This window comes from Triticum aestivum, chromosome 6A, assembly GCF_018294505.1.
Source record: "Triticum aestivum cultivar Chinese Spring chromosome 6A, IWGSC CS RefSeq v2.1, whole genome shotgun sequence".
NCBI lineage: Eukaryota > Viridiplantae > Streptophyta > Magnoliopsida > Poales > Poaceae > Triticum > Triticum aestivum.
This window is the reverse complement of record NC_057809.1, coordinates 89,502,261-89,574,349: the sequence shown is the minus strand read 5'-3', so window position 1 is coordinate 89,574,349 and position 72,089 is coordinate 89,502,261. Positions and strand designations below refer to the sequence as shown.

The following is a 72,089-nucleotide window of genomic DNA, read 5'->3' as shown; positions in this document are numbered from 1 at the left end:
TGAGATGATTTTTATATCAAAATCGACCGATTCGACGAGACGAAGAAAATTCATGTAGAGCATTCCTTCATCCGAGATTGTCCTGGAGGCGTACTTGACCAAAAAGCACTCAAAACACCTAAACATGACAATCTGAGTGTAGTTTTGGTCTTTGATATGATGCCGAATGATTATGGTCCAAACATCAAAGTTGTTCCACTCGGCAATGTGAAATTTCTCATTTAGAATATTTTGTCATTTGAGGCCATCTCCATTGCATTCTGCACTGTGCCAAAATCAGGTGTCAACAAAACGAATCTAGGGTTTTCTAAAAAAACTGAACGGTTCAAAAAAACCAGTGGCTCGGATTCCGACGCGGTACCTCCGGTGAGGGGCTCCGGCGAGGGCGGTGCGGCGGGGCGGTGGCTTGCGGGGCGGTGGCGGCAAGCGGCGGCGGCGGCGGCGACGGCTAGCGAGGCGACGGCGGCTGCGGGGCGACGGGGTTGGCGGCGGTGGTGGTGTGGTGTTGGGGCTCGGGGGGCGTATATAAAGGGGCGCGGCGGCGACTTGGAGGAGGGGGCAAGGCGCGACGGAGGCGGAGTCTGACTCGGACTCCGGTCCGAGCGGCGGCGGCGCGCGCGTGCAGGAGGCGGCGGCGGCGGCCAGGCTCGGCTGGGCCTTAGGCCCAGTCGGGCACGGGGATTTTTTTTAATAATTTCACCGACGGAAATAAAATCCTAGAAAAATAAATGAAAATCTAAAAATGCCAAAATAAATTTTCACCGTCTAAATAAAATATTTAGAATGAGGTGAACATTTTCTTGGCCCTAAAATGCAATTTTGAAAACGTGCAATTTTTCTAATGCAAACAAAATTGCAATAAAATCCAAATAAAACAAATATTTGATTTTAATATTTTTCCTCCAATATTTCAATTATCTTGGAGAAGTCATATTATCTCCTCTCATATATTTTAGTATGAAATATTTTCGGAGAGAAAAATAATTAAAACCAAAATCCTCGTTTCAAAATTTGATAAAATCAAATTTGAAAATCGGGGAAATCCCCAACTCTCTCCGAGGGTCCTTGAGTTGCTTAGGATTTCGAGGATCGTGAGATGAAAAGCAAATAAAATATGATATGCAAGAATGATCTATGTATAACATTCCAAATTGAAAATTTGGGATGTTACAAACCTACCCCCTTAAGATGAATCTCTCCCTCGAGATTCGGGTTGGCTAGAAAATAGGTGCGGGTGGTCTTTGCGAAGATCATCCTCTCGTTCCCAGGTGGCTTCATCCTCGGTATGGTGGTTCCACTGAACTTTGCAGAACTTGATAACCTTACTGCGAGTGACTCTGCTGGCAAACTCTAGAATCTTAACTGGCTTCTCCTCGTAAGTCAAATCATTGTCCAACTGAATCGCTTCCAAGGGTACTATATCCCTTAGCGGTATATCGGCCATCTCAGCATGACATTTCTTCAGCTGTGAAATGTGGAACACATCGTGAACTCCTGATAATCCCTCGGGTAATTCCAACTTGTAGGCAACTTCTCCCATCCGTTCCGAAACACGATACGGTCCTACAAATCTCGGAGCTAACTTTCCCTTAACTCCAAAATGTTTCACTCCTCGCAAGGGCGATACTCGCAGATATGCTCTATCTCCAATTTCGTAAGTTACCTCCCTGCATTTTGAGTCTGCATAACTCTTCTGTCTGGACTGAGCAATCTTCAGTCTATCGCGAATCAATTTAACCTTTTCCTCGGACTCCTTAATCAAGTCTGGTCCAAACAATTGTCGGTCTCCTACCTCATCCCACATCAATGGTGTTATGCACCTTCGTCCATACAGGGCTTCAAACGGTGCCATCTTCAAACTGGCTTGGTAGCTATTGTTGTATGAGAACTCCGCGTAAGGCAAATTGTCATCCCAACTAGATCCATAATCTAGCGCACAGGCTCTCAACATGTCCTCCGGAATTTGGTTGACTCTCTCAGTCTGCCCATCTGTCTGCGGGTGAAATGTTGTACTGAACTCCAATCTCGTTCCCAAAGTCTAGTGTAACTGATGCCAAAACTTTGAAGTAAATTGTGTTCCTCTATCTGATACGATGGTCCTAGGAACTCCATGCAAACATACGATCCGCGACATGTATATCTTGGCGAACTTTGCACTGGTATAAGTGGTTTTAATTGGGATGAAGTGAGCCACTTTGGTCAAGCGATCAACTACTACCCATATGGAATCATATCCTGCTTTGGTCTTGGGCAATCCGGTGATAAAGTCCATGCCCAGTTTATCCCACTTCCATTCGGGTATCGGCATAGGCTGTAACAGTCATGCTGGCTTCTGATGCTATGCCTTCACTCTCTGGCACACATATCATACGGCTACGTACTCAGCAATATCCTTCTTCATACCAGTCCACCAGAAATATTCCTTCAAATCTAGATACATCTTGGTGTTTCCAGGGTGTATCGAGTAGGGTGAGTCATGAGCCTCTTGAAGTATTAACTTCCTGATCTCTGGGTTATTGGGCACATAAACTCGGTCCTCAAACCATAAGGTATCGTGCTCATACTCACGAAAACCTTTGGCCTTTCCTTTGCCCATCTACTCCTTTATCTCGGCAATCTCTTTGTCATCCTTCTGAGCTCCCCAAATCTTACCCAACAGCATCGACTGAACTTCCATTGTTGCAACTAAACCTCTAGGAACAATCCATAATCGAAGTTCCATGATATCCTCTGCTAATTCCTTTGGCACTCCCTTACTTTCAAGGATATTAGCATAACTCTTTCGGCTCAAAGCGTCTACTACGACATTGGCCTTTCCTGGATGATAGTGTAGCTTCATATCGTAATCCTTTATAAGCTCCAACCATCTCCTCAGTCTAAGGTTTAATTCCTTCTGGGTGAAAATGTACTTCAAACTCTTATGATCCGTGTACACATCACAACGGTTTCCTATGAGATAATGTGTCCAGGTCTTCAATGCATGCACTACGGCTACTAACTCCGAATCATGCGTGGCATAATTCAACTCGTGAGGTTTTAGATGTCATGAGGCATACGAAACAACTCTTCCGTCCTGCATAAGCACACATCCAAGTCCTAAGCGAGAGGCGTCGCAATACACTTGGAACTCCTTATGTATATCTGGCAGTGTTAGCACTGGCGCTGTAGTTAAACGTTTCTTCAACTCCTGGAAACTTGCCTCGCAGTCGTCTGTCCATTTAAACTTAGTATCCTTCTTCAATAGTTCAGTCATTGGCTTCGCAATCTTGGAAAAGTTCTCAATGAATCTCCGATAGTACCCTGCGAGTCCAAGGAAACTACGGATCTCGCTAACTGAAGTGGGTGCCAACCATTTAGTGACTGACTGAACCTTGGTGGGGTCTACTGCTATACCTTCTACTTATATAACATGTCCAAGGAATCCGACTTCCTTCAACCAAAATTCGCATTTGCTGAACTTGGCATACAACTGGTGTTCCCTGAGTTTCTCGAGAACTATGCGCAAATGCTCTTTGTGCTCCTCTTCATTCTTCGAGTATACCATAATATCATCAATAAACACCACAACAAACTTGTCCAAATATTCTATGAACACCTTGTTCATCATGCTCATGAAATAGGCGGGGCATTAGTCAGTCCAAATGACATGACCGTGTACTCGTATAATCCATACCGCGTTGTGAACGCTGTCTTTGGTATATCCTTCTCTCGAATCTTGAACTGATGGTATCCTGATCACAGATTGATCTTCGAGAACACTTTAGCTCCTTGCAGCTGATCGAACAGATCATTGGTCATCGGCAGTGGGTACTTGTTCTTAATCGTTACCTCATTCAAGGCTCGATAATCAACAACCATCCTTAGGGATTTATCCTTCTTCTCAACCAAAAGCACAGGGCTCCCCAAGGTGATGAACTTCTTCGAATGTATCCTTTCTCCAATAACTCCTTGATCTGTTTCTTAATTTCCTCTAGATCATTTGCGGGCATCCGATAGGGTCTCTTGGATATTGGCCCGATACCTGGCAATAGCTCTATCAAAAACTCTATGTCTCTATCCGGCGGCATGCCTGGTAACTCCTCTGGAAAAACATCCGGGTAATCCTTCACTACAGGCACTTCCTCCTGAACAACTCCCGTAAGGGCATTCACTTGGCTCCTCCTAGGCACATGCCTAGATACATACTTAATCTTTTTTCCCTCCGGGGTGGTGAGATAAATCGACTTACTAGCACAGTCAATGCTTCCTCCATACTTTGACATCCAGTCCATCTAATATCACAGCCAATCCTTGTGACTCCAAGATAATTAGGTCGTACGGAAAGACATGGGTGCCAATGGTTAGGGGTATCTGGTCGCACCATCGGCTAGCCATGTACACTACTCCAGGTGAACTCACTAGGAGAGGGGTCCTGAGGGTTTGGGTTGGTAGTTTAAACTTATCCACGAATCCCCTTGATATGTATGAATGTGATGCACCAGTATCAAAAAGAACAAGAGCGGTAAATGACTTAACCAAAAACTTACCTATTACCGCGTCCAGCTGCTCTTCAACCTCCTCCACGTTAACATGGTTAACTTGTCCTTTGTTGAATGGATTAGGCTTCTTCCCAGCGCTCCCATTTCCATTTCCATTCTTTCCTTCAGGGCACTCTGTGGCGTAGTGTCCAGTATTTCCGCACTTGAAGCAAGTAACGTGACTTAAGTCCCTTTTGGCGGGTGTGGCTGGATTGGGGCGGTTCTGATTGTTGTTAGCTCTGTTCCCATTCCCATTCTTAGAACCATTGTGGTTATGCTATCCTCCTCCAGTGTGGTTGTGACCTCCATGGTTATGAACAAGTCCTCCCGAGTTCGGGGTTAGGCGAGGCTTCTGCTGAGCTCCTGAGTTATACTTCCCTTGTCCATACTTACTCTTGCGGCTCTCAATCTGTTGCTGCTTCCCTTCAATCATAAGAGCCTTATCTACCAACTCCCGGTAGTTGTTGAAGGTTGCTACCATCAACTACATGCTCATCTCATCATTCAGCCCTTCCATAAACTTCTCTTGCTTCGCGGCATCGGTGGCTACATCATCAGGGGCATAGCGTAATAACTTGCTAAAATCATCCACGTACTGAGCCACAGTACGGTTCCCCTGACGTAGGTTGCGGAACTCCCGCTTCTTCATCTGCATAGATCTAGTTGAGACATGGGCTGTGCGGAAAGCTTGCTGAAACTGGTCCCAAGTGACATTGGCTATAGGAAAAGTGGCTGTGTAATTCTCCACCATGAGGTTGCAGGTCCATCCAATTGGTGTGCGGAAAAGCGCACTCTTTCAGCATCTGTGCAACCTGCGGTGGTCAACTCCCTTCCAATACGGCATAGCCAATCATCAGCAACTATAGGCTCGGTGCTACTGGAGAACACCGGCGGCTGTAACCTTAGAAAACGGGCTAGGTTGCCCACTGGCGGCAGGTTGTTGTTGTTGTTACTATTGTTGTTGTTGCCCTGGTTCTGAACTAGCAATTGCATCAAAGTATTCTGTTGCTGGATCAACTGGGTGAGCTCCGGTAGGAAAACAAAACCGAGGTCACGTCTCGGAGGCATTTGATGGGTTTAGATGGAAGAGATCAGAATAGAAAAAGGGGTCTAATGAGAAAACACTACCCATATGCACATGAGACAAACACAAACATTTCACTCAATCAATCAAGCAAGGGCATACAACGGTCTAGGACTATCGCAAGGTACTCGTCTACTACTAATTACATGGGGGGAAATACTGATAATATTTGGTGGTCATCTAGAAATTTTGATCGGTGGAAGACTCCATGATGTCTGCTCCAGCTTCGTCTTCAAAGTCATCCTCACTAGGATCTGAATCGGTGTCGTCGATAATGATGTAGTTGTCCGGGCAAGTGGGGTCGTCGTCTTCTTCTCCCGGTGACGGTCCTCCCTTCTTCTCCAGTAATGCCTTGATTTCCTCCTCATATCCTTCACGTGTAAACTTGAGTTCTTCCTCCAGTTCGATGATCCTAGTCTTTGCCTTCTTCAAGTCCATCATGTCCGTGCACATCTGGTTCTCCTGGCGTCGAATGTGCTGGTTTAACTCCTGGATGAAAGCTGCAATGGATCTATCCTTCTTGGTGCTGATTACTTCCCATTGCTCGTCTCGGCCCCCACATATCTGGTAGATAGTGTCCTTAAGTTCCCTGTGGTATACTTCTCCAATGCGTCCCATGGTAATGCGGGCTGCCATGCTCTTGCCTAGGCTCCAGGTGGGTGCTTCGAAAGAAAAATCTATGGGTTTAGAAGTTGGCGAGAACGTCCTTCCTGGAACTTTTACTTGAATCATCCAGCGCTCCTCTTCAGGTAAAATGGCGTTGTACGTCCCGGTGAAGCTTGGTATTCCAATGTTCAAGTACCTAGTGACTTCCTTCAGGTGGCGTCCAAATGGTGTGTCTTCATCCGGTTGTGCAAACTTGTTCTTCATCTCCGCCATCCTAAAGAGTAGAAAATGGAGAGGAGTAAGAAATTAGTAGAGAAGTGTGGCCTATGGTTTATCTTAGTGGTCGTGTCCTACACTTAGTGTGTGCTCTGATACCATCTTGTAGCGACCCGACCTTAGATGGTCAAGTCTCTGTGCTTCAGTGTCATCCCTGGATCGGTAATGCTATCACACACAGTACTCAAAGGATTTATAACAAAGTGGCAATCACACACTTATTACATCGAATGTCTCAAGAGAGAACTTATTACAATAATATGGCTTAAGGCCATCTAATGCGATAACAGCGGAAGGCTTGGAAGATAAAGTGAGTCCATCAACTCCAACAGCATAGCTGAGCTGCACGGCAACGACCTAACGAACCTTACTCCTCGTCTGAAAAGTCTGCAACATAATACGTTGCAGCCCGAAAACGGGTCAGCACATGGAATATGCTGGCAAAGTAACACAGTAGAGCAAGAACAGAATAATGCTATCACTACATGCATATTTGGCTGGTGGAAAGCTCTATGGTTACAGTTTTGCAAAAAGCCAATTTTTCCCTACAACAAAGGAATAGATTTTAATTTAACTATCATTGTAGTTGAAACATCATTGAGAAGGTTCCTCCAACTCAATCCCAATTAAAGTGGTTAACAACCCAACAGTATTAATTAAGAGTGATGAGATACATGTGATAACCCAAGTACTAGATACTCAAGATTTGTCCATAACCGGGGACACGGCTAACCATGATTAGTTTATACACTCTGCAGAGGTTTGCACACTTTTCCCCACAAAACTCGATCTCCTCTGTTGGATTTCTCGCACTACATGGTGTTTGAGAAACGGATGACCGAGACACAGTCCTTTAGAAACATTAACTCTCTACTCCGGACAGACCATACCAAACCTACATCCCACTACCTGCTGATTTGCCTCTTCAAGAGCTTCACATAACTTACTCAACTATGCTAGAGCCCATAATAGCTTGTGGCTGCACACGGAAGTTTCTAGCATGAATAATCTCAGTTCCCTTTGAGCCTGGGTGGCGGTCCATATGAAGATCACACGGGTACTCCGGGATTTCCAAAAATACAGGCAACACTGGGTACTCCAGGTGCCTCAATCCACCCAGATGTGTATTTAAGTTGCCACCTTAAGTTGAACCATTAATTAGCAAACTCACATCTGTCATGGATTTCACTCAAACCCAAACCACGTCTATGAGCATAGCATAGCATAGTAATATAAGCAAGCGTAGAAGTAACTCCCAAGGGTTTGAATATAACAGGGCAATAGGTTCTACCTCAACAACTACTTCCCATTCCACATGTGAAAGACACCCTAATCATGCAATGTTTGGGGGTGAAACTAATGCATAAAAACTGGGTATGAAAAGAGTATGATCAATGTGTTACTTGCCTTGCTGACAATCTGCAAAACCTAGGGACTCGTAGCACGCTTGGCACTCCGGGTGTTCCATCGCAAACAAACAATAACATACATAAGCAACAAGCAAAGATGCGCAAGAAAAACTCAGATAAAAGAGGTTGACCGGAAAGTTCAACTTAAGAACTCCGGTTAGCACAAGAAATCAAATCAAACGGAGCAATGAAACTCAAACGACGAAAGAAACAAGATTCGTTTACTAGTCTGGACCTAGGTCAAATTTTATAGTAACAAAAACTTGTTCAAGTTGATTAAACAGAAAGAGGATCTCGAGACGAAGATCTAGGCGCTTGAATCGCCTGATTCCGACTAAGGAGCGAAAAGATAAATAGAAACTAAGATCGGATCAGAAATCGCGATCGAGAATAATCGCTGATAAATCCGATAAAAGAAAACTCACGAACAGACTAATGAACGAGCGTTCGTTAGCTGTAACTAACGAGCGATGAACCATTCGTTAAACGAACGTACGGACAAACGTCCGCTAAACAAAAAAACTGGTGATCCAAAAAAACGAATCTAGGGTTTTCTAAAAAAACCAAACGGTTCAAAAAAATCGGCGGCTCGGATTCCGGCGCGGTACCTCCGGTGAGGGCGGTGCGGCCGGGCGATGGCTTGCGGGGCAGTGGCGGCAAGCGGCGACGGCTAGCGTGGGCGGCGGTGGCGGCTGTGGGGTGGCGGGGTTGGCGGCGGTGGTGGTGTGGTGTTGGGCTCGGGGGCGTATATAAAGGGGCGGGATGGCAACTTGGAGGAGGGGGCAAGGCGCGACGGAGGCGGAGTCCGACTTGGACTCCGGTCCGAGCGGCGGCGGCGGCGGCCTGGATCGGCTGGGCCTTAGGCCTAGTCGAGCGCGGGAACTTTTTTTTAAATAATTTCGTCGACGGAAATAAAATCCTAGAAAAATAAAAAAAATCTAAAAATGCCAAAATAAATTTTCACCGTCTAAATAAAATATTTAGAATGAGATGAACATTTTCTTGGCCCTAAAATGCAATTTTGAAAACCTGCAATTTTTCTAATGCAAACAAAATTGCAATAAAATCCAAATAAAACAAATATTTGATTTTAATATTTTTCCTCCAATATTTCAATTATCTTGGATAAGTCATATTATCTCCTCTCATATATTTTAGTATGAAATATTTTCGGAGAGAAAAATAATTAAAACCAAAATCCTCGTTTCAAAATTTGATAAAATCAAATTTGAAAACCGGGGAAATCCCCAACTCTCTCCGAGGGTCCTTGAGTTGCTTAGGATTTCGAGGATCGCGAGAAGAAAAGCAAATAAAATATGATATGCAAGAATGATCTATGTATAACATTCCAAATTGAAATTTTGGGATGTTACATTAGTTTGGTTCACTTTTATTTTGATGTTACTAAAAATTTCAGAAATTTTTTAGAGGAAGAAATATGTTTAGGAAAATGTACCAAGGTGGTTCTTCAAGAAAGCAAGGACCCAGGCCCGCAATATGCGATGCAGACGAGGAACCACCAAGAGAAGCTCAAGTGCGGCCTTGTGAATGGCCATCAGACGATTTCATGGTCCGAGCAAGAATTAATGAGGAATTTGATGCATATGTGCGTAATGCTGAACTCGAGGGCTTCATGCTAGATAAGTGCCCTAAATACTACCACCTAACTGATTCCTTTGTGAGAAGGTTCAAATTTTCATCTTCACGTAATTCTCACACTGTCCTATTCGATCTTTATGATAAATCTTATACCATGGACTTAGAAGATTTTAGCACTGCTTGTAAACTTCCACCGTGGGGTAATATTAGTGAACCTCGCAAATCTGAATATAGAGACTTTCTTGCTAGTATAACTGCGGGGGAATCTAGGGAAATCACGCGAGCTACCATAGGGAGCATTCATTTTCCTATACATTATTTTTCTCTCTTCATAGGTAGGTGCATAAATGGTAAGTATGAAGCATGTCACATGTGTGTCCCTGATATTAGTGTTCTCGAGAGTGCTATATTAGGAGATAGACAATATAACTTGGGGGCCATTGTTTCACGTAGGTTGCATAATAATAGGATTAATGGAGATTTCTTTGGTGAATTTATGCAACCCGTTTAGCTAATTTTCTTGAGATACCCATATGTGGATATGATATTGAGTTGCCTCCTGCTTATTTAGATTATGATGCTATGGTTCGTCATCAGTTTGTTGAGAGGAATGACTAGTCCCTCCAGTACCGACTTATCTTTGACAGACGACGCACCTATCATGTCGCTCTCCCTGATCTCGCTTTCTTTGAATTTCAGGCAAAGGGGAGATATTTTATAACCAGGGAGGAGGTGACCGAGTACAGAAGAAGGGTGGAGGCAGCTCGCCTCCAAGCTGCAGCTCATCAAGCAATTGCCGCTGCATCTCAGTACGACCCCAGTTACAACTTTGGATATCCACCAGGCCATCCATGGGCATAGACCAACTTAGGCCAAAAGCCTAAGCTTGGGGGAGTACGTATTTCTCACCGACATTACATTCATGTTCACGCACAAATGCTAGTTGTCGGTGCTCATACTTTTTCATTGTAATATCCATGCTATTTTATTTCCCTTTTTATGCTTTCTTCTTGTGTGTTTGATAAACCTTAACAAAACAAAAAAAATTAGTTGTAGCTTTTAGTTAGTTTACTTTCCATGCATGTAGTAGTAGTACTTAAAAACAAAACCCAAAAAGATTTCTCGTTCTTCTTTTGCTTATTGGGAGCTTTCCCGTGTAAATAGTTTCATTTCTTTTCTTGTTCTTTGGGGGTCGAGTGGACAAGACCATAATGAAAATGTTGAGTGGCTCTCATATGCATTATTGTTGATCTAACAAAGAGCCCATATTGCCTTGTCTTCTCTCTTGAATTGAATTCTTGCATATTCTAGCTTAGTCCAATGCATGTGCACTATTATTATTATCCACACTATTCGGTCGTGCAAGTGAAAGGCAATAGTGATGATTATATGATGAACTTATTGAGATGAGAAAAGTTGGTATGAACTCGGCCTCTCTTGTTTTTGTAAATATGATTAGTTCATCGTTCCTGATTCAGCCTATTATGAAAGGAACATATTTACAATGACAATTAGAGATTGTAGTTGCTTATGCCATGCTTAATTAGCTAGGAGCTTATAATGGTTTACCTTGCGTGCCAACATGCTATTAAAATGGTTGTGATGTGGTATGATAGGGTGGTATCCTCTTTTGAACGATTCGAGTGGCTTGACTTGGAACATGTTCACGCATGTAGTTGAAACAAAATCAACATAGTCTCTATGATATTTATGTTCATGGTGCATTATATCCTACTCATGCTTGCATTCAGTGTTGATTAATTTTAATGCATGTTCATGACTGTTGTCGCTCTCTAGCTGGTCGCTTCCCAGTCTTTTTCTAGCCTTCACTTATACTAAGCGGGAATATTGCTTGTGCATCCAACTCCATAAACCCTAAAGTTATTCCATATGAGTCCACCACACCTACCTATACACGGTATCTACCTGCCGTTCCAAGTAAATTTGTATGTGCCAAACTCTAAACCTTCAAATAAACATTTTGTTTTGTATGCTCGAATAGCTCATGTATCAACTAGGGTTGTCTGTATCTTCCATGCTAGGCTGGTTATTCTCAAGAGGAATGGACTCCGCTCCTCACTCACGAGAAAATGGCTGGTCACCGGGATGCCCAGTCCCATGCTTTATGCAAATCAAATCAAAATAACTGCAAACAAAACTCCCTCGGGACTCTTGTTAGTTGGAGGCACTCGTTGTTTCGAGCAAGCCATGGATTGATGATAGTTGGTGGAGGGGGAGTATAAACTTTACCATTCTATTTGGGAACCGCCTATAATGTGTGTAGCATGGAAGATATTGAGATCTCTTGGTTGTTATGTTGACAATGAGAGTATACCGCTTAAAATATTATTCATATCTATTTCAAAATCGAGCTCTGGCACCTCTACAAATCCCTGCTTCCCTCTGCGAAGGGCCTTTCTATTTACTTTTATGTCGAGTCATCATCCTCTTATTAAAAAGCACCAGTTGGAGAGCACCGCTATCATTTGCATCCATTACTATTAGTTTACATTGAGTATGACTTGACTGGATCTCTTTTACCATGAATTACAATGTCTAGTCGGTCCTTAATCTTTAAAGGTGCTCTGCATTTATGTTTTGCGGTCTCGAAAAGGGCTAGCGAGATACCATCCTGTTATATCATATCATGATTATTTTGAGAAAGTGTTGTCATCCGAGATTTATTATTATTGCTCGCTAGTTGATTATGCCATTGATATGAGTAAACATGATACCTAAGTGTTATTGTGAATATGGTTAGTTCATAATCTTTGCTGAAAAGCTGAATGCTGGCTTTACATATTTACAACAACAAGAGCAAATAGAGTTTGTAAAAGTTTTTCTTTATCACTTTTAGTTTATCAACTGAATTGCTTGAGGACAAGCAAATGTTTAAGCTTGGGGGAGTTGATACGTCTCTGTCGTATCTACTTTTCCAAACACTTTTGCCCTTGTTTTGGACTCTAACTTGCATGATGTGAATGGACCTAACCCGGACTGATGTTGTTTTCAGCAGAATTGCCATGGTGTTATTTTTGTGCAGAAATAAAAGTTCTCGGAATGACCTGAAAATCAACGGAGATTATTTTTGGAATATATAAAAAATATTGCAAGGAAGATCCACGTTAGGGGGCCCACACCCTATCCACGGGGGCGGGGGCGCGCCCTACCACCCTGGGCGCGCCCCCTGCCTCGTAGGCCCCCTGATGCTCCACCGACCTCAACTCCAACTCCATATATTCATGTTCGGGGAGAAAAAATAAGAGAGAAGGATTCATCGCCTTTTACAATACGAAGCCGCCGCCAACCCTAAACTCTGTCAGGAGGGCTGATCTGGAGTCCGTTCGGGGCTCCGGAGAGGGGAATCCGTCGCCATCATCATCATCAATCTTCCTCCATCACCAATTTCATGATGCTCACCGCCGTGCGTGAGTAATTCGATCCTAGGCTTGCTGGACGGTGATTGGTTGGATGAGATTTATCATGTAATCGAATTAGTTTTGTTAGGGTTTCGTCCCTAGTATCCACTATGTTCTGATATTGATGTTGCTATGACTTTGCTATGCTTAATGCTTGTCACTAGGGCCCGCGTTCCATGATTTCAGATCTGAACCTATTATGCTTGCATCAATATATGAGAGTTCTTGATCCTATTTTGCAAGTCTATAGTCACCTATTATGTGTTATGATCTGTTAACCCCGAAGTGACAATAATCGGGATACTTACCGGTGATGACCGTAGTTTGAGGAGTTCATGTATTCACTATGTGTTAATGCTTTGGTCCGGTACTATATTAAAAGGAGGCCTTAATATCCCTTAGTTTCCAATAGGACCCCGCTGGCACGGGAGGGTAGGATAAAAGATGCCATGCAAGTTCTTTTCCATAAGCACGTATGACTATATTCGGAATACATGCCTACATTACATTGATGAACTGGAGCTAGTTCTGTGTCACCCTATGTTATGATTGTTACATGATCGATCGCATCCGGCATAATTCTCCATCACCGATCCAATGCCTACGAGCTTTTTCTATATTGTTCTTCGCTTATTTACTTTTCCGCTGCTACTGTTACAATCACTTCAAAACCTAAAAATATTACTTTTGCTACCGTTACCTTTTGCCACCGTTACCACTACTATCATATCACTTTGCTACTAAATACCTTGCTGCAGATATTAAGTTTCCAGGTGTGGTTGAATTGACAACTCAGCTGCTAATACTTGAGAATATTCTTTGGCTCCCCTTGTGTCGAATCAATAAATTTGGGTTGAATACTCTACCCTCGAAACCTATTGTGATCCCATAAACTTGTGGGTTATCACACTGCAAAGTGCTTCTGTGGTGGAGGAGCACCATACCCTGATGGGTGCGGTTATGGAGAAGGTTCAGTCCGCCAAAAACGGACTGAATGAAGCCTTCTGCAGTCTACTGACAGGCTTTGAGGTATGCGATGTAATGTTTGATAACCCACAAGTATTGGGGATCGTTTGTAGCCTTTTTCGATAAATAAGAGTGTCGAACCCAACGAGGAGCTAAAGGTAGAACAAATATTCCCTCAAGTTCTATCGACCACCGATACAACTCTACGCACGCTTGGCATTTGCTTTACCGGAAACAAGTATGAAACTATTTTACAAGGATAAAACTACGAGTACTTCGCGAGAATAAAACTACAGATAAATTGCAAGGTAATAAAAGTGGAGAGCTTTTGTCAATAAGAAGGTCATTTGTCCCTAGGCAATCAAGAACAAGTACTGCTAATCATTCTTGCTACTTTATATGAGGGAGAGGCATGAGTTAACATACTTTCTCTACTTTGATCATATGCCCTTATGATTGGAACTCTAGCAAGCATCCGCAACTACTAAAGATCATTAAGGTCGTGAAACCCAACCATAGCATTGAAGGAAATATGCCCTAGAGGCAATAATAAAGTTGTTATTTATATTTCCTTATATCATGATAAATGTTTATTATTCATGCTAGAATTGTATTAACCGGAAACTTAGTACATGTGTGAATACATAGACAAACAGATTGTCACTAGTATGCCTCTACTTGACTAGCTTGTTAATCAAAGATGGTTAACTTTCCTATCCATGGACAAGATTTGTCATTTGATGAACGGGATCACATCATTAGAGAATGATGTGATTGACTTGACCCATCCGTTAGCTCAGCACTATGATCGTTTAGTTGATTGCTATTGCATTCTCCATAACTTATACATGTTCCTATGACTATGAGATTATGCAACTCGCAAATACTGGAGGAACACTTAGTGTGCTATCAAACATCACAAGGTAACTGGGTGATTATAAAGATGCTCTACAGGTGTCTCCGACAGTGTTTGTTGAGTTGGCATAGATCAAGATTAGGATTTGTCTCTCCATGTATCGGAGAGTATCTCTGGGCCCTCTCGGCAATGCACATCACTATAAGCCTTGCAAGTAATGTTACTAATGAGCTAGTTGAGGGATTATGCAATACGGAATGAGTAAAGAGACTTGCCGGTAACGAGATTGAACTAGGTATTGAGATACCGACGATCGAATCTCGGGCAAGTAATGATGGGAAACGTAGTAATTTCAAAAGATTTCCTACGCACACGCAAGATCATGGTGATGCATAGCAACGAGAGGGGAGAGTGTGATCTACGTACCCTTGTAGATCAACAACGGAAGCGTTAGCACAACGTGGTTGATGTAGTCGTACGTCTTCACGGCCCGACCGATCAAGCACCGAAACTACGGCACCTCCGAGTTCTAGCACACGTTCAGCTCGATGATGGTCCCCGGACTCCGATCCAGCAAAGTGTCAGGGAAGAGTTCCGTCAGCACGACGGCGTGGTGACGATCTTGATGTACTACCATCGCAGGGCTTCGCCTAAGCACCACTACAATATTATCGAGGACTATGGTGGAAGGGGGCACCGCACACGGCTAAGAATATGATCACGTGGATCAACTTGTGTCTATGGGGTGCCTCTTGCCTCCGTATATAAAGGATCCAAGGGGGGGGGGTGCGGCCGGCCCTAGTAGGAGGCGCGCAGGAGGAGTCCTACTCCTACCGGGAGTAGGACTCCCCTCCCTTTCCTTGTCCAATTAGGAGAGGAGGAAGGAAGGGAGAGAGGAGAGGGGGGCGCCGCCCCTCCCTCCTTGTCCAATTCGGACTAGGGGGAGAGGGGGCACGCGGCCTGCCCTGGCAGCCCCTCCTCTTCTCCACTCTAGGCCCATGAGGCCCATTAACCCCCCGGGGGGTTCCGGTAACCCCCCGGTGCTCCGGTTTTATCCGAAACTTCCCCGGAACACTTCCGGTGTCCGAATATAGCCGTCCAATATATCAATCTTTATGTCTCAACCATTTCAAGACTCCTCGTCATGCCCGTGATCACATCCGGGACTCCGAACTAACTTCGGTACATCAAAACTCATAAACTCATAATATAACTGTCATCGAAACCTTAAGCATGCGGACCCTACGGGTTCGAGAACAATGTAGACATGACCGAGACATGTCTCCGGTCAATAACCAATAGCGGAACCTGGATGCTCATATTGGCTCCTACATATTCTACGAAGATCTTTATCGGTCAGACCGCATAACAACATACGTTGTTCCCTTTGTCATCGGTATGTTACTTGTCCGAGATTCGATCGTCGGTATCTCAATACCTAGTTCAATCTCATTACCGGCAAGTCTCTTTACTCGTTCTGTAATACATCATCTCGCAACTAACTCATTAGTTGCAATGCTTGCAAGGCTTATGTGATGTGCATTACCGAGAGGGCCCAGAGATACCTCTCCGACAATCGGAGTGACAAATCCTAATCTAGAAATACGCCAACCCAACATGTACCTTTGGAGACACCTGTAGAGCTCCTTTCTAATCACCCAGTTATGTTGTGACGTTTGGTAGCACACAAAGTGTTCCTCCGGTAAACGGGAGTTGCATAATCTCATAGTCATAGGAACATGTATAATTCATGAAGAAAGCAATAGCAACATACTAAACGATCGAGTGCTAAGCTAACGGAATGGGTCAAGTCAATCACATCATTCTCCTAATGATGTGATCCTGTTAATCAAATAACAACTCTTTGTCTATGGTTAGGAAACATAACCATCTTTGATTAACGAGCTAGTCAAGTAGAGGCATACTAGTGACACTCTGTTTGTCTATGTATTCACACATGTATTATGTTTCCGGTTAATACAATTCTAGCATGAATAATAAACATTTATCATGAAATAAGAAAATAAATAATAACTTTATTATTGACTCTAGGGCATATTTCCTTCAGTCTCCCACTTGCACTAGAGTCAATAATCTAGTTCACATTGCCATGTGATTTAACACTAATAGTTCACATCATTATGTGACCAACACTCAAAGGGTTTACTAGAGTCAATAATCTAGTTCATATCGCTATGTGATTAACACCCAAAGAGTACTAAGGTGTGATTATGTTTTGCCTATGAGAGAAGTTTAGTCAACGGGTCTGCCATATTCAGATCCGTATGTATTTTGCAAATTTCTATGTCAACAATGCTCTGCACGGAGCTACTCTAGCTAATTGCTCCCACTTTCAATATGCATCCAGATTGAGACTTAGAATCATCTGGATCAGTGTCAAAGTTTGCATCGACGTAACCCTTTACGACGAACCTTTTGTCACCTCCATAATCGAGAAACATATACTTATTCCACTAAGGATAATTTTGACCCTGTCCAGTGATCTACTTCCTAGATCACTATTGTATTCCCTCGCTTAACATAGTGTAGGGTATACAACAGATCTGGTACATAGCATGGCATACTTTACAGAATCTATGGCTGAGGCATAGGGAATGACTTTCATTCTCTTTCTATCTTCTGCCGTGGTCGGGCTTTGAGTCTTACTCAATTTCACACCTTGCAACACAGGCAAGAACTCTTTCTTTGACTGTTCCATTTAGAACTACTTCAAAATCTTGTCAAGGTATGTAGTTATTGAAAAAACTTATCAAGCGTCTTGATCTATCTCTATAGATCTTGATGCTCAATATGTAAGCAGCTTCACCGAGGTCTTTCTTTGAAAAAATCCTTTCAAACACTCCTTTATGCTTTGCAGAATAATTCTACATTATTTCCAATCAACAATATGTCATACACATATACTTATCAGAAATGTTGTAGTGCTCCCACTCACTTTCTTGTAAATACAGGCTTCACCGCAAGTCTGTATAAAACTATATGCTTTGATCAACTTATCAAAGCGTACCAACTCCGAGATGCTTGCACCAGTCCATAGATGGATCACTGGAGCTTGCATATTTTGTTAGCACCTTTAGGATTGACAAAACCTTCTGGTTGCATCATATACAACTCTTCTTTAAATCCATTAAGGAATGTAGTTTTGTTTATCCATTTGCCAGATTTCATAAAAATGCGGCAATTGCTAACATGATTTGGACAGACTTAAGCATCGCTACGAGTGAGAAAATTTCATCGTAGTCAACACCTTGAACTTTGTCAAAAACCTTTTTCGACAAGTCTAGTTTTGTAGATAGTAACACTACTATCAGCGTCCGTCTTCCTCTTGAAGATCCATTTATTTTCTATGGCTTGCGGATCATCGGGCAAATCCATCAAAGTCCATACTTTGTTCTCATACATGGATCATATCTCAGATTTCATGGCCTCAAACCATTTCGCGGAATCTGGGCTCATCATCGCTTCCTCATAGTCCGCAAGTTCGTCATGGTCTAGTAACATGACTTCCAGAACAGGATTACCGTACCACTCTGGTGCGGATCTCACTCTGGTTTACCTACGAGATTCGGTAGTAACTTGATCTGAACTTACATGATCATCATCATTAGCTTCCTCACTAATTGGTGTAGTAGTCACAAGAACATATTTCTATGATGAACTACTTTCCAATAAGGGAGAAGGTACAATTACCTTATCAAGTTTTCTACTTTCCTCCCACTCACTTCTTTCGAGAGAAACTCCTTCTCTAGAAAGTTTCCGAACTTAGCAACAAAAGTCTTGCCTTCGGATCTGTGATAGAAGGTGTATCCAATAGTTTCCTTTGGATATCCTATGAAGACGCACTTCTCCGATTTAGGTTTGAGCTTATCAAGTTGAAACTTTTTCACATAAGCATTGCAACCTCAAACTTTAAGAAACGACAGCTTAGGTTTCTTGCTAAACCATAGTTCATATGGTGTCATCTCAAACGGATTTAGATGGTGCCCTATTTAACGTGAATGTAGATGTCTCTAATGCATAACCCCAAAACGATAGTGGTAGATCGGTAAGAGACATCATAGATCACACCATATCTAATAAAGTACGGTTATGATGTTCGGACACACCATTACAATGTGGTGTTCCAGGTGGCGTGAGTAGTGAAACTATTTCACATTGTTTTAACTAAAGACCAAACTCGTAATTCAAATACTCTTCTCTACGATCAGATCATAGAAACTTTATTTTTTTGTTACGATGATTTTCCACTTCACTCTGAAATTCTTTGAACTTTTCAAATGTTTCAGACTTATGTTTCATCAAGTAGATATACTCACATCTGCTCAAATTATCTGTGAAGAACAGAAAATAATGATACCTATCGCGAGCCTCAATATTCATCGGACCACATACATCAGTATGTATGATTTCCAACAAATCTATTGCTCGCTCCATTGTTCCGAAGAATGGAGTCTTAGTCATCTTGCCCATGAGGCATGGTTCGCAAGCATCAACTGATTCATAATCAAGTGATTCCAAAAGCCCATCAGCATGGAGTTTCTTCATGCGCTTTACACCAATATGACCTAAATGGTAGTGCACAAATAAGTTTGCACTATCATTATTAACTTTGCATCTTTTGGTTTCAATATTATGTTTATGTGCATCACTACGATCGAGATCCAACGAACTATTTTCATTGGGTGTGTAACCATATAAGGTTTTATTCATGTAAACAGAACAACAATTTATTCTCTTACTTAAATGAATAACCATATTACAATAAACATGATCAAATCATATTCATGCTCAACGCAAACACCAAATAACACTTATTTAGGTTCAACACTAATCCCGAAAGTATAGGGAGTGTGCGATGATGATCATATCAATTTTGGAACCACTTCCAACACACATCGTTACTTCACCCTTAACTAGTCTCTGTTTATTCTGCAACTCCTGTTTCGAGTTACTAATCTTAGCAACTGAACTAGTATCAAATACTGAGGGGTTGCTATAAACACTAGTAAAGTACACAACAATAACATGTATATCAAATATACTTATGTTCACTTTGCCATCCTTTGTATCCGCCAATCACTTGGGGTAGTTCTGCTTCCAGTGACCAGTCCCTTTGCAGTAGAAGCACTTAGTCTCAGGCTTAGGATCAGACTTGGGCTTCTTCACTTGAGCAGCAACTTGCTTGTCGTTCTTCTTGAAGTTCCCCTTCTTCCCTTTGCCCTTTTCTTGAAACTGGTGGTCTTGTCAACCATCAACACTTGATGTTTTTCTTGATTTCTACCTTCGTCAATTTCAGCATTACGAAGAGCTTGGGAATCATTTCCGTTATCCCTTGCATATCATAGTTCATCACGAAGTTCTACTAACTTGGTGATGGTGACTAGAGAATTCTGTCAATCACTATCTTATCTGGAAGATTAACTCCCATTGATTCAAGCGATTGTAGTACCCAGACAATCTGAGCACATGCTCACTAGTTGAGCGATTCTCCTCCATCTTTTAGCTATAGAACTTGTTGGAGACTTCATATCTCTCAACTCGGGTATTTGCTTGAAATATTAACTTCAACTCCTGGAACATCTCATATGGTCCATGACGTTCAAAACGTCTTTGAAGTCCCGATTCTAAGCCATTTAAGCATGGTGCACTAAACTATCAAGTAGTCATCATATTGAGCTAGCCAAATGTTCATAACGTCTACATCTGCTCCTGCAATAGGTCTGTCACCTAGCGGTGCATCAAGGACATAATTCTTCTGTGCAGCAATGAGGATAAACCTCAGATCACGGATCCAATCCGCATCATTGCTACTAACATCTTTCAACACAATTTTCTCTAGGAACATATCAAAATAAACACAGGGAAGCAACAACGCGAGCTATTGATCTACAACATGATTTGCAAAATACTACCGAGACTAAGTTCATGATAAATTTAAATTCAATTTAATCATATTACTTAAGAACTCCCACTTAGATAGACATCCCTCTAATCCTCTAAGTGATCACGTGATCCAAATCAACTAAACCATGTCCGATCATCACGTGAGATGGAGCAGTTTCATTGGTGAACATCACTATGTTGATCATATCTACTATATGATTCACGCTCGACCTTTCGGTCTCCGTATTCCGAGGCCATATCTGTATATGCTTGGCTCGTCAAGTATAACCTGAGTATTCCGCGTGTGCAACTGTTTTGCACCCGTTGTATTTGAACGTAGAGCCTATCACACCCGATCATCACGTGGTGTCTCAGCACGAAGAACTTTCGCAATGGTGCATACTCAGGGAGAACACTTCTTGATAATTAGTGAGAGATCATCTTATAATGCTACCGTCAACCAAAGCAAGATAAGATGCATAAAAGATAAACATCACATGCAATCAATATAAGTGATATGATATGGCCATCATCATCTTGTGCTTGTGATCTCCATCTTCGAAGCACCGTCGTGATCACCATCGTCACCGGCGCGACACCTTGATCTCCATCGTAGCATTGTTGTCGTCTCGCCAATCTTATGCTTCCACGACTATCGCTACCACTTAGTGATAAAGTAAAGCATTACAGCGCGATTGCATTGCATACAATAAAGCGACAACCATATGGCTCCTGCCAGTTGCCGATAACTCGGTTACAAAACATGATCATCTCATACAATAAAATTTAGTATCATGTCTTGACCATATCACATCACAACATGCCCTGCAAAAACAAGTTAGACGTCCTCTACTTTGTTATTGCAAGTTTTACATGGCTGCTACGGGCTTAAGAAAGAACCAATCTTACCTACGCATCAAAACCACAACGATAGTTTGTCAAGTTGGTGCTGTTTTAACCTTCGCAAGGACCGGGCGTAGCCACACTTGGTTCAAGTAAAGTTGGAGAAACTGTCACCCGCTAGCCACCTTTGTGCAAAGCACGCCGGGAGAACCGGTCTCGCGTAAGCGTACGCGTAATGTCGGTCCGGGCCGCTTCGTCCAACAATACCGCCGAACCAAAGTATGACATGCTGGTAAGTAGTATGACTTATATCGCCCACAACTCACTTGTGTTCTACTCGTGCATATAACATCAACACATAAAACCTAGGCTCGGATGCCACTATTGGGAAACGTAGTAATTTCAAAAGATTTCCTACGCACACGCAAGATCATGGTGATGCATAGCAACGAGAGGGGAGAGTGTGATCCATGTACCCTTGTAGATCAACAACGGAAGCGTTAGCACAACGTGGTTGATGTAGTCGTACGTCTTCACGGCCCGACCGATCAAGCACCGAAACTACGGCACCTCTGAGTTCTAGCACACGTTCAGCTCGATGACGATCCCCGGACTCCGATCCAGCAAAGTGTCGGGGAAGAGTTCCGTCAGCACGACGGCATGGTGACAATCTTGATGTACTACCATCGCAGGGCTTCGCCTAAGCACCGCTACAATATTATCGAGGACTATGGTGGAAGGGGGCACCGCACACGGCTAAGAATATGATCACATGGATCAACTTGTGTCTATGGGGTGCCTCTTGCCTCCGTATATAAAGGATCCAAGGGGGGGTGCGGCCGGCCCTAGTAGGAGGCGCGCAGGAGAGGGGGAAGGAAGGGAGAGAGGAGAGGGGGGCGCCGCCCCTCCCTCCTTGTCCAATTCGGACTAGGGGGAGAGGGGGCACGCGGCCTGCCCTGGCAGCCCCTCCTCTTCTCCACTCTAGGCCCATGAGGCCCATTAACCCCCCGGGGGGTTCCGGTAACCCCCGGTGCTCCGGTTTTATCTGAAACTTCCCCGGAACACTTCCGGTGTCCGAATATAGCCGTCCAATATATCAATCTTTATGTCTCGACCATTTCGAGACTCCTCCTCATGTCTGTGATCACATCCGGGACTCCGAACTAACTTTGGTACATCAAAACTCATAAACTCATAATATAACTGTCATCGAAACCTTAAGCGTGCGGACCCTACGGGTTCGAGAACAATGTAGACATGACCGAGACATGTCTCCGGTCAATAACCAATAGCGGAACCTGGATGCTCATATTGGCTCCTACATATTCTATGAAGATCTTTACCGGTCAGACCGCATAACAACATACGTTGTTCCCTTTGTCATCGGTATGTTACTTGCCCGAGATTCGATCGTCGGTATCTCAATACCTAGTTCAATCTCGTTACTGGCAAGTCTCTTTACTCGTTCTGTAATACATCATCTCGCAACTAACTCATTAGTTGCAATGCTTGTAAGGCTTATGTGATGTGCATTACCGAGAGGGCCTAGAGATACCTCTCCGACAATCGGAGTGACAAATCCTAATCTCGAAATACGCCAACCCAACATGTACCTTTGGAGACACCTGTAGAGCTCCTTTATAATCACTCAGTTACGTTGTGACGTTTGGTAGCACACAAAGTGTTCCTTCGGTAAACGGGAGTTGCATAATCTCATAGTCATAGGAACATGTATAATTCATGAAGAAAGCAATAGCAACATACTAAACGATCGAGTGCTAAGCTAACGGAATGGGTCAAGTCAATCACATCATTCTCCTAATGATGTGACCCCGTTAATAAAATAACAACTCTTTGTCTATGGTTAGGAAACATAACCATCTTTGATTAACGAGCTAGTCAAGTAGAGGCATACTAGTGACACTCTGTTTGTCTATGTATTCACACATGTATTATGTTTTCGGTTAATACAATTCTAGCATGAATAATAAACATTTATCATGAAATAAGAAAATAAATAATAACTTTATTATTGCCTCTAGGGCATATTTCCTTCAAGTAACATACCGATGATAAAGGGAACAACGTATGTTGTTATGCGGTTTGACCGATAAAGATCTTCGTAGAATATGTAGGAGCCAATATGAGCATCCAGGTTCCGCTATTGGTTATTGACCGGAAGTGAGTCTCGGTCATGTCTAAATAGTTCTCGAACCCGTAGGGTCCGCACGCTTAACGTTCGATGATGATCGGTATTATGAGTTTATGTGTTTTGATGTACCGAAGGTAGTTCAGAGTCCCGAATGTGATCACGGACATGACGAGGGGTCTCAAAATGGTTGAGACATAAAGATCGATATATTGGAAGGCTATGTTTGGATATCGGAATGGTTCCGGATGAGTTCGGGCATTTACCAGAGTACCAGGGGGTTACCGGAACCCCCCGGGGAGTCAATGGGCCTTATTGGGCCTTAGTGGGAGAGAGGAGGAGGCGGACAGGGGAGGGCACCCCCCAAACCCAATCTGAATTGGGTGGAGGGCCGCCCCCCTTTCCTTCCCTCTCTCTCCCTCTTCCTTCTTCTCCTACTCCTACTAGGAAGGGGGAAACCTACTCCTACTGGGAGTAGGACTCCCCCCTTGGGCACTCCCTATGAGGGCCGGCCCTCCCCTCCTCCACTCCTTTATATACGAAGGAGGGGGCACCCCATAGACACACAAGTTGATTGTTTAGCCGTGTGCAGTAACCCCCTCCACATAATTCCACCTCGGTCATATCGTTGTAGTGCTTAGGCGAAGCCCTGCGTCGGTAACTTCATCACCACCGTCATCACGCTGTCGTGCTGACGAAACTCTCCCTCGGCCTCAACTGGATCAAGAGTACGAGGGACGTCACCGAGCTGAACGTGCGCAGATCACAGAGGTGTTGTGCGTTCGGTACTTGCTCGGTTGGATCGTGAAGATGTTCGACTACATTAAGCGTGTTTCATAACGCTTCCGCTTTCGATCTACGAGGGTACGTAGACATACTCTCCCCCTCTCGTTGATATGCATCACCTATATGGATCTTGCGTGTGCGTAGGTTTTTTTTTGAAATTGCTGCGTTCCCCAACAGTGGCATCCAAGCCAGGTCTATGCATAGATGTTATAGCATGAGTAGAACACAAAGGAGTTGTGGGCGTGGGTATATACATATTGCTTGCCATCACTAGTTGATTCTTAATTCAGCGGTATTGTTGGATGAAGCGGCTCACACTGACATTACGCGTACGCTTACGCGAGACTGGTTCTACTGACGTGCTTCGCACACAGGTGGCTAGTGGGTTTCTGTTTCTCCAACTTTAGTTGAATCGGATTCAATGAACAAGGTTCTTTCTGAAGATCTAAAAGCAATCACTATACCGTGTTGTGGTTTTTTTATGCGTAGGTAAGAACGGTTCTTGCTAAGCCCGTAGCAGGCACGTAAAACTTGCAACAACAATGTAGAGGACGTCTAACTTGTTTTTGCAGGGCATGTTGTGATGTGATATGGTCAAGACGTGATCATATAAATTGTTGTATGAGATGATCATGTTTTGTAACATAGTTATCGACAACTGGCAGGAGCCATATGGTTGTCGCTTTATTGTATGAAATGCAATCGCCATGTAATTGTTTTACTTTATCACTTAGCAGTAGCGATAGTTGTAGAAGCAATAGTTGGCGAGACGACAACGATTCTTAGATGAAGATCAAGGTGTCAAGCCGGTGAAGATGGTGATCATGACGGTGATTTGGATATGGAGATCAAAAGGCACAAGATGATGATGGCCATATCATATCACTTATTTGATTGCATGTGATGTTTATCCTTTATGCATCTTATTTTGCTTAGTATGACGGTAGCTTTATAAGATGATCTCTCACTAAATTTCAAGGTACAAGTGTTCTCCCTGAGTATGCACCGTTGCTACAGTTCGTCGTGTCGAGACACCACATGATGATCGGGTGTGATAAGCTCTGCGTTCACATACAACGGGTGCAAGCCAGTTTTGCACACGCAGAATACTCGGGTTAAACTTCACGAGCCTAGCATATGCAGACATGGCCTCGGAACACTGAGACCGAAAGGTAAAGCGTGAATCATATAGTAGATATGATCAACATAGTGATGTTCACCATTGAAAACTACTCCATCTCACGTGATGATCAGACATGGTTTAGTTGATATGGATCACGTGATCACTTAGATGATTAGAGGGATGTCTATCTAAGTGGAAGTTCTTAAGTAATATAATTAATTGAACTTTAATTTATCATGAACTTAGTACCTGATAGTATTTTCCATGTCTATGTTGTTGTAGATAGATGGCCCGTGCCGTTGTTCCGTTGAATTTTAATGCATTCTAGAGAAAGCTAAGTTGAAAGATGATGGTAGAAACTACACATACTAGGTCCGTAACTTGAGGATTATCCTCATTGCTGCACAGAAGAATTATGTCGTGGAAGCACCGCTGGGTGACAAGCCTGCTACAGATGTTGCTGACAATGTTAAGGATGTCTGGCAAAGCAAAGCTGATGACTACTCGATAGTTCGGTGTGCCATGCTTTACGGCTTAGAACAGGGACTTCAACGACATTTTGAACATCATGGAGCATATGAGATGTTCCAGGAGTTGAAGTTAATATTTCAAGAAAATTCCCGGATTGAGAGATATGAAGTCTCTAATAAGTTCTACAACTGCAAAATGGAGGAGAATAGTTCTGTCAGTGAACATATACTCAAAATGTCTGGGTACCACAACCACTTGACTCAGCTGGGAGTTAATCTTCCTGATGATAGTGTCATCGACAGAGTTCTTCAATCACTGCCACCAAGTTATAAGAGCTTCATAATGAACTAGAATATGCAAGGGATGGATAAGACAATTCCCGAGCTTTTCGCAATGCTAAAGGCTGCGGAGGTAGAAATCAAGAAGGAGCATCAAGTGTTGATGGTCGACAAGACCACCAGTTTCAAGAAGAAGGGCAAAGCAAAGAAGGGGAACTTCAAGAAGAACAACAAGCAAGTTGCTGCTCAAGTGAAGAAGCCCAAGTCTAGACCTAAGCCTGAGACTAAGTGCTTCTACTGCAAAGGGACTGGTCACCGGAAGCGGAACTACCCCAAGTATTTGGCGGGTAAGAAGGATGGCAAAGTGAAAGGTATATTTCATATACATGTTATCCGTGTGTACCTTACTAATGCTCGCAGTAGCGCCTGGGTATTTGATACTGGTTCTGTTGCTAATATTTGCAACTCGAAACAGGGGCTATGGATTAAGCGAAGATTAGCTAAGGACGAGGTGATGATGCGCCTGGGAAATGGTTCCAAAGTCGATGTGATCGCCGTCGGCATGCTACCTCTACATCTACCTTCGGGATTAGTTTTAGACCTGAATAATTGTTATTTGGTGCCAGCGTTAAGCATGAACATTATATCTGGATCTTGTTTGATGCGAGACGGTTATTCATTTAAATCAGAGAGTAATGGTTGTTCTATTTATATGAGTAATATCTTTTATGGTCATGCACCTTTGATGAGTGGTCTATTTTTACTAAATCTTGATAATAGTAATACACATATTCATAGTATTGAAGCCAAAAGATATAAGTTTAATAATGATAGTGCAACTTCTTTGTGGCACTGTCGTTTAGGTCATATTGGTATAAAGCGCAAGAAGAAACTCCATGCTGATGGACTTTTCGAATCGCTTGATTATGAATCACTTGATGCTTGCGAACCATGCCTCATGGGCAAGATGACTAAGACTCCGTTCTCCGGAACAATGGAATGAGCAACAGACTTATTGGAAATAATACATGCTGATGTATGCGGTCCAATGAGTGTTGATGCTCATGGCGGGTATCGTTATTTTCTGACCTTCATGGATGATTTGAGCAGATATGGGTATATCTACTTAATGAAACATAAGTATGAAACATTTGCAAAGTTCAAAGAATTTCAGAGTGAAGTGGAAAATCATCATAACAAGAAAATAAAGTTTCTATGATTTGATAGTGGAGGAGAATATTTGAGTTACGAGTATGGTCTTCATTTGAAACAATGCAGAATAGTTTCGCAACTCACGCCACCTGGAACACCACAGCGTAATGGTGTGCCCGAACATTGTAACCGCACTTTATTAGATATGGTGCAACCTACGATGTCTCTTCCTGATTTACCGCTATCGTTTTGGGGTTATGCTTTAGAGATGGCTGCATTCACATTAAATAGGGCACCATCTAAATCCGTTGAGACAACACTTCATGAAATGTGGTTTGGCAAGAAACCCAAGTTGTCGTTTCTTAAAGTTTGGTGCTACGATGCTTATGTGAAAAAGCTTCAACCAGATAAGCTCGAACCCAAATCGGAGAAATGTGTCTTCATAGGATACCCAAAGGAGACTGTTGGGTACACCTTCTATTACAGATGCGAAGGCAAGATATTCATTGCTAAGAATGGATCCTTTATAGAGAAGGAGTTTCTCTCGAAAGAAGTGAGTGGGAGGAAAGTAGAACTTGATGAGGTAATTGTACCTGCTCCCTTATTGGAAAGTAGTCCATCACAATAATTAGATCCTGTGATTCCTACACCAATTAGTGAGGAAGCTAATGATCATGAAGCTTCTGATCAAGTTACTACTGAACCTCGTAGGTCAACCAAAGTAAGATCTGCACCAGAGTGGTACGGTAATCCTGTTCTGGAAATCATGTTACTTGACCATGACGAACCTACGAACTATGAGGAAGCGATGATGAGCCCAGATTCCATGAAATGTCTTGAGGCCATGAAATATGAGATGGGATCCATGTATGAGAACAAAGTGTGGACTTTGGTTGACTTGCCCGTTGATCGGAAAGCCATAGAGAATAAATGGATCTTCAAGAAGAAGACTGACGCTGACGGTAATGTTACTGTCTACAAAGCTCGACTGGTTGAGAAAGGTTTTCGACAAGTTCAAGGAGTTGACTATGATGAGGCCTTCTCACCCATAGCGATGATTAAGTCTGTCCGAATCATGTTAGCAATTGCCGCATTTTATGATTATGAAATTTGGCAAATGGATGTCAAAACTGCATTCCTTAATGGATATCTTAAAGAAGAGTTGTATATGATGCAACCAGAAGGTTTTGTCGATCCAAAAGGTGCTAACAAATTGTGTAAGCTCTAGCGATCCATTTATGGACTGGTGCAAGCATCTTGGAGTTGGAATATACGCTTTCATAGTGTGATCAAAGCATATGGTTTTATACAGGCTTTTGGAGAAGCCCTGTATTTACAATAAAGTGAGTGGGAGCTCTGTAGCGTTTCTGATATTATATGTAGATGACATATTGTTGATCGGAAATGATACTGAATTTCTGAATAGCATAATAGGATACTTGAATAAGAATTTTTCAATGAAAGACCTCGATGAAGCTGCTTATATATTGGGCATCAAAATCTATAGAGATAGATCAAGACGCTTAATACGACTTTCACAAAGCACATACCTTGTAAAGTTTTGAAGAAGTTCAAAATGGATCAAGCAAAGAAGGGGTTCTTGCCTGTCTTACAAGGTGTGAAGTTGAGTCAGACTCAATGCCCGACCACTGCAGAAGATAGAGAGAAAATGAAAGTCATTCCCTATGCTTCAGCCATAGGTTCTATCATGTATGCAATGATGTGTACCAGACCTGATTTGTGCCTTGCTATTAGTTTAGCAGGGAGGTACCAAAGTAATCCAGGAGTGGATCACTGGACAATGGTCAAGAACATCCTGAAATACCTGAAAAGGACTAAGGATATGTTTCTCGTTTATGGAGGTGACAAAGAGCTCTTCGTAAACGGTTACGTTGATGCAAGCTTTGACACTGACCCAGATGACTCTAAGTCACAAACCGGATATGTATTTTTATTGAATGGTGGAGCTGTCAGTTGGTGTAGTTCCAAGGAGAGCATCGTGGCGGGATCTACGTGCGAAGCGGAGTACATAGCTGCTTCGGAAACAACAAATGAAGGAGTCTGGATGAACGAGTTCATATCCGATCTAGGTGTCATACCTAGTGCATCAGGTCCAATGAAAATCTTTTGTGACAATACTGGTGCAATTACCTAGGAAAAGGAATCCAAATTTCACAAGAGAACCAAGCACATCAAGAGACGCTTCAATTCCATCCATGATCAAGTCAAGGAGGGAGACATAGAGATTTGCAAGATACATATGGATCTGAATGTTGCAGACCTGTTGACTAAGCCTCTCTCACGAGCAAAACATGATCAGCACTAAGACTCCATGGGTGTTAGAATCATTACTATATGATCTAGATTATTGACTCTAGTGCAAGTGGGAGACTGAAGGAAATATGCCCTAGAGGAAATAATAAAGTTGTTATTTATATTTCCTTATATCATGATAATTGTTTATTATTCATGCTAGAATTGTATTAACCGTAAACTTAGTACCTGTGTGAATACATAGACAAACAGAGTGTCACTAGTATGCCTCTACTTGACTAGCTCGTTAATCAAAGATGGTTAAGTTTCCAAGCCATGGACAAGAGTTGTCATTTGATGAACGGGATCACATCATTAGAGAATGATGTGTTTGACTTGACCCATCCGTTAGCTTAGCACTATGATCATTTAGTTTATTGTTATTGCTTTCTCCATAATTTATACATGTTCCTATGACTATGAGATTATGCAACTCCCGAATACCGGAGAAACACTTAGTGTGCTATCAAACATCAGAACATAACTGGGTGACTATAAAGATGCTCTACAGGTGTCTCCGATGGTGTTTGTTGAGTTCGCGTAGATCAATATTAGGATTTGTCACTCCATGTACCGGAGAGGTATCTTTGGGCCCTCTCGGTAATGCACATCACTATAAGCCTTGCAAGCAATGTGACTAATGAGCTAGTTGCGGTATGATGCATTACGGAATGAGTAAAGAGACTTGCCTGTAATGAGATTGAACTAGGTATTGAGATACCGATGATCGAATCTCGGGAAAGTAACATACCAATGACAAAGGGAACAACATATGTTGTTATGCGGTTTGACGGATAAAGATCTTCGTAGAATATGTAGGAGCCAATATGAGCATCCAGGTTCCGCTATTGGTTACTGACCGGAAGTGAGTCTCGGTCATGTCTAAATAGTTCTTGAAACCGTAGGGTCCGCACGCTTAACGTTCGATGATGATCGGTATTATGAGTTTATGTGTTTTGATGTACCGAAGGTAGTTCGGAGTCCCGAATATGATCACGGACATGACAAGGGGTCTCGGAATGGTCGAGACATAAAGATAGATATATTGGAAGGCTATGTTTGGACATCGGAATCATTTTGGATGAGTTCGGGCATTTACCGGAGTACCGGGGGTTACCGGAACCCCCCGGGGAGTCAATGGGCCTTATTGGGCCTTAGTAAGAGAGAGGAGGAGGCGGCCAGGTGGAGGGTGGCCCCCCCAAACCCAATCCGAATTGGGTGGGGGGCGCCCCCTTTCCTTCCGTCTCTCTCTCCCTCTTCCTTCTTCTCCTACTCCTACTAGGAAGGGAGGAAACCTACTCCTACTTGGAGTAGGACTCCCCCCCTTGGGCGCGCCGTATGAGGGCCGACCCTCCCCTCCTCCACTCCTTTATATATGGGGGAGGGGGCACCCCATAGGCACACAAGTTGGTTGTTTAGCCGTGGGCGGTGCCCCCTCCACAGAATTCCACCTCGGTCACATCGTTTAGTGCTTAGGCGAAGCCCTGCGCCGGTAACTTCATCATCACCGTCATCACGCTGTCGTGTTGACGATACCTTGGCCTGAACTGGATCAAGAGTACGAGGGACGTCACCGAGCTAAACGTGTGCAGATCGCGGAGGTGCCATGCGTTGGGTACTTGATCGGTTGGATCGTGAAGACGTTTGACTACATCAACCGCGTTTCATCACACTTCCACTTTCGGTCTACGAGGGTACGTAGACATACTCTCCCCTCTCATTGCTATGCATAACCTAGATGGATCTTGCGTGTGCGTAGGAAAATGTTTGAAGTTGCTGCGTTCCCCAACAAGCATTAAGTATCAAGTCCTCTTACTCCCATACGCCATAACCCACCTACTCGGGTTTAAGTTTCTGTCACTCTCGCAACCCACCATAAGCAAATCATGAACATATTGCAACACCCTACAGTGGGGGCCCCTCACGTTTGCACGAGACGGAGGGCACCGTAGACAGCACCATAAATAAAATATACAATCATACCAACCAAGATCACGATTAACCCACAGGACAAAACGGATCTACTCAAACATCATAGGATAACCATAGATCATTGAGAAATAATATATGGAGTTGAGCACCATGTTTAAGTAGAGATTACAGCAAGGAGAAGAGGTGTTACACTGCTGCATACAGGAGGGGAGAGTTGGTGTTGACGCTAGCAAGATTGTTGATGTAGATCGCCGTCCCGATCATTGCCCCTGGCGGCACTCCGGTGCCACCGAAAGCGAGGGGGAGAGAGCCCCCCTCCTTCTTCTTCTTCTTCCTTGGCCTCCCCCTAGATGGGAGGAGAGTTCCTCCTCTGTTCCTTGGTCTCCATGGCCGCGGAGGGGTGGGACCCCCTCCGAGATTGGATCTCCCTCCCTGTTCTCTTCTATTTCGCGGTTCCCAGATCTGGCCGAAAACTGTTTCTTATATTTGCGGAGATCCGTAACTCCGATTGCGCTGAGATTTTAACACGATTTCTTTCCGGATATAAGCTTCCTTGCGCCCGAAGTAGAGGTCCAACCAATGTACGAGGTGGGCACAACCCACCACCGCGCGCCAGGGGCCTCTGGCGCGTCCTGGTGTCTTGTGCCCTGTGTGGGCCTCCGTTTGCGGTGATTCCAACTCCCAAAAATCGCATATATTCCAAAATAATTCTCCGTAAAATTTTATTGCATTTGGACTTCGTTTGATATGGATACTCTGCGATACAAAAAACATGCAGAAAACAGGAACTGGCACTTGGCACCGGATCAATAGGTTAGTCCAATAAATCATATAAAAAATTGCCAAAAGTATGTAAAAGTTGTATAATATTGGCATGAAACAATCAAAAATTATAGATACGACGGAGATGTATCAGCATCCCCAAGCTTAATTCCTGCTCGTCCTCGAGTAGGTAAATGATAAAAAAGATATTTTTTGATGTGGAATGCTACCTAACATAAACTTGATCATATGTCTAGTCATGGCATGAATATTGAGACATAAGTGATTGAAAGCAATACTCTATAATTTGGCATAAAGATATCAATACTCAGGCATCCCAACAAACAATCATGTCTTTCAAAATATCAACGCTAAAGAAAGCTATCCCTACAAAATCATATAGTCTTGTCATGCTCTGTCTTCTTAACATAAAGTATTTATCATGCACAACCCCGATGACAAGACGAGCAATTGGTTCATACTTTTTAACGCATTTCAGCTTTTTCAACTCTCACGCAATACATGAGCGCAAGCCATGGATATAGCACGACGGGTGGAATAGAGTATAATGATAGAGGTAAATATAGAGAAGACAAAAAGTAGAAAGTTTCACATCGATGCGGCTAACCAACGGGCTATGGAGATGCCCGTCAATTGATATCAACGTGAGGAGTAGGGATTGCCATGCAATGAATGCACTAAGAGCTATAAGTTTATGAGAGCTCAGTATGAAACTAAGTGGGTGTGCATCTAATCCTATAATGAAAAAATCACACTAGTATATGAAAGTGACAACATAGTAGACTCTCCATATGAAAAAATGCTGCTACTTTGAAGCACAAGTGTGGTAAAGGATACTAACAATGCCCCTTCTCTCTTTGTTTATTTTTTTCTTTTTATTTTTCTTTTACTTTTTTCCTATTTTTTCCTATTTTTCTTTTTCTTTTTTTCTTTGTTTTTCTCTCATTGTCCGGAGTCTCATCCCGACTTGTGGGGGAATCCTAGTCTCCATCATGCTTTCCTCACTGGGGAACTGCTCTAAAAATGAATAATGATGATCATCACACTTCTATTTACTTATAACTCAAAAGAAAAAAAATGACAACTCGATACCTATGACAAAGTATGACTCTATATGAATGCCTCTCGCAATGATCTAGCGTAACATGTATGAAAAATGATGAATGGTGGCTGAGCCACAACTACTATGTCAGCTATATGATCATGCAAAGCAATATGACAATGAATGCTCAAGTCATCAAAAGGAAACGGTGGAGGCTGTTTTGAGGGAGATATAATAAGGCTTACGTGTGATAGAGTGTATCATAACACGGGGTTTGGATGCACCTGTGAAGTTTGCACCACGTCTCGATGTGAGAAAGGGCAATGCACGATACCGTAGAGGCTAGCAAATTGCGGAAAGGTAAGAGTGCGTATAATCCATGGACTCACATTAGTCATAAAGAACTCATATACTTATTGCAAAAGTTTATTAGCCCTCGAAGCAAAGTACTACTACGCATGCCCCTAGGGGGATAGATTGGTAGGAAAAGACCATCGCTCATCCCCGACCACCACTCATAAGGAAGACAATCAATAATAAATCATACTCCCACATCATAGCATAACGAGAGACTATACGTGCATGCTTCGGGGATCACAAACCTTAACACCAATATTCTTACTAACCACAACCATTTACTAGTACCTCCCACATATTCCATCTCTATATCGCAAAACTATTACAAGGAATCGAACATATCATATTCAGTGATCCATAAGTTTTATGTAGGATTTTATGACTAACCATGCAATTGACCAATTCCCGTTGACTCTCTAAATAGATATAGGTGAAGCATGAGAGTTTAATTCTTTCTAAAAAATACCATCCTCTAATAAATATAAGTGAAGCAAAAGAGCATTCTTCAAACAATGGTTTTCTATGTGAAGAGAAATGGGTAATCCAAACTTCAAATGATATAAGTGAAGCAAATGAAGCATTATATAAAGCCACACTCAAAAAGATATAAGTGAAGTGCAATGAGCATTCTATAAATCAACCATGGACTATCTCATACCAGCATGGTGCATAAAAGAAAAATGAAAACTAAAAGCAAAAGATGCTCCAAGATTCACACATATCACATGAACGAAATAAAACCGAAAACATACCGATACCTGTTGAAGAAAGATGGGATGCCTTCCGGGGCATCCCCAAGCTTAGACGCTTGAGTATCCTTGAATATTTAGTTCGTGTGCCTTGGGCATCCCCAAGCTTGAGCTCTTGCCTCTCCTCCTTCTCCTCATATCGAGACCTCCTCGATCTTTGATCACTTCGTCCACACCAAACTCAACAGAAAGTTTGGTAAGATCCGTTAGTATAATAAAGCAAATCATTACTCTAAGTACTGTTGCAAACCAATTCATATTTTGTTTTTTGCACTGTAGCTACTGTAATATAACCTTTCCATGGCTTAATTCATTGATAGAAATCGATAGTTTCATCAAAACAAGCAAAACAATGCATCAAAAACAGAATCTGTCTTAAACAGGATAGTCTGTAGTAATCTGAACATTCACCATACTTATGATACTCCAAAAATTCTGAAAAATTAGGAAAAATAAACATTTTGTATAGAAAGACAGTGCAAAAAGTTTCAGAACCGTTTGTCATTCTAGTAAAAAATGTAAAATCATGCACTACAGCCAAAATTTTTGGTTTGCACCGCACAAATCAACAAGCAATCTAAACATCCTAAAGGCAAACCTTGGAACATTATTTTTATAATGCAATGTAATTGTACAAGGTGACAGTGTCTTGGACTAGGGGGGGGTACTCACCACGTCGTCTCTCGACCAGTGGGTCGGGCCGAGGACCCTCATAGCGGTTCACTATTGGGCCAGTTCGGATAGTCCATGTCGCATACATGGGAGATCCCACAAGACTTGGCGCCCAAGACGAGGGCTCTCCTAAACCCTAGGCCTCTGGTGTTATATAAACCGAGCCAGGCTACTCAATAGATATCTCATATTCATTACTACAAACTCGTGGTAGATACATGTACTCTGTCCTACACTTCATATGAATACAATCAAAAGCAGGACGTAGGGTTTACCTCTATCAAGAGGGCTCAAACCTGGGTAAAATCTCGTGTCCATGTTACCATCGCTCCAAGACGCCTAGCTTAGGACCCTTACTACGAGATACGCCGGATATAGAACCGACATTGGTGTTTTCATTGAGAGCCTGCTGGATGATCATCGTGGTTTGATGGGAGTCAAAATCAACCGCCAGGTGATGTTTTTCCAGTCCGATCTGTCTCACGAATATTATCTTCTTTGCAAATTACTGCTCCCGTCTCGCAACTATGTTCGCAGAATTATAATTAGGTCATAACTTTTCGAGCAATTGTTATTGGCGAGTCATAGATGGCCGGGTTCAGAAACAACATGGTTTCTCAATCAAACCCGAACATACTCAGACGTCGGGGAGATCCACGTACTATCAGGATCCCGGGAACAGCTATGGACTGGATCAACACGGTTCCCAAGACCAATCTGGCCAGCTATTGCGAAGAATCAGTTACATAGTTCGAAGGGATCACGCGGCCTGTTTCTTTGCATGTCTGCCGCTGATGGACAAAGATCGCAGAAGGGTGTCAGGGAGGCTCTTCCCCTCTTTCTTTCTTTAATCTAGAGTATTTACGCTGCCACTCGTGGACCTACACTTCTAATTTCTCTTTAATAATAAAGCACGGTTGAGTCTCCGGTTCACCGTCGCAGCGCTTTTGTAAAAGAGTCCCTGTAGTTTTTATAGTTCAACCCGCAGTCCTCACGTTAGTAACCCAAACCGTTGCGTGTGAGATAAAAGAAAAAAACAAGCAACCGCTCCATCCTGCCTCCCCGACACCTCCAACGCGTCGCCGCCTCCTGCAACGCCCCACCCTGCCTCACCGCGCGCCGCTGGCCGCCGCCGCCCACCCCGCTGGCGCGCCTACCCCTACCCCGAGTGCCCCCACACCCGCAGCCTTCCACTGCCGGCGACCAGTGGCCTGCCACCGCCGACGACGAGGAACTGCCGGATCTGGACGAATCCGGTGGGGAATGGCGTGTAGGCAGCGAATCTGGAAGGAAGGCTGCCGGGGCTTGGAGCACGACGGCTGGCCGGCGCGCCATGGCATTGGGGGGAGGGGGCGTCCCATGCTCCGGCCGTTTGTGTCCGCGCGAGGAGCTCACCCCCAAAGAACTCCTCGGGCGTCCTGCGGGCCCAGGCCAGAGGCGGCAGGCCCCAGCGCGGGTAGCCCGCCACGGGGGCAGACAGGAAGGTGTCGATTCGGATCACCGTGGTCCGACGACGCGCCTGGCGCCGGCGGGGGACGTGGGAGGGCAGCAGCTCACGGGCGAGGAGTCGAGGCCGGCGCGGGCGGCGGGAGGGGGGACTCGCCGTACCAGGGCTATGACGTGCAGCGTCTGGCGAGGTGGGTGGACCACGCGCTACCCTTCTCCCTGCTCCTCCTCGACGTCTTCATCCGCCAGCACCTGCAAGGTACGCGAATCCGCGTGCAGCACCTACCTCTTTCTTCTCTATATGAAGCGTGGGTTTCCCTCATCAGGCTATACGCCTGAATTTGTGACGCGAGTTTGGTTCGATCCAAATACTGCAGAGAGTTGCTGGTCAGAAGATGATGGCGAGTTCCTCATTCCAATTGAGTTTATATTGTGTAGGTTTCTTCGTAATGATTTGGATTACCGCAGTCATGTTCAAGTCCAATGATATCTTGCGCAAGCAGACCGCTCTCAAGGTTTGTGCTTCTTAACTTGTGTGTCAACGTGATTGTTCTGCTTCAAGAGGTTAATTCGTTAATTGTTCTGGCAAGCAGACTGCTCTCAAGGGCTTGCGCTTCTTATCTGGTGTATCAACATTATTGTCATTGTTCTAGCAGGCTACAAGGTTGGGGGAGCGACCCTGCCGTTGTCATGACGGCTGCTCCTTCTGGCCGGATCGAGGCACGAAGACCTGTGGGATCCCCTCCTTCGGTAGGACCTCCTCATCTGGTGAGATTCCCTCCCCATGCCTGATACCTCAAACCGTTCAGCAAGCACTAGCAAGAAATTCTGTTTACTGAGTAATTAAAGTATTGAATGCAAGATTGCACTCTTGCACAAACAGAGAGTGGAGCGCCAGCTTCAGTTTCTCATCTGATCCCACTTCTGGACTCCATGAATGAAGTAAGATAGCAATCCATTGGTCAATTACATTGCCTCTTTTGTTTTTGCTTTGTTTGTCTTGTTTAATTCTGTGCATTAAATATAATGTTTTTTTAGTGGGCATCAGACTTGGTTCAGATGGCTTTTGTTGTGAAAGAAAAGTTGGTTTTTTAAAGACTGTACTCTGAATCTTACATCTCATACTTGACTTTTTTCATAATTTATTTAGTCCTGATGAGTGTCCAATGGTATGGGAAATTAAGGATTTGCATGAGACTGACGATTGTGATTTTGGCCCTGTACTGAATAATTTTGGGAGCGACTGGGTGATGATTACAAGCCAGTTAACTGAACGAGTCTTTCAGCCGCTGGCTAGCTAGCTGTTCTTATCTTACCATTATATGACTTCCTCAGTATTGTTTTGTGAATTATTTCTTTTTTCGAACTATGCAGGAGGACTGCATGTGATGAGTTAAGGCACAAGAAGATCTACGACCATTTTAGCTCCAGCAGTTAGTACACAACCAATCAACAGTGCATTTTCACGACCCAGGCTTCTGAATTCTGACTGACAGGCTCGCAGGCACAGCCACATATAATCTCACGCATTCAAAATGCTAGCTACATGAAATACGCCCAGATTTACGAGTAGAAATCCAAGGTAACACTTATCGCTTAAAAGTATTTACTTCATTTTTTATCTTCATGTAAAAAGAGAATGCAAGCTGAAATATAAAGTCTGCAGATTCCTCCTCTATGTTCAATTTTCCTAATAGGAAGAACCATACCAACAACCCTTGAACTAGATTGGTTGAAGCAGCATACATACATATTCATGTTTTACATTTTAAATTTGAAGACCAAGGCAACTCCCGATCGATTTAATTGGAGGTGAATGTCTGTTTTTTTGTTTGTATTTAATCTTAGAAAACAGAATCTCATCAAGTGAAAATCCACAGGCATTGCAGTCCAATTGTTCTAAGGATTGGAACCAGACGTGTGACTCAATACTGCTTGGAACATGTGAGCAAAGTTTACGTACATGCACCTTCTTGGATGATACAACTTCTCTATGTTTGTACCTCCTCGTCATTAAAACTTTGCAAACTTTATGAGTAAAAAGTAAGAAGTAATGTTCTCACTTCTCTTTTTTATGACCATCATTATCTCAGTCTCAACAACATCCAGGAGATGTACCTACGTACCTACTGTTAGTTCAAAAGCTTTATTTCACAAGTTGGCAACATGATATTCAGGATGTTAAGCAGGTGTTATAGTTCTAATTTGCCTTCTTCTCATAAAACTTGGGTCTCATAAACAGTAGAGACCGTAGCCCGATGTTGCTCACTGCACACTTATACTTATTCTGATTTCTGATGGCCTCCTAAATTTGAATTATCGTCTTGATGCCAGGTGGAGGATGTCGTGGGTTTGTCACGGCAGATGTCCTCGTGAAAGGACTTAGTTGTGGAGCCATCGCTACGGGTTAGCTTAAAGGGGTTAAACCGGACAAAGGGACACGGGAGTTTATACTAGTTCGGCCCCTTCGATGAAGGTAAAAGCCTACGTCTAGTTGTGATTGGTATTGCTAGGGGTTCGAAGGCCAGGGAGCAGATCCGCTTTGTTTGGCTCTCGAGTTGTTGTTCTCTCTCCTTGAACCGCCGCCAGGTCACCCCTTTATATACTCAGGAGGACCCCGGCCGGTCTACAGAGTCCCGAGGCTGGCTCATACAAGTGTCCGCCTCGGTCTCCTCTTTCCTATCTTACAATACAAGTTTATACAATCATGGCGGTTTACTACCATGGGCCCTAAATTGCCTGCGGGCTCTGGGCCTCTAAGCCTTGTCCGTAAAGCGCCATCTTCTGGGTTTCCTTGGGCTTCAGTATAGGTGAAGGTGAACCGGCCCCTCCTGGACGGTTTACCCTTAGTGATTGTATCCTCAACATTAGGCCCCAGATTGATTTGAACCTGTTCATGTCAATCTTCAATCCTTAGAAAAACTACCTGAATTTCTGACAATTCTCGTAAACCGCCATATTGTCTTCTCCCTGTGAACTTTGGTGAACCGCCATGACGTCATCTTCTGTCACTGCAGTAAATCATTGTGACGTCATCCCTGTATAAAAAGATTTATGAAGATTCCCTTCTCTTTAATTAATTCCCGAAGATCGAGGCGACAACTGCATCCTCTTTTGCCGCTTCCGACTCCTCGATTTTCGCGCCTGCTGTTTTATCCCACTTCCCTTATAAATAAGACCGGGGCGCCTTCCATTTCTCCCCTTTCCTATTCGCATGGAGACCGGGGCGCCTGCTGTTTTATGGAGAAAGGATTCAATTTTTTATTCTTTTTTTCAGCGTTCAGAGCTGTTACCTGCTACACCTACACACATGGGAAACTTAAACGTAGCAGTCCAAAATTAAGCAGCAAACTTTATTGCCGGTCATCTAAAAATTCAGTGACAACTGCTGACACAGGAGCAGCTTCATTTTTTTAGTAGAGTTAGTAGATGATGCAGATGACAGTTCTACCTGCAGGAGGTCCTAGAGGATCCTTAAATATTGTACTACATAATCTCTTTCCAGATTCTTGAAACTTGCACTCTTCTGTTGAATTTCGCATTTTGGTTGATCTGTACTGCTTCTTTTATTGTTGCCAGGCTAGAATTATATCGCATTTTAATCTTTAATGGGAAGATTCATAATTATGCTTTCATACCAATTTGACTGCATGATTTAATTAGTGGCTGCAATATTATTTCATGGTCCACAACAGAACTAAAGGTGTCAAAATGAAACATTCTTCTTCCCATGTATCAAAGTATTGAGCAACCAAATATGTTAGTATCTAAATTGTTATGTTTAGGATGATATGTTCCAAAGAGCCACATGTGCCCAAAACAATGGTGCCAAGCGCGTAGACAATGAAGCATTACCCTTTCTTGCTAAGGTACATATGTTGATTTCTGTTGTGTACCACGTGTTTGCTGTAATGCCTAGAGGAGATTATGAAGTGATTTTCTCTGCCAATTAAACAAATAAGCATTCCACCCTTAGATTTTTGAAGAACGTTTGTCTATGCAGGGATTTGCTAGGAAAACCCATCTCCAAAAAAATAGGGCCAAATTTGAATTCTAATAGAGTTGAAGAGACGCATAGAGCAAGAGACAGGGATAATACTTCCTTGTGGGCTTCCTGAGCAGTGGCGGAGCCAGAAAATTTGTATTAGGGGGGCCGAGGGATGTTGAGGCAGGTTAGAGAGGGCCAAATCATATAAAGACATGCTTTTAGCAGCAAATAACCATGAATTTTGCACTGTTCATCAGTAAATTAACTACAAATCCTTGATGTTGGGGGGGGGGGGGGGGGGGGGGGGCAGGGCCCCTGCTGGTCCCCCCTGTCTCCGCCACTGTTCCTGAGAAATCTACAATGAAGAATAAGAAGGGTGCAGTAACTAAGTATGCATGTCATAACTAATTCTATTGAAAATAGTTATTCAGGAAAATTAAGCTATATTGAAATGTTGCATGGTTCAGATATTGGGTCTATGAAGATTTGTTTATGCCATAAAAATGCATAAATAAAATCTCGTGTGGCCATGTAATTCACTTGTTATATGTCAAGTTCGAGCTCCTAAGAACAGGGTGAAACTGTTTGTTCTGAAGAACAGATGTCACTGTTCGGGCTCTCTTTTGTTGTACTTTCTATCCGCTTTCCTTCTTAGCCCCTTTTTGATAACTTAGTTCGAACCCCCCTCTTTTGGCCCCTCTGATGGTTAGACTGTTAATATCCTTTTAGATTTCCACTAGGCAGCCTTTGTATATACAGATATTCCATTTTATTGATTAATGCTACAAGCCATGCTTTGGATTGGCTCATGACCTGTGTGTTGATGTCCATCTTTATATTTGAGAACTAAGGGCTCTGTTCTTTTAACCATGAACCAATTTAAGTAGCAAGTCCGTTTTTGTTGGTTAGTTGTATCATTGTTATTCAACACTGAGCACTAATTGACAACCAACCATGATCATTCTTTGAGAAAGCTATGGGACATACCTGAAAATATGAATTGTTCGAACAATGTTGTTATGTTATAGTTGTTTCATTACTTGCAAAGTTGTTTGAGTGGTATGTTTTTCAACTCTTTAAGCATATATTTATTTATTTTGCACCCGTTGCAACGCACGAGCACTTTTGCTAGTTGAACATGCATAAGCCAAGCACTAGCGTACTAGCACTTCTTGGGCTGTGTTTTGCCTCACGAGATCAAAGTGTTGTCTCACGACTTTCAAGGAACCCGTCAGGGGTGGTGCTGCGTGTGGAGCTTTTCTTTTTTTGGTCACTGGTCCTAAAGGTGATACGACGTGCTGCGACGGATAACCGACCTCGACTGTGACCACCTTCAGCATGCGTTCATGTGTCGGCGTCTTCGCGTTGTCACTCCGCCGGACCGACCCCGGCTCTCAGATTGTGCGGTCAGATCGAAAACTTCAGCGGCAGCCGCACACCTCAGTATGCCGGATTCACGGCCTAACGCGAATAACTAGCAGAACGCGTAAAGATGTGCTACCTCGCGTCGCGGGAAGTACTGGAGAGGTGCATGCATGCATATGGCCGATGCGCAGGACATCTTAAAAACGCAAACTGGCCTATGGCGACCCAGGCGAGGAGAACAAGCATGGATGCGTACCGTTCATACAAGGCAGCGCACAGAACCGACAAAGATTCCACTTTGTTGCAGTACAGGGAGATGCCACCCTTTCCCCTTTTTCTATTCATTTGTTAATTATACATGGAGGCGGTCTGTGCTTTGGATTGGTAGTTTGTTTTCCATCTACTTTCCATGTATTACAATTAATGATCTACACCTCTTCCGTACTAGCACGTGCATGATCAAAAGTGTCCTAATTATTTTGGCACTTGGAGCATGCTTTCTTATTAGCAGATCAATGGGCACTGTCGGTGCGGCACAGTCTACGCCATGTATTGAGACTTCATCAAGGCATCGGTGTATCGCCTCGACACCGTCCCTCGAACTCTGACCTATGTCGACGCCTCCGTATTGATGATCCGACCTCGACGCTCAAGCTATATTCCTCTGATTATTTACTTCGCTTAAGTTAATTAAGTAGAAGAGTTTTTTTAATAATGGATATATTATTATTATCATTACTTGTTAGTACTTTTGTCCTGCACTATTTTATGTGTGCAGGTAATCAACCTCGACTACGTCATGCGGTCAATTCTGTGGCCTATGTTGTCGTCCTGCCTGCACCGATCAAATTGTGCCATCGCCCCAACGCGCGTCCCTGTGTGAGCCAACTTCGACCGGTCTATGTCGTCACCTCGGCGTGCCAACCTTTGCCAGCATCGCCATGCTGTCACTTCATTGTCCGTCAAGCAGTGGGTGTGTGGATTGAGTCTCAATTTTGGAGAGTAACCTTTATTTAGATTGCTACAACAAACAAATCAGGTGTTATTAATCCTAGTAATTTTTCTTGCTTGGTTTTGTTTTTTCTGAGGAAGTATTACTCTTGTTTGTTCCATCATTTGTACACAGGTCTGTCAAATGATGGCCGCATTAACGATGGTTGCGTGATGGTTCGGTCAGTTTCCCGTCCACAGTTCGGCGAACGCCTCATCGGGGACCTGGACCGTCCTGTGAATTCAGGCTTTGTCAAGCCGGCGCCCCGTACCAACATTGGCTTCGACGCCAGACCACATCTCTTTAACAATTTTTTTTGCGTAAATTAATTATGCGAGGATTTTTTGTATATTTATATTATTATTTTTTGGACTGCACTATTCTACATGTGTAGGTAATTGACTTTGACCGCGTCACACGGTCACTTCGGCAAGCCAATGTCGTCATCCCAATCGGTAAATGATCCGGGTTGGATAGCCCTGTCACCTCGGCTGGACCGGGGGCTTTGCCATCTCTACTCCGAGGACTCCGGCATCATCAGCCGACCAGCTTCGTCAGCTCGGCTGGACCGGGGCTCCCCAACACATCAACCACGCTATGTCGCCACTTCGTCAAGTCGAACTCTTTTCTTGAACACTTCGGAACCAGCTTGGGGGCTGGGACCTCGGCCAGGCCAAGGACTATGTCTTTGTCCCACTATAAGTCCGGACCCCATAATCAACACCGAGCACACTAACCAGCTAAGTCGCTTTCATGCTCAATTTGTTTTAATGATTAAATTTTGTTCGGTCCGACCAATCATTATACCTTTTTGGCAAAAAGTTATTTGTGAAAAATTTCCTTGTCAAAACTTTGTTTGTGGCACAAAAATTCAAATACACCATTTACTCGGGGGCTTCCTTTATGAAGTCTTTCTTCTTGCATATGATTATACTTGTATGGCTTCGTTCCTTGTTCGTGTATTACGCCACAATATGCACCATGTTGACTTAAGTGTTCCGCAAGCTAGGTTGCCTTGCTTCTGTGTTTACCCCTACGCTCCCGATTGTTCGGCTAGGGAGTAAAGGGAGCACCTTGATACGTCTCCAACGTATCTATAATTTTTGATTGCTCCATGCTATATTATCTACTGTTTTGTACTATATTGGGCTTTATTTTCTACTTTTATATTATTTTTGGGACTAACCTATTAACCGAAGGCCCAGCCCAGAATTGCTGTTTTTTGCCTATTTCAGTGTTTCAAAGGAACATAATATCAAACGGAGTCCAAACAGAAAAATCCTTTTTGGAACGTGATTTTCTTCTCGGATAAGACCCAGGAGACTTGGAACCTACTCCAAGAAGTTCCGGAGGCGGTCACGAGGGTAGGGGGTGCCCCCCCTACAAGGCGCGCCCCCCTGCCTCGTGGGCCCCTCGGTGCTCCACCGACGTACTCCTTCCTCCTATATATACCCACGTACCCCCAAACGATCATAAGAGGAGCCAAAAACCTAATTCCACCGCCACAACTTTCTGTATCCACGAGATCCCATCTTGGGGCCTGTTCCGGAGCTCCACCGGAGAGGGCCGTCATCACGGAGGGCTTCTATATCACCATAGCCTCTCCGATGAAGTGTGAGTAGTTTACCTCAGACCTTCGGGTCCATAGTTATTAGCTAGATGGCTTCTTCTCTCTTTTTGGATCTCAATACAATGTTCTCCCCCTCTCTTGTGGAGATCTATTCGATGTAATCTTCTTCTTTTGCGGTGTGTTTGTTGAGACCGATGAATTGTGGGTTTATGATCAAGTCTATCTATGAACAATATTTGAATCTTCTCTGAATTCTTTTATGTATGATTGGTTATCTTTGCAAGTCTCTTCGAATTATCCGTTTGGTTTGGCCAACTAGATTGGTAGTTCTTGCCATGGGAGAAGTGCTTAGCTTTGGGTTCGATCTTGCGGTGTTCTTTCCCAGTGACAGAAGGGGCAGCAAGACACGTATTGTATCGTTGCCACCGAGGATAACAAGATGGGGTTTATTTCATATTGCATGAATTTATCTCTCTGCATCATGTCATCTTGCTTAAAGTGTTACTCTGTTTTTAACTTAATACTCTAGATGCATGCTGGATAGCGGTCGATGAGTGGAGTAATAGTAGTAGATGCAGAATCGTTTCGATCTACTTGTCACGGACGTGATGCCTATATGCATGATCATGCCTAGATATTCTCATAACTATGCTCAATTCTGTCAATTGCTCAACAGTAATTTGTTCACCCACCGTAGAAAACTTATGCTCTTGAGAGAAGCCACTAGTGAAACCTATGGCCCCAGGGTCTATTCTCATTATATCAATCTCCATCACTTTAATCTTGTTTTGTTTTTACTTTGCCTTTTACTTTTCACTTTGCATCTTTATATCAAAAATACCAAAAATATTATCTATCGGATCTCACTTCCGTAAGTGACCGTGAAGGGAAACCCCTAATCGCGTTGGTTGCGTTGAGCTATTTGTGTTGTGTAGGTACGAGGGACTTGCGTGTGGCCTCCTACTGGATTGATACCTTGGTTCTCAAAAACTGAGGGAAATACCTACGCTACTCTGCTGCATCATCCTTTCCTCTTCGGGGAAAACCAACGCAAGCTCAAGAGGTAGCAAGAAGGATTTCTGGCGCCGTTGCCGGGGAGTCTACGCAAAAAGTCAACATACCAAGTACCCATCACAATCCCTATCTCCCGCATTACATTAGTTGCCATTTGCCTCTCGTTTTCCTCTCCCCCACTTCACCCTTGCCGTTTTATTCGCCCTCTCTTTCTCCTTCCCCTTCTCCTTCTCCATTTGCCTTTTTCTCGCTTGTCTTGTCGTCATGGCTAGTCTTATATCTTCTCCGTTATCTCCCGAGAACGAAGTTCTAAATTTTAAACAAAGGGAGGGAGAAAATCTGAAAGATGCTTGGTATAGAATTTGCAATGCTCAAAACAGAGCTACCAGGAAGCAATCTACTTCAGTTCTTCTTCGTAATTTTTATGTGGGTGCTAGTCCTTGGTATAGATATATACTAGTAAAAAAGGGGGCTTTGGTCCAGGCCAGGTAAGCCCATTAGTCCCGGTTCAGTCCAGAACCGGGACCAATGGGTGCATTTATCCCGGTTCGTGCGGCTAAGGCATTAGTCCCGGTTCACCTGGGCCCTTTAGTCCCGGTTCGTGCCACGAACCGAGACTAAAGGGTGCGATGCCCATTGGTCCCGGTTGGTGGCACCAACCGGTACTAAAGGTTAGACCTTTAGTCCCGGTTGGTGCCACCAACCGGGACTAATGGCCTTTGAGGCATTAGTATCGGTTCATGGCACGAACCGGTACTAAAGGTCCCATTTTCAAACTCCCCCCCCCCCCCCCCCCCCGTGGACCGCCTTTTCAGTTTTAGAAAAAACAAAAGAAAATGATGGAAATGTCAATAAAAGAAAATAAGTTTCCCATGTGATATGTGGTCTAGTTGTTGGGAAAATTTACAAATATGAATTTCGACTTTATTTACAAAATCTCTCTAGAATTTGTAAAATGGGCATAACTTTTGCATACGAACTCGGATTAAAAAGTTTTTTATATGAAAAATCATCTACTCGAAAAGTTACATCAGATGGAGACCGCCTATGGCCTATTTGCAAATTTGTAGAATCCTCAAATTCCAAAAGGAAAAAAAGTTATGCTCAAATTTCAGTTTTTTAAATTTTCAGTAAATCTGGTCAAACTATGGTCAAACTACTTATTCAAGAAGTATTAGTGTTACTAAATAATTATTCAAGAATATTAGTGTTATTAAATAATTATTCCACCTTTTTTGAATTTTGGTCAAATCTGGTCAAACTATGGTCAAACTGTGGTCAAACAATGGTCAAACTACTTATTCAAGAAATATTAGTGTTACTAAAAAATTATTGTTTTTTAGAACAATAGTTTCGAACTCAAACAGTGAAATATGTGACTTCATGCTCAAGCTAAATTCCTGAGGGTTAATAGGATTGACATCTTACTATTGTCAGGAAAACAACAAGTGCAGACTTGGAAACGAGGGAGAATAGAACCCGGAAGTTAAGCGTGCTCAGGCTGGAGTAGTGAGAGGATGGGTGACTGTTCGGGAAGTTAGATGATTTGGAGTGATGAGGGTTGATTAGAGATTAAATTGAGCAGTGATGAGGGGTGATTAGAGATTAGAGGTTAAAATAATTCAGAAATTTGAAAATAAAAAAATTTCAAAAAAAAATTCAAAATTTTTTTCAAAACAAAAGATCAGAAAATTTCCTTTAGTACCGGTTGGTGTTACCAACCGGGACTAAAGGTGGACCGGCCACGTGGAGGGCCTTTAGTCCCGGTTCTGGATTGAACCGGGACTAAAGGGTTAGGGCATTAGTACCGACCCTTTAGTCCCGGTTCCAGAACCGGGACTAAAGGCCCTTATGAACCGGGACTAAAGGCCCTTTTTCTACCAGTGATATCCTTGATACCATTACCGGAGGGAATTTCTTGGGTAGCCATACTTTTGATTCTTATAATGCTATGATAGACTTATTTGGCTCACCACCTCTTTTGGTTAATGGAACTATATTAACTTTGGAGCATGATATGCAAAGGCTTGAAATTATTGAAAACAAAGTTGCTACTATTGAATCAATTGAAAATCTAGATAAAAAGATTCATAATCAAATCACTCAATATGGGTCTAAGGTAGGAATGACTTTGAAAAATATTAAGGAGAAGGAACCCATGGTAGATGAGAAAATAAATCTAGATTCCTCTAGAATCGATAAACTTGAGGGTATCATTACCAATTTGGGAACCGCTTTTTCTTCCGCAAAGAATACTCCTAGTCCTCCCACTAAAATTGCTAAGCTTATGTATGTTCCTAAGAATAAGGGTGAATCATCTAGTAAGGAAACTGCGGATCTTAAATCTATAAGTATTCATCCCGATGTTTTTGATTTCATTAAAGAACCATTTGCTACAAATGAATTTTTTGATCTTGTGCCTAAAAGTTTGATAATTACTAAAAAGAAAGAGATCCCTAAGAAAGATGGCTCATTGAAGAATTGCCTTCCAAAGATGGCAACACCTAGATCTATCCTCGCTTTTATGCCTAGCTAGGGGCGTTAAACGATAGCGCTTGTTGGGAGGCAACCCAATTTTATTTTTATTCCTTGCTTTTTGCTCCTGTTTAGTAATAAATAAATTATCTGTACTCTGTTTTGATTGTGTTTTTTGTGCTTAATTAGTGTTTGTGCCAAGTAGAACCGTTGGGAAGACTTGGGGAAAGTCTTGTTGAACTTGCTGTAAAAAACAGAAACTTTAGTGCTCACGAGAACTGCTGTAATTTTTATTTGAAGAGTGCTATTTAGTTAATTATTTTTGCCGATGATTAATATATAAATTCCTCACGTCCAGAAATTTATTTTAGAATTTTTGGGGTTCTAGATCTTGCGCTAGCTACAGATTACTACAGACTGTTTTGTTTTTGACAGATTCTGTTTTTAGTGTGTTGTTTGCTTATTTTGATGAATCTATGGCTAGTAAAATAGTTTATAATCCATAGAGAAGTTGGAATACAGTAGGTTTAACACCAATATAAATAAATAATGAGTTCATTACAGTACCTTGAAGTGGTCTTTTGTTTTCTTTCTCTAACGGAGCTCACGAGATTTCTATTGAGTTTTGTGTTGTGAAGTTTTCAAGTTTTGGGTGAATTCTTTTGATGGATTATGGAACAAGGAGTGGAAAGAGCCTAAGCTTGGGGATGTCCATGGCACCCCCAAGATAATCCAAGGACACCAAAAAGTCAAAGCTTGGGGATGCCCCAGAAGGCATCCCCTCTTTCGTCCACTTCCATCGGTAATTTACTTGGAGCTATATTTTTATTCACCAACATGATATGTGTTTTGCTTGGAGTGTCTTGTATTATTTGTGTCTTTGTTTGTTAGTATGCCACAATCATCCTTGCTGTACACACCTTTTGAGAGAGCCATAGTTGAATTGAAATTTGATAGAATACTCTATGTGCTTCACTTAAATCTTTTGAGCTATGTAGTTTTGCTCTATGTGCTTCACTTATATCTTTTCAGCGTTGAAATTTTGCTCTATGTGCTTCACTTAGATCTTTTAGAGCACGGTGGTGGTTTGTTTTAAAGAAACTATGATCTCTCAGGCTTCACTTAAATTATTTTGAGAGTCGTAATAGCATGGTAATTTGCTTAATAATAACTTGCTTGGTATTCAAGATTTGTGAAACTTTCTTTTGAGTGCGTTGAATACTAAGAGAAGATTGAAGCATGATAATTGTTTTGAGATATGGAGGTGATAATATTAGAGTTATGCTAGTTTAGTAGTTGTGAATTTAAAGAATACTTGTGTTAAAGTTTGTGATTCCCGTAGCATGCACGTATGGTGAACCGTTATGTGATGAAGTCGGAGCATAATTTATTTATTGATTATCTTCCTTATGAGTGGCGGTCGGGGACGAGCGATGGTCTTTTCCTACCAATCTATCCCTCTAGGAGCATGTGCGTAATACTTTGCTTTGATAACTTCTAGATTTTTGAAATAAGTATATGAGTTCTTTATGACTAATGTTGAGTCCATGGATTATATGCACTTTTTTCCCATCCTTCCACCATTGCTAGCCTCTCTAATATCGTGCACTTTCGCCGGTATCATACACCCACCATATACCTTCCTCAAAACAGCCACCATACCTACCTATCATGGCATTTTCATAGCCATTCCGAGATATATTGCCATGCAACTTTCCACCGTTCTGTTTATTATGACACGCTCCATCATTGTCATATTGCTAGCATGATCATGTAGTTGGCATCGTATTTGTGGCAAAGCCACCATTCATAATTCTTTCATACATGTCACTCTTGATTCATTGCATATCCCGGTACACCGCCAGAGGCATTCATATAGAGTTATATTTGTTCTAAGTATCGAGTTGTAATTGTTGAGTTGTAAGAAAAATAAAAGTGTGATGATCATCATTTTCTAGAGCATTTTCCCAAGTGAGGAAAGGATGATGGAGACTATGATTCCCCCATAAGTCGGGATGAGACTCCGGACGAAAAAAAGGAGGCCATAAAAAAAGAGAAAAGGCCCAAATAAAAAAATGAGAGAAAAAGAGATAAGGGACAATGTTACTATCCTTTTACCACAGTTTTGCTTCAAAGTAGCACCATGATCTTCATGATAGAGAGTCTCTCGTTATGTCACTTCATATACTAGTGGGAATTTTTCATTATAGAACTTGGCTTGTATATTCCAATGATGGGCTTCCTCAAATTGCCCTAGGTCTTCGTGAGCAAGCGAGTTGGATGCACACCCACTTAGTTTATTTTGATGAGCTTTCATATACTTATAGCTCTAGTGCATCCGTTGCATGGCAATCCCTACTCAGTCACATTGATATCTATTGATGGGCATCTCCATAGCCCGTTGATACGCCTAGTTGATGTGAGACTATCTTCCCCTCTTTTTGTCTTCTCCACAACCACCCTTCTATTCCACATAGTGCTATGTCCATGGCTCACACTCATGTATTGCGTGAAGATTGAAAAAGTTTTGAAAAAGTTAGAGTATGAAACAATTGCTTGGCTTGTCATCGGGGTTGTGCATGATTTAAATACTTTGTGTGGTGAAGATAGAGCTGATGGGTTTCGTAGTAATTTCAAAAATTTTCCTATGCACACGCAAGACCATGTGATGCATAGCAAGGAGGGGGGGAGTGTGATCTACATACCTAGTAGATCGACAACGGAAGCGTTTGGTTGATGTAGTCGTACGTCTTCACGATCCGACCGATCAAGCACCGAAAGTACGGCACCTCCGAGTTCTAGCACATGTTCAGCTCGATGACGATCCCCAGACTCCGATCCAGCAAAGTGTCGGGGAAGAGTTCCGTCAGCACAACGGCGTGGTGACGATCTTGATGCACTACAGTAGCAGGGCTTCGCCTAAACTCTGCTACAGTATTATCGATGACTATGGTGGCTGGGGGCGCCGCACACGGCTAAGGAATAGATCACGTGGATCAACTTGTGTGTTCTAGGGTGCCTCTGCCTCAGTATATAAAGGACCAAAGGGGGGAGGCTGGCCAGCCACATAGGGCGCGCCAGGAGAGTCCTACTCCCTCTGGGAGTAGGATTCCCCCCAATCCTAGTTGGAATAGGATTTGTGGAGGGGGGAAAAGAGAGAGAGGGGCCGGCCCCCTCTCCTTGTCCAATTCGGACCAAGGGAGGGGAGGGGCGCGCGGCCCATGTAGGGCTGCCTCTTCTCTTTTCCACTAAGGCCCATCATGGCCCATTTAGCTCCCGGGGGGTTCCGATAACCTCCCGGTACTCCGGTAAAATCCCGATTTCACCCGGAACACTTCCGATATCCAAACATAGGCTTCCAATATATCAATCTTTATGTCTCGACCATTTCGAGACTCCTCGTCATGTCCGTGATCACATCCGGGACTCCGAACAACCTTCGGTACATCAAAATGCATACACTCATAATATAACTGTCATCGTAACCTTAAGCGTGCGGACCCTACGGGTTCGAGAACAATGTAGACATGACCGAGACATGTCTCCAGTCAATAACCAATAGCGGGACCTGGATGCCCATATTGGCTCCTACATATTCTACGAAGATCTTTATCGGTCAGACCGCATAACAATATACGTTGTTCCCTTTGTCATCGGTATGTTACTTGCCCGAGATTCGATCGTCGGTATTCCAATACCTAGTTCAATCTCGTTACCGGCAAGTCTCTTTACTCGTTCTGTAATACACCATCCCGCAACTAACTCATTTAGTTGCAATGCTTGCAAGGCTTAAGTGATGTGCATTACCGAGAGGGCCCAGAGATACCTCTCCGACAATCGGAGTGACAAAACCTAATCTCGAAATACGCCAACCCAACATGTACCTTTGGAGACACCTGTAGTACTCCTTTATAATCACCCAGTTACGTTGTGACGTTTGGTAGTACCCAAAGTGTTCCTCCGGTAAACGGGAGTTGCATAATCTCATAGTTATAGGAACATGTATAAGTCATGAAGAAAGCAATAGCAACATACTAAACGATCAGGTGCTAAGCTAATGGAATGGGTCATGTCAATCAGATCATTCTCTTAATGATGTGATCCCATTAATCAAATAACAACTCATTGTTCATGGTTAGGAAACATAACCATCTTTGATTAGCGAGCTAGTCAAGTAGAGGCATACTAGTGACACTTTGTTTGTCTATGTATTCACACATGTATTATGTTTCCGGTTAATACAATTCTAGCATGAATAATAAACATTTATCATGATTATAAGGAAATAAATAATAACTTTATTATTGCCTCTAGGGCATATTTCCTTCAGTCTCCCACTTGCACTAGAGTCAATAATCTAGATTACACAGTAATGATTCTAACACCCATGGAGCCTTGGTGCTGATCATGTTTTGCTCGTGGAAGAGGCTTAGTCAATGGGTCTGCAATATTCAGATCCGTATGTATCTTGCAAATCTCTATGTCTCCCACCTGGACTAGATCCCGGATGGAATTGAAGCGTCTCTTGATGTGTTTGGTTCTCTTGTGAAATCTGGATTCCTTTGCCAAGGCAATTGCACCAGTATTTTCACAAAAGATTTTCATTGGACCCGATGCACTAGGTATGACACCTAGATCGGATATGAACTCCTTCATCCAGACTCCTTCATTTGCTGCTTCTGAAGCAGCTATGTACTCCGCTTCACATGTAGATCCCGCTACAACGCTTTGTTTGGTACTGCACCAACTTACAGCCCCACCGTTTAATGTAAACACGTATCCAGTTTGCGATTTAGAATCGTCCGGATCAGTGTCAAAGCTTGCATCAACGTAACCTTTTACGATGAGCTCTTTGTCACCTCCATATACGAGAAGCATATCCTTAGTCCTTTTCAGGTATTTCAGGATGTTCTTGACCACTGTCCAGTGATCCACTCTTGGATTACTTTGGTACCTCCCTGCTAGACTTATAGCAAGGCACACTTCAGGTTTGGTACACAACATTGCATACATGATAGATCCTATGGCTGATGCATAGGGAACATCTTTTATATTCTCTCTATCTTCTGCAGTGGTCGGGCATTGAGTCTTACTCAACTTCACACCTTGTAACACAGGCAAGAACCCTTTCTTTGCTTGATCCATTTTGAACTTCTTCAAAATTTTGTCAAGGTATGTGGTTTGTGAAAGTCCAATTAAGCGTCTTGATCTATCTCTATAGATTTTAATGCCTAATATGTAAGCAACTTCACCGAGGTCTTTCATAGAAAAACTTTTATTCAAGTATCCCTTTATGCTATCCAAAAATTCTACATCATTTCCAATTAGTAATATGTCATCCACATATAATATCAGAAATGCTACAGAGCTCCCACTCACTTTCTTGTAAATACAGGCTTCTCCAAAAGTCTGTATAAAACCAAATGCTTTGATCACACTATCAAAACGTTTATTCCAACTCCGAGAGGCTTGCACTAGTCCATAAATGGATCGCTGGAGCTTGCACACTTTGTTAGCTTCCTTTGGATCGACAAAACCTTCTGGTTGCATCATATACAACTCTTCTTCCAGAAATCCATTCAGGAATGCAGTTTTGACATCCATCTGCCAAATTTCATAATCATAAAATGTGGCAATTGCTAACATGATTCGGACAGACTTAAGCATCGCTACGGGTGAGAAGGTCTCATCGTAGTCAATCCCTTGAACTTGCCGAAAACCTTTTGCGACAAGTCGAGCTTTGTAGACAGTAATATTACCGTCAGCGTCAGTCTTCTTCTTGAAGATCCATTTATTCTCAATTGCTTGCCTATCATCGGGCAAGTCAACCAAAGTCCATACTTTGTTCTCATACATGGATCCCATCTCAGATTTCATGGCTTCAAGCCACTTTGCGGAATCTGGGCTCACCATCGCTTCTTCATAGTTCGTAGGTTCATCATGATCTAGTAGCATGACTCCCAGAACAGGTTTACCGTACCACTCTGGCGCGGATCTTACTCTGGTTGATCTACGAGGTTTAGTAGTATCTTGTTCTGAAGTTTCATGATCATCATCATTAGCTTCCTCGCTAACTGGTGTAGGTGTCGCAGAAACAGTTTTCTGTGATGTACTACTTTCCAATAAGGGAGTAGGTACAATTACCTCATCAAGTTCTACTTTCCTCCCACTCACTTCTGTCGAGAGAAACTCCTTCTCCAGAAAGTTTCCGAATTTAGCAACAAAAGTCTTGCCTTCGGATCTGTGATAGAAGGTGTATCCAATAGTTTCCTTTGGATATCCTATGAAGACACATTTCTCCGATTTGGGTTCGAGCTTATTAGGTTGAAGCTTTTTCACATAAGCATCGCAGCCCCAAACTTTTAGAAACGACAACTTTGGTTTCTTGCCAAACCATAGTTCATAAGGCGTCGTCTCAACGGATTTTGATGGTGCCCTATTTAACGTGAATGCAACTGTCTCTAGAGCGTATCCCCAAAACGATAGCGGTAAATCAGTAAGAGACATCATAGATCGCACCATATCTAGTAAAGTACGATTACAACGTTCGGACACACCATTGCGCTGTGGTGTTCCGGGTGGCGTGAGTTGCGAAACTATTCCACAATTTTTCAAATGTACACCAAACTCGTAACTCAAATATTCTCCTCCACGATCAGATCGTAGAAACTTTATTTTCTTGTTACGATGATTTTCCACTTCACTCTGAAATTCTTTGAACTTTTCAAATGTTTCAGACTTATGTTTCATTAAGTAGATATACCCGTATCTGCTTAAATCATCTGTGAAGGTGAGAAAATAACGATATCCGCCACGAGCTTCAATATTCATCGGACCACATACATCTGTATGTATGATTTCCAACAAATCTGTTTCTCTCTCCATAGTACTGGAGAACGGTGTTTTAGTCATCTTGCCCATGAGGCACGGTTCGCAAGTACCAAGCGATTCATAATCAAGTGGTTCCAAAAGCCCATCAGTATGGAGTTTCTTCATGCGCTTTACACCGATATGACCTAAACGGCAGTGCCACAAATAAGTTGCACTATCATTATCAACTCTGCATCTTTTGGCTTCAACATTATGAATATGTGTATCACTACTCTCGAGATTCAATAAGAATAGACCACTCTTCAAGGGTGCATGACCATAAAAGATATTACTCATATAAATAGAACAGCCATTATTCTCTGATTTAAATGAATAACCGTCTCGCATTAAACAAGATCCAGATATAATGTTCATGCTTAACGCTGGCACCAAATAACAATTATTTAGGTCTAATATTAATCCCGAAGGTAGATGTAGAGGTAGCGTGCCGACCGCGATCACATCGACTTTGGAACCGTTTCCCACGCGCATCGTCACCTCGTCCTTAGCCAATCTTCGCTTAATCCGTAGTCCCTGTTTCAAGTTGCAAATATTAGCAACAGAACCAATATCAAATACCCAGGTGCTACTGCGAGCATTGGTAAGATACACATCAATAACATGTATATCATATATACCTTTGTTCACCTTGCCATCCTTCTTATCCGCCAAATACTTGGGGCAGTTCTGCTTCCAGTGACCAGTCTGCTTGCAATAGAGGCACTCAGTTTCAGGCTTAGGTCCTGGTTTGGGTTTCTTCTCTTGAGTAGCAACTTGCTTGCCGTTCTTTTTGAAGTTCCCCTTCTTCCTCCCTTTGCCCTTTTTCTTGAAACTAGTGGTCTTGTTGACCATCAACACTTGATGCTCCTTCTTGATTTCTACCTTCGCAGCTTTTAGCATCGCGAAGAGCTCGGGAATAGTCTTGTTCATCCCTTGCATATTATAGTTCATCACGAAGCTCTTGTAGCTTGGTGGCAGTGATTGGAGAATTCTGTCAATGACGCAATCATCTGGAAGATTAACTCCCAATTGAATCAAGTGATTATTATACCCAGACATTTTGAGTATATGCTCACTGACAGAATTGTTCTCCTACATCTTGCAGCTATAGAACTTATTGGAGACTTCATATCTCTCAATCCGGGCATTTGCTTGAAATATTAACTTCAACTCTTGGAACATCTCATATGCTCCATGACGTTCAAAACATCGTTGAAGTCCCGATTCTAAGCCGTAAAGCATGGCACACTGAACTATCGAGTAGTCATCAGCTTTGCTCTGCCAGACGTTCATAACATCTGGTGTTGCTCCAGCAGCAGGCCTGGCACCCAGCGGTGCTTCCAGGACGTAATTCTTCTGTGCAGCAATGAGGATAATCCTCAAGTTACGGACCCAGTCCGTGTAATTGCTACCATCATCTTTCAACTTTGCTTTCTCAAGGAACTCATTAAAATTCAACGGAACAACAACACGAGCCATCTATCTACAATCATCATAAACAAGCAAGATACTATCAGGGACTAAGTTCATGATAAATTTAAGTTCAGTTAATCATATTACTTAAGAACTCCCACTTAGATAAACATCTCTCTAATCCTCTAAGTGATCACGTGATCCAAATCAACTAAACCATGTCCGATCATCACGTGAGATGGAGTAGTTTCATTGGTGAACATCATTATGTTGATCATATCTACTATATGATTCACGCTCGACCTTTCGGTCTCCGTGTTCCGAGGCCATATCTGTATATGCTTGGCTCGTCAAGTATAAACTGAGTATTCCGCGTGTGCAACTGTTTTGCACCCGTTGTATTTGAACGTAGAGCCTATCACACCCGATCATCACGTGGTGTCTCAGCACGAAGAACTTTCGCAACGGTGCATACTCAGGGAGAACACTTCTTGATAATTTAGTGAGAGATCATCTTATAATGCTACCGTCAATCAAAGCAAGATAAGATGCATAAAAGATAAACATCACATGCAATCAAAATAAGTGATATGATATGGCCATCATCATCTTGTGCTTGTGATCTCCATCTCCGAAGCACCGTCGTGATCACCATCGTCACCGGCGTGACACCTTGATCTCCATCGTAGCATCGTTGTCGTCTCGCCAAGCTTGTGCTTCTACGACTATTGCTACCGTTTAGTGATAAAGTAAAGCATTACATCGCGATTGCATTGCATACAATAAAGCGACAACCATATGGCTCCTGCCGGTTGCCGATAACTCGGTTACAAAACATGATCATCTCATACAATAAAATTCAGCATCATGTCTTGACCATATCACATCACAACATGCCCTGCAAAAACAAGTTAGACGTCCTCTACTTTGTTGTTGCAAGTTTTACGTGGCTGCTACGGGCTTAAGTAAGAACCAATCTCACCTACGCATCAAAACCACAATGATAGTTTGTCAATTTGACTCCGTTTTAACCTTCGCAAGGACCGGGCGTAGCCACACTTGGTTCAACTAAAGTTGGAGAAACTGTCACCCACAAGCCACCTCTGTGCAAAGCACATCGGGAGAACCGGTCTCGCGTAAGCGTACACGTAATGTCGGTCTGGGCGGCTTCATCCAACAATACCGCCGAACCAAAGTATGACATGCTGGTAGGCAGTATGACTTATATCGCCCACAACTCACTTGTGTTCTACTCGTGCAAATAACATCAACATATAAAACCTAGGCTCGGATGCCACTGATGGGTTTCATAGTAATTTCAAAAAAATTCCTACGCACACGCAAGACCATGTGATGCATAGCAAGGAGGGGGGGAGTGTGATCTACATACCTAGTAGATCGACAAGGAAGCGTTTGGTTGATGTAGTCGTACGTCTTCACGATCCGACCGATCAAGCACCGAAACTACGACACCTCCGAGTTCTAGCACACGTTCATCTCGATGACGATCCCCGGACTCCGATCCAGCAAAGTGTCGGGGAAGAGTTCCGTCAGCACGACGGCGTGGTGACGATCTTGATGCACTACAGTAGCAGGGCTTCGCCTAAACTCCGCTACAGTATTATCGAGGACTATGGTGGCTGGGGGCGCCGCACATGGCTAAGGAATAGATCACATGGATCAACTTGTGTGTTCTAGGGTGCCTCTGCCTTAGTATATAAAGGACCAAAGGGGGGGAGGCTGGCCGGCCACATAGGGCGCGCCAGGAGAGTCCTACTCCCTCTGGGAGTAGGATTCCCCCCAATCCTAGTTGGAATAGGATTTGTGGAGGGGGGAAAAGAGAGAGAGGGGCCGGCCCCCTCTCCTTGTCCAATTCGGACAAAGGGAGGGGAGGGGCGCGCGGCCCATGTAGGGCTGCCTCTTCTCTTTTCCACTAAGGCCCATCATGGCCCATTTAGCTCCCGGGGGGTTCCGGTAACCTCCCGGTACTCCGGTAAAATCCCGATTTCACCCGGAACACTTCCGATATCCAAACATAGGCTTCCAATATATCAATCTTTATGTCTGGACCATTTCGAGACTCCTCGTCATGTCCGTGATCACATCCGGGACTCCGAACAACCTTCGGTACATCAAAATGCATACACTCATAATATAACTGTCATCGTAACCTTAAGCGTGCGGACCCTACGGGTTCGAGAACAATGTAGACATGACCGAGACATGTCTCCAGTCAATAACCAATAGCGGGACCTGGATGCCCATATTGGCTCCTACATATTCTATGAAGATCTTTATCGGTCAGACCGCATAACAATATACGTTGTTCCCTTTGTCATCGGTATGTTACTTGCCCGAGATTCGATCGTCGGTATTCCAATACCTAGTTCAATCTCGTTACCGGCAAGTCTCTTTACTCGTTCTGTAATACACCATCCCGCAACTAACTCATTTAGTTGCAATGCTTGCAAGGCTTAAGTGATGTGCATTACCGAGAGGGCCCAGAGATACCTCTCCGACAATCGGAGTGACAAAACCTAATCTCGAAATACGCCAACCCAACATGTACCTTTGGAGACACCTGTAGTACTCCTTTATAATCACCCAGTTACGTTGTGATGTTTGGTAGTACCCAAAGTGTGACACTCCAAATTTTTAATTTGGTTTTTATCAAAAACTTTGTGGTTTTTGAAAAGAGGCCATTTAAATTTTTTCTTCAGAAAACCTTCCTCTTAAAAACTTCCTTTGCTTTGGCAAGGATTTTTTTTTTCAAACCTTGGTGTTTGACCTGTTGAAACTTCTTCTCCGTTGGTTCCCTCTCAATTTCATTTTTGGGAGTTTAATATTTTTCTTTTAAAATGAAACTCTATGAAAAACTTGGGATTTTCATATCTTGAAAACCACCCATGACTTTGCATTTTTGCCCATGTGATAAAACCCCTCCAAAACCTCCCCTACTCCTTGTGATCAACCTAAGTTCTTTGTCCCAACTAATCCAAGCAAGTTTTGGATTTTATTCTAATTATTTTTCCTCTCAAATCAATTCTGAATTTTTTTTGGAGCCTGAGTAATTTTCAAAGCAAGTACCCTATTGCATTTGAGTTTTGACCTCAAACCAACTCTCCTGGATAGTCCTTTGTACCCACAACCCAGAACCATCTTGATCCACTCCTCCTCTTTTCAAATTTTTCAAAATTCAGTCTCTGCAAGTTTGGACCAGATTTGCCAAATTTGGTGAAATTCATATCTACACTTCTCCAAAAATTCCACCAAAAATGATGCAGCCTACTGGAGCAATGAGTAGCCACTCCACCAAAAATCAGCTCAAGGAAAAATCACCAGAGGCCAAATTCATTCTGTCGAGCACCTTGCATGCATTGTTGCTGTTCAAAATTCAGAAAGTTCAGAAGATTCAGTCGTTTTCCCTTCGTCAGACTCGATCACGCGGCCACAGTGCGCCCTGGCGCGTTGCACGCAGCCTCTTCGCACTGGCCAGCACCCCGCACGCACGCTTGGCCGATTCCTGGCGTCGGTAGCGGCGAGCCTCGCCGGCGTTGGAAGCTTCTGCGGTGGCTGCACCTTCCGTGGCGGCCAACAAGGGCCCGAGCCCTCTCGCCACGCCACCCGGCGCCGCCCAACACCCCCTGGCTCTCCGCGTGTCCTTGCCATGCCAGCGCACGCCCGTGGCACCGTCGCCGTGGCCCGGCAAGCACGGAACGTGCTCCCTGCCGCCGACGGGCCGCGTCACCCCTGTTCCGTCGAGCTCGCCCATAGCACCAAATCCCAGCCCGTTTAGCACCTAAATGGAACCGGTGGACCTCAACGACGATGCCCAAGCCCCTAATCCCACTGCACATCCACAGCACCGCCGTAATCACTCGCCGGAGATCCCCGTTCACGGCAACCGCCTCGGGCCGCCTATAAAAAGGGCCCCCGAGCTCACCCTCGTGCACGCATCATCACCACTCCTCACCAACGCCCTGCCAGGCCACTAGGAGGTCCTCGAGGAGGTCTCCTCCCCCAACTCCGGCCGCCCCGATCCGCCTCGGCCTCCACCACGATTCGCTCCGGTGAGGCCATCCCCGGCGCCCAAACCCCGTCCGTTACCCTCTCTAGCTACCAGGAGCCTAACCCCCTCCTCAATTTGATCTCTGCAGCCCTCTCCGACGAGTCCCTCGACCACCCGAGCCGCCGTCCGCCGGAGCAAAGCTCGCCGTCGACGTGGTACTCGCCGGCGACCACCACCACCACCAACCGACGCGGAATGGCGCCCTGAGCACGGAGGTACCCTCCGATCCCCCTGCCTCGTCGTGGATCGCCGTCGGCGACCACCGCGGCTCTCGGGCGCCGACGAGCTTCGTCCCCCCCTTTTTGAAAGTTCAAACCTGACGAGTGGGACCCCACCGTCAGCCTCTCTGCCCTCTCTATTGGATCGGTTTCTGAAAGCGCCTTCGGGCAAAATGCATTTTCCCTCTGGGCTGGCGTAGTTTCTGCCGAAGCGTTTCTGTTTTTATAAGCTAGCCCCTGGAAACTTTCTGTTTCATTACAGATGAGTCCCTGGGCAAAAACCTTTATAACTTTTAATCAGAAAAGTATTTTTGATTGATTCTTTTTCTGTTCTCTTTAAAATTTTGTCTAGTTTTTTATCAGATTTAGTTGAAAAATATTTGGAATACTTTTTGTGCACTCCTTGGTATTTACGATAGCGCATATATTTTCTTTATACCGTAGATACTGAAGGAGGTGACGGAGCCGCGAACTTCACCGAGCTAGGCTCCGACTACTCTGAACCAGGCAAGCATGTTTGAACTTTTGATATGATGAGTGTCTTGGCATGTTTTGCGTTTAGTTAGTTTCATGGCATGTTGAGGAGCATATCGATGAACGTTATTTTATGCAATATTGAGGTAAGTGAGTTCGATGATCCATAAGTGGATGGATGTTAGTATGAATGGCCATGTGTTGGCATGAGGATGGGTAAGATGGCAGTGTCGTAGCATGCCAGTCTTAAGCCAGACTATGTGACTTCAGTGTCAAACCGTAACGGTCCAGTTCCTCTCATTTCCTTCCCTGTACTACCACATGTTTTTCCGCAAGGAGTATGGTTTAGTAAGTTGCAAACCGCTTTTCTGGTACACACCAAAAGGAGAGGCCGTGATGATGGTTCCATGGCCCTGGATTAAAGCCAGTCATCCGGTCAGGGGGCATGGGTGTTTCCGGTTGGGACCGAGAGGGGGCACCCCTTAGAGCGCGCGTATATAAATTTGATCCCATGCTATTCGAGATTGTGATCTCCCCGTCTCAAAAGTTTTTCTTGGACGATGTCTAGGGTGATTCCTAGCATCGAGAGGTAGGATGGGTGTGTACTGGTTAGCTGTGTTTTCTTCCGAAATACCGTAAATGGAACTAGTCCTTCGTGACTACGGAAATCCGTTGGCTGTGGGAAAAATTTTGTACAAACTCTGCAGAGTCATATATTCCTCCAAATCATCTATTCCCTGTCCTAGATCGATATTATCTTATCCTAATCAAATGTCAGTTTTGATGACAGAGACTCAGGTGATTCGCATGAGTGCTAATTCCGGTTAAATGATTATTCCTGTGGATGGACTAACCCATTTATTCTCATGAATTAAATGTTTATTATGACTATTATTTACTTGTGAATAAAAGCCCTTTCTGCGATGTCGCTCAGACGTTCGACTGTGGCATTGTTGTATTTTACTTTCTTTTCAAGCCCTTTCTGTGATGTCGCCCCGACGTCCGACTGTGGCATTTCTTTTAAAGCCCTTTCTGTGATGTCGCCCCGACGCCCGACTGTGGCATTTCTTTTAAAGCCCTTTCTGTGATGTCGCCCCGACATCCGACTGTGGTATTTCTTTTAAAGCCCTTTATGTGGTGTCGCTAAGACGCCCGACTGTGACATCATTTCCTTATATTTTTTTGTTCACCTTTCGAGGCGTCGCTTCAGACACCCGATCGGTAGTTATTTATGTTTTGTTGGGATTTCAGGCAGACTACCGCCGTTTCCCTTTTACTTACCTTGTTATGCTAATTTTTGAATGTACATTGGTGAATTAATCATGACGCATCCATGCATGCATTTGTTATATCTTACGTCCGAACTGTCTTGCGAGTACTTTCAAAGTACTCACTGGCTTGTTGATTTGGCCAGATGCTGACGAAGGCGATCTCATGGATGAACAGTTTGATAGCGAGTCCGACACTTAGAGGAGTCCTAGTCAGTCTCGTGCGACCCTGGATTTGGTCACTGTTTTATATCCGCTTCCGCTACCAAATAAATTCATCGAGCCTCACCTCGACGCTCGATGAGATGACAGACTTAGAGTCTTGTATTTCTCTCCCCGCTGTGTTTCTCCACCACCGCCCTATCCTCGAGTCAGTAGTATGCCTCCACACCACTGTGTCATGTCTGCCATTATGTATAATTATTGGCGTGCTTGTAATAATTTGGTTGAGCAACCGTAGTTCGACCCTGTAATATATTTTATGCTACTAGCTTATTGTATCAAGAATCTGTCTACCAGTGAGGAGGATTTCTCTCATACCGGACTCAAAAGATTGGTTTCTCAATAAATGTTTTTATTGGAAAACCGGTCGTGACAAGCTTGGTATCAGAGCCAGGCTGACTGTAGGAAGCCACTAGGTGCGATCGCTAATTGGTTATTAGCATGATAGAGCTAATTTATATTTTTGCAATTGTAGTCATTTTCTGTCAGTCAGCATAAATTTATGATCTGACCATGCAGAATTTTTGCCTACTTTTGTAGATGGCCGACAACAGCTGCGAGTCTCAGACCTTTGCCAACGTGCTCGATGGGTTCGTCGAGCTTCTTTCCTTCATCGTTCAGGTCGCGATGGGGCCATCTGTGCGCCCAGTCTTCACACTCTGCCAGCACCGAGTCAACGACAGTCTGACCATGCACCAGGCCGCGGTGCAGTTCAAGGGAGGGCGTGGTGAGTTACGCCGCTTTCGGTTCGTGGGAAGAGCCATGCCTACGGAGAGGCATGCTATGCAGATGGCAGCCCGCGAGGCGATAGCTCGTCTCAGGGATGTCCTCCCCGTGATGAAGACTCGTCGCTACCGCTATCTTCCATGCCATGTGCCATACACCTGTCACTACGCATACTCCTGCCCCAGAGGAGAACGAGACGAGGCTTTTGAGATGCTCATTGAGTATCTCCAGGCCCTGGAGGCAGCCTTCGACAACCTGGTGGACGACTTCGTAGATACCCGCATGGACTCAGTTCATGGCTGTGCTGCCAACAGGAGGGAGCTCCTACCCATCGCACCGCCACTGACTTTGGTCTCGTCCTCAGCATCTTATACGCCCACTCGTCGCCTGCCTTCTACCGAAGAATTCAGCCAAGTCATTGCACCCACTTCAGCGCGCACTGCACCACCCTTCGCGCCCACTCCTGTACGTGTAGCTCCGCCCCTGGCAACCGCTCCGTCCACTCTGCGCAACACTACATGTATGGAGCCCATTAGCGAGGAGGAAGTCGAGTCCCCAACCTCGCTACGCCTCGCCCTCGGCAGGGCAAAGGAGGTCGTCAACATCTCTACCTAAGTACGCCTAGCTACCATGTAATGTACCGCTTTGTAAGATATGTACATAGGTTGTGAGAAGTAGCCTGTTTGCGCATCATGTAGGCTCTGGAGAAGTGCACTAGCCTAAATAACATGTCAGGATTATGTATGCATATCTTGAGTGATGTATTGTATAATTACCGCCCGCGTGTAAGATATGTAATGAGCAGTCCTTCTCCGTGCGCAGGTCGATTTGTTTTTCTTAAGTAAGCTGGGCTATTTAGTTTTATTTTCCAGCTTTATGCATTTTTTTGGAATTGTTTTTGCGACTCTTTCCGCTTTTCTTATGGATTTTACAAAATATATCCCCAGAGTGAAAAATGTCTCGTCCTTGGACTCGCTCCATGCCAATTCCACCAGAGGAAAATTTTGATGCACAACCCAGCAACGAGTTCACTCAGGGACAGTCAAGCCAACAGGGCAGTGAATCGGCACTTTCACAAATGTGCCGCCTTTATGAGCAGAGTCAGCAACAACATCGGGAAATGATGAACCAAGTCATCAACATGGGAAATCACCATGGACAGTATCAGCAGCATTCCAAGTTATCTGAGCTACAAAAGACACGTCCTCAAACATTTTCTCACACCGACAAACCTCTTGAAGTCGAGGACTGGCTTCGAGATATGGAGAGAAAATTAATTATTGCAAAATGTTCAGACCCCGAGAAGGTATTGTATGCTCCGCACTATCTCACAGGAGCAGCCGCATCGTGGTGGGAGAATTTTCTGCACATGCATCCCAACGAAAATGACATAACCTGGGATGATTTCAAGGAAGGTTTCCGTGGTGCACACATTCCTAAGAGTATTATGAAAATCAAGAAGAGAGAGTTCGATGACCTCAAACAAAGGAACATGACAGTGTCAGATTACAACAGTCAATTTACTCTATTGTCCCGCTACGCCAATGAAGAGCGTATGACTGAAATCAAGAAGATGGAGAAATTCCTTGACGGTCTGGCGCCCGCGCTTAAATGCCAACTGGTCGTGCACACCTTTCCTGATTTTAAAACACTGGTGGACAAAGCCATTACTCTGGAAAATGAGAGACGCAGTCTGGAAGATATCCGCAAGCGAAAAAGGGACCAGACTAATCATGCTCGCAATCACCGAAGCAAGACAGATTTTCAAAAGGGTGGGACACACAAATCCTCATCAAATGTCTGACGCCCAATCAAGAATTTTCATGCAAGGGACAAGGAATTCACCTATCGCCCCGGCGTTACTTGTTACGCTTGTGGAGAAGAAGGGCACTATGCCAAACAGTGCCCCAAGCCAAGGAATTCAACCCCAAAGCCGAACAACGGCGGCAACAATTCCGCGCCCAAGCGAAACAATTTCAATCCCAACAATAACCACAGGAAGGGTCATCTGAACCACATAACCAAAGAGGAGGCACAAAATGCTCCGGATATCGTACTCGGTACGTTTCCTGTCAACACAATACCTGCAATGGTTTTGTTTGATTCTGGAGCTTCTCACTCTTTCATTTCGAAAATTTTTGCTTTGCAAAATAATTTTTCGATGTTTCCTTTGGAGAAATCCATGATCATCAAGTCCCCTGGGATTCAGCAAGTTACTCAGAATTACTGTCAGAATGTGGTCATTGAGTTCGAAGGATTGGAGTTTCACGCAAATCTTATTGTGTTGGAAAATAAAGGACTGGATGTCATCCTAGGGATGGATTGGCTAACCAACAATAAGGGTTTTATCGACTGTTTCAACAGGACCGTAATTCTCACACACCACCCAGGGAAGACAATAAGAGTATCAGCCAAGGAAGGAAAAATACCCCGGCAACCGAGATTAAATAAGGTGGACGTTTCTGAGCTAAACAAGGTTCCAGTAGTGTGTGAATTTCCAGATGTATTCCCTGAAGAACTACCAGGCATGCCACCAGACCGGGAAATAGAATTCCGCATTGAGCTAGCACCAGGAACCACCCCCATATACAAGAAACCATACAGAATGGCACCATCCGAGTTGATCGAGTTGAAGAAGCAAATAAAGGAATTACTGGAAAAAGGATACATTCGAGCCAGCTCCTCACCTTGGGGATCACCAATTTTATTTGCCAAAAAGAAGGATGGAACGCTGAGATTGTGTATTGACTATCGAGCACTTAACATGGTCACAGTCAAAAACAAATACCCGATGCCAAGGATAAACGATTTGTTTGATCAACTCGCTCAGGCCAAGGTATTCTCAAAAATTGACTTAAGGTCAGGATACCATCAATTGAAGGTACGAACGGAAGATATCCCCAAAACAGCCTTCACCTCCAGATATGGACTGTACGAGTTCACAGTGATGCCATTTGGATTAACTAACGCCCCAGCATATTTTGTTCACCTCATGAACAAAGTATTTATGAAGTTTATGGACAAGTTCGTCGTGGTATTCATCAACGATATTCTGGTATACTCCAAGACACCATAAGAGCACGCAGAACATCTCAGGATTGTGCTAGGAGAGATAAGAAAACACCAATTGTATGCCAAGTTCAGCAAGTGCGAATTTTGGCTAAGACAAGTAGGCTTTCTAGGCCACGTACTGACCCAAGATGGTATCGCAGTGGACCCAGAGGAAGTCAAGGCCGTACTTGGCTGGAAGTCACTAGCCAGCGTAACGGACATACGGAGTTTCTTGGGAATGGCAGGATATTACCGCAGATTTATTGAAGGATTTTCCACCATAGCCAAGCCTATGACACAGTTGCTCAAGAAAGATAAGAAGTTTGAATGGACAGAAGCCTGCGAGAAAAGTTTCCAAGAGCTAAAGCGGAAGTTAACGACAGCACCGGTATTAATTGTACCCGACATACACAAGAATTTTGAAGTATATTGTGACGCGTCCAGAAAGGGTCTCGGATGCGTGTTGATGCAGGAAGGCAAGGTTGTCGCCTACGCTTCAAGGCAACTTCGCAAGCATGAGGAAAATTATCCCACTCATGACTTAGAAATGGCAGCAGTTATTCATGCACTCAAGGAATGGAGGCATTTCTTACTTGGGAATCGATGTGAAATATATACGGATCACAAAAGTCTCAAATATATTTTCACACAGCCAGAACTAAACTTACGGCAACGACGTTGGTTGGAGTTGGTAAAGGATTATGATGTTGGTATCCATTACCATCCAGGGAAAGCAAATGTAGTGGCCGATGCCTTTAGTCGGAACCCCAGCTCCGACGAAAACTATCTGCACAGCTTGAGGCCCGAATTCCATCAAGAATTTGCCAAGCTCAACTTGATAATGGTAGCAAAAGGCACCATATCAAACTTGGAAATACAACCCAACCTTGTGGAGAAAATCAAAGAAGCTCAGCCGGGTCACACCAGCATCGAAGGCATCAAAAGAAAGTTGAGTATGGGCAAGGCCTCGGAATTCGTCATAGACAATGAAGGAATATTATGGTATGGAGAAAGGCTCTGCGTGCCAAACATAGAAGACCTTAAACAGCAAATTTTAGCTGAAGCACACACCACTCCATATTCAATTCACCCTGGAGGAACCAAAATGTATAAGGATATTCAGGAAAGATTTTGGTGGCACAGTATGAAGAGGGACATAGCCACCTTCATTGCATGTTGCGACTCATGTCAACGCATAAAAGCTGAGCATCAGAGACCAGCCGGACTACTGCAACCGAACAAAATACCTGAGTGGAAATGGGATGAAATAGGGATGGATTTTATTGTCGGACTACCTCGGTCACGACACGGGAATGATGCCATATGGGTCATCACCGATAGATTAACCAAAGTGGCACACTTTATTCCAGTAAAGACGACCCACACCACTCAAAGGCTTGCCAGGATTTATCTCTCCCGTATAGTATGTCTGCATGGAGTCCCGAAGATTATAATATCCGACAGAGGCACTCAGTTCATCTCGAGATTTTGGGAGCATTTACAACAGGCCCTGGGAACCCAACTAGCCTTCAGTACCGCATACCACCCACAGACTGATGGACAGACTGAACGCGTAAACCAAATTTTAGAAGACATGCTGAGAGCATGTGTCCTCACATATGGAACCAGTTGGGAAGAAAGCCTGCCATACGCCGAGTTCGCGTATAACAATAGCTACCAGGCCAGCCTACAAATGGCACCATTTGAGGCTTTATACGGATGAAGATGTCGTACCCCGTTAAATTGGTCAGAGACCGGAGACAGCCGCATCTTCGGACCAGACATGCTCAGAGAAGCCGAGGAAAAGGTCAAGCTAATCAGAGACCGACTTAAGACCGCTCAAAGTCGACAGAAGAGTTATTATGATCAGAAACATCGTAGGGTCAGCTTCGAACCCGGTGAGTTCGTATACCTGAGAGTATCCCCTATGAGAGGACTGCAACGGTTTAAGATTAAAGGAAAGTTAGCACCAAGATTCATTGGACCATTCTGCATAGTGGCACGAAGAGGCACTGTAGCCTACCAGCTAGACTTACCCGAAGACTTGTCCGACATTCACGACGTGTTCCACGTCTCTCAATTAAGGAAGTGCGTAAGCAACCCAGAGAAACAAGTATCCCATGAAAACATTGACGTGCAGCCAGACCTCACTTATCGGGAATGTCCCGTAAGAATATTAGAGGAGTCTGAAAGGAGGACCCGACAGAAGACCATCAAGTTTTTCAAAGTCCAATGGAGCAATCACAACGACAGTGAAGCAACTTGGGAAAGCGAGGATTTTCTTCGGGCAGAGCATCCACACTTATTTAAGGATCAGCTAAAATCTCGGGGACGAGATTTTTCCTAAGGGGGTAGGTGTTGTGACACTCCAAATTTTTAATTTGGTTTTTATCAAAAACTTTGTGGTTTTTGAAAAGAGGCCATTTAAATTTTTTCTTCAGAAAACCTTCCTCTTAAAAACTTCCTTTGCTTTGGCAAGGATTTTATTTTTTTTCAAACCTTGGTGTTTGACCTGTTGAAACTTCTTCTCTGTTGGTTCCCTCTCAATTTCATTTTTGGGAGTTTAATCTTTTTCTTTTAAAATGAAACTCTATGAAAAACTTGGGATTTTCATATCTTGAAAACCACCCATGACTTTGCATTTTTGCCCATGTGATAAAACCCCTCCAAAACCTCCCCTACTCCTTGTGATCAACCTAAGTTCTCTGCCCCAACTAATCCAAGCAAGTTTTGGATTTTATTCTAATTATTTTTCCTCTCAAATCAATTCTGAAATTTTTTTGGAGCCTGAGTAATTTTCAAAGCAAGTACCCTATTGCATTTGAGTTTTGACCTCAAACCAACTCTCCTGGATAGTCCTTTGTACCCACAACCCAGAACCATCTTGATCCACTCCTCCTCTTTTCAAATTTTTCAAAATTCAGTCTCTGCAAGTTTGGACCAGATTTGCCAAATTTGGTGAAATTCATATCTACACTTCTCCAAAAATTCCACCAAAAATCATGCAGCCTACTGGAGCAATGAGTAGCCACTCCACCCAAAACCAGCTCAAGGAAAAATCACCAGAGGCCAAATTCATTCTGTCGAGCACCTTGCATGCACTGTTGCTGTTCAAAATTCAGAAAGTTCAGAAGATTCAGTCATTTTCCCTTCGTCAGACTCGATCACGCGGCCACAGTGCGCCCTGGTGCGTTGCACGCAGCCTCTTCTCACTGGCCAGCACCCCGCACGCACGCTTGGCCGATTCCTGGCGTCGGTAGCGGCGAGCCTCGCCGGCGTTGGAAGCTTCTGCGGTGGCTGCACCTTCCGTGGCGGCCAACAAGGGCCCGAGTCGTCTCGCCACGCCACCCGGCGCCGCCCAACACCCCCTGGCTCTCCGCGTGTCCTTGCCATGCCAGCGCACGCCCGTGGCACCGTCACCGTGGCCCGGCAAGCACAGAACGTGCTCCCTGCCACCGACGGGCCGCGCCACCCCCGTTCCGTCGAGCTCGCCCATAGCACCAAATCCCAGCCCGTTTAGCACCTAAATGGAACCGGTGGACCTCAACGACGATGCCCAAGCCCCTAATCCCACTGCACATCCACAACACCGCCGTAATCACTCGCCGGAGATCCCCGTTCATGGCAACCGCCTCGGGCCGCCTATAAAAAGGGCCCCCGAGCTCACCCTCGTGCACGCATCATCACCACTCCTCACCAACGCCCTGCCAGGCCACTAGGAGGTTCTCGAGGAGGTCTCCTCCCCCAACTCCGGCCGCCCCGATCCGCCTCGGCCTCCACCACGATTCGCTCCGGTGAGGCCATCCCCGGCGCCCAAACCCCGTCCGTTACCCTCTCTAGCTACCAGGAGCCTAACCCCCTCCTCAATTTGATCTCTGCAGCCCTCTCCGACGAGTCCCTCGACCACCCGAGCCGCCGTCCGCCGGAGCAAAGCTCGCCGTCGACGTGGTACTCGCCGGCGACCACCACCACCACCAACCGACGCGGAATGGCGCCCTGAGCACGGAGGTACCCTCCGATCCCCCTGCCTCGTCGTGGATCGCCGTCGGCGACCACCGCGGCTCTCGGGCGCCGACGAGCTTCGTCCCCCCCTTTTTGAAAGTTCAAACCTGACGAGTGGGACCCCACCGTCAGCCTCTCTGCCCTCTCTATTGGATCGGTTTCTGAAAGCGCCTTCGGGCAAAATGCGTTTTCCCTCTGGGCTGGCGTAGTTTCTGCCGAAGCGTTTCTGTTTTTATAAGCTAGCCCCTGGAAACTTTCTGTTTCATTACAGATGAGTCCCTGGGCAAAAACCTTTATAACTTTTAATCAGAAAAGTATTTTTGATTGATTCTTTTTCTGTTCTCTTTAAAATTTTGTCTAGTTTTTTATCAGATTTATTTGAAAAATATTTGGAATAATTTTTGTGCACTCCTTGGTATTTACGATAGCGCATATATTTTCTTTATACCGTAGATACCGAAGGAGGTGACGGAGCCGCGAACTTCACCGAGCTAGGCTCCGACTACTCTGAACCAGGCAAGCATGTTTGAACTTTTGATATGATGAGTGTCTTGGCATGTTTTGCATTTAGTTAGTTTCATGGCATGTTGAGGAGCATATCGATGAACGTTATTTTATGCAATATTGAGGTAAGTGAGTTCGATGATCCATAAGTGGATGGATGTGAGTATGAATGGCCATGTGTTGGCATGAGGATGGGTAAGATGGCAGTGTCGTAGCATGCCCTGGATTAAAGCCAGTCATCCGGTCAGGGGGCATGGGTGTTTCCGGTTGGAACCGAGAGGGGGGCACCCCTTAGAGCGCGCGTATATAAATTTGATCCCATGCTATTCGAGATTGTGATCTCCCCGTCTCAAAAGTTTTTCTTGGACGATGTCTAGGGTGATTCCTAGCATCGAGAGGTAGGATGGGTGTGTACTGGTTAGCTGTGTTTTCTTCCGAAATACCGTAAACGGAACTAGTCCTTCGTGACTACGGAAATCCGTTGGCTGTGGGAAAATTTTTGTACAAACTCTGCAGAGTCATATATTCCTCCAAATCATCTATTCCCTGTCCTAGATCGATATTATCTTATCCTAATCAAATGTCAGTTTTGATGACAGAGACTCAGGTGATTCGCATGAGTGCTAATTCCGGTTAAATGATTATTCCTGTGGATGGACTAACCCATTTATTCTCATGAATTAAATGTTTATTATGCGTATTATTTACTTGTGAATAAAAGCCCTTTCTGCGATGTCGCTCAGACGTCCGACTGTGGCATTTTTGTATTTTACTTTCTTTTCAAGCCCTTTCTGTGATGTCGCCCCGACGTCCGACTGTGGCATTTCTTTTAAAGCCCTTTCTGTGATGTCGCCCCGACGTCCGACTGTGGCATTTCTTTTAAAGCCCTTTCTGTGATGTCGCCCCGACATCCGACTGTGGTATTTCTTTTAAAGCCCTTTATGTGGTGTCGCTAAGACGCCCGACTGTGACATCATTTCCTTATATTTATTTGTTCACCTTTCGAGGCATCGCTTCAGACACCCGATCGGTAGTTATTTATGTTTTGTTGGGATTTCAGGCGGACTACCGCCGTTTCCCTTTTACTTACCTTGTTATGCTAATTTTTGAATGTACATTGGTGAATTAATCATGACG

The 72,089-nt window shown here is 43.8% G+C and overlaps 1 protein-coding gene across 15 annotated transcripts; it reads left to right on the top strand.

Moving 5' to 3' along the window:
* The first annotated feature begins 36,337 nt into the window (after positions 1–36,337).
* LOC123132231 (uncharacterized) lies at positions 36,338–43,984 on the top strand. 15 transcript variants are annotated; one of them, XR_006464576.1, is made up of 9 exons: positions 36,338–36,991; positions 37,171–37,247; positions 37,389–37,500; positions 37,595–37,674; positions 38,107–38,314; positions 38,399–38,544; positions 38,613–38,676; positions 39,067–39,208; positions 40,736–43,984. XR_006464576.1 is itself a non-coding variant. In XM_044552011.1 (8 exons), exons 1-5 carry the CDS (start codon positions 36,550–36,552, stop codon positions 38,119–38,121), a joined length of 705 nt encoding a protein of 234 aa, XP_044407946.1. In that variant the 5' UTR covers positions 36,338–36,549; the 3' UTR covers positions 38,122–38,314; positions 38,399–38,544; positions 38,613–39,208; positions 40,736–43,984. The 15 variants fall into 15 exon arrangements, 9 of the variants coding, with proteins under 9 accessions (XP_044407946.1, XP_044407944.1, XP_044407945.1 ...); XR_006464577.1 differs by having other exon boundaries at positions 38,613–39,208; positions 40,736–43,058; positions 43,212–43,984; XR_006464579.1 differs by having other exon boundaries at positions 37,326–37,500; positions 38,613–39,208.
* Positions 43,985–72,089: the final 28,105 nt, after the last annotated feature.

Bases quoted from the DNA above. Each gene is read 5' to 3' on its own strand.
- LOC123132231 (XM_044552004.1), top strand. From the start codon at position 36,550: ATGGCGTGTAGGCAGCGAATCTGGAAGGAAGGCTGCCGGGGCTTGGAG. The intron at 37,248-37,385 runs GTTTGTGCTTCT...TCATTGTTCTAG, and splicing joins GCAAGCAGACCGCTCTCAAG to CAGGCTACAAGGTTGGGGGA. The intron at 37,501-37,594 runs GTGAGATTCCCT...ATTGAATGCAAG, and splicing joins CGGTAGGACCTCCTCATCTG to ATTGCACTCTTGCACAAACA.